The sequence below is a fragment of the Lathyrus oleraceus genome, chromosome 1 (genome assembly GCF_024323335.1).
Source record: "Lathyrus oleraceus cultivar Zhongwan6 chromosome 1, CAAS_Psat_ZW6_1.0, whole genome shotgun sequence".
NCBI lineage: Eukaryota > Viridiplantae > Streptophyta > Magnoliopsida > Fabales > Fabaceae > Lathyrus > Lathyrus oleraceus.
The window spans coordinates 420,345,030-420,417,118 of NC_066579.1; the positions used below are offsets into that span (position 1 = coordinate 420,345,030).

General features: G+C 39.8%; 1 protein-coding gene, 1 long non-coding RNA gene and 1 other non-coding gene across 13 annotated transcripts; 2 read left to right on the forward strand and 1 right to left on the reverse strand.

Moving 5' to 3' along the window:
- The first annotated feature begins 19,546 nt into the window (after window positions 1-19,546).
- Window positions 19,547-19,653, forward strand: LOC127116584 (small nucleolar RNA R71). Its single transcript, XR_007801402.1, has one exon. It is a non-coding gene; the product is annotated as a small nucleolar RNA R71 (small nucleolar RNA).
- Window positions 19,654-25,701: 6,048 nt separating this feature from the next.
- LOC127078342 (sugar transporter ERD6-like 6) lies at window positions 25,702-54,421 on the reverse strand. 5 transcript variants are annotated; one of them, XM_051018819.1, is made up of 8 exons: window positions 54,257-54,421; window positions 27,048-27,151; window positions 26,905-26,967; window positions 26,756-26,815; window positions 26,475-26,540; window positions 26,327-26,386; window positions 26,108-26,222; window positions 25,702-26,030 (listed from the first exon to the last, which is right to left on the reverse strand). In XM_051018819.1, the coding sequence occupies exons 4-8, from the start codon at window positions 26,798-26,800 to the stop codon at window positions 25,918-25,920; spliced, it is 399 nt and encodes a 132-aa protein (XP_050874776.1). In that variant the 5' UTR covers window positions 26,801-26,815; window positions 26,905-26,967; window positions 27,048-27,151; window positions 54,257-54,421; the 3' UTR covers window positions 25,702-25,917. The 5 variants fall into 5 exon arrangements, 4 of the variants coding, with proteins under 4 accessions (XP_050874776.1, XP_050874771.1, XP_050874758.1 ...); XM_051018814.1 differs by lacking the exons at window positions 26,905-26,967; window positions 27,048-27,151; XR_007787832.1 differs by lacking the exons at window positions 25,702-26,030; window positions 26,108-26,222; window positions 26,327-26,386; ... (2 more) ...; window positions 26,905-26,967; window positions 27,048-27,151 and adding exons at window positions 35,463-37,410; window positions 37,475-41,692.
- Window positions 53,997-56,504, forward strand: LOC127078372 (uncharacterized). Of its 7 annotated transcripts, XR_007787838.1 has the most exons (7): window positions 54,024-54,280; window positions 54,418-54,696; window positions 54,982-55,105; window positions 55,231-55,333; window positions 55,506-55,565; window positions 55,709-55,790; window positions 56,180-56,504. It is a non-coding gene; the product is annotated as an uncharacterized LOC127078372 (long non-coding RNA). The 7 variants fall into 7 exon arrangements; XR_007787843.1 differs by having other exon boundaries at window positions 53,999-54,280; window positions 55,231-55,621; XR_007787844.1 differs by having other exon boundaries at window positions 54,020-54,280; window positions 55,506-55,621; window positions 55,709-56,504.
- The last annotated feature ends 15,585 nt before the right edge of the window (window positions 56,505-72,089 follow it).

A 72,089-nucleotide genomic window follows, 5' to 3' on the forward strand; every position in this document is an offset into this window, starting at 1 on the left:
CAAGACTCAGCAAGGTAGGAACTACACATGGCATAGCATGGATTTGAAAAATAAAGGATTCGAAAATTTACCAATATGAAGAACAGAGGAAGATTCAGCAGTTGTTTGGTCTGGATATGCTCAAACAGTTGAAGATTCTTCTTCCACAAGTTGAATGGTGAAGAAAGCTTGGCTCAATGAAGCTGAGAAACCGCTCAAATCAGGTCTGCCATGGCTGGTGGTGTTGAAGAACAGTCGAATAAAACCTCTTTCCAGTTGTGAAATGGCAATGGAAATATGCTTGAAATGATGCCTGGATGGTGAATGAACAAAGGCTTGCTCGAGTGCTGTGGAGGTTTTGGCCAGAAAATGCAATATGCAAAAATGCAAGTTGAGAGGAAATGAGAGTTTCTGATATTTGCAGCTGCTAGCTAGGGTTCATTTCTGCAGAAAATGTGTTTAAATATGTCTGTTTTAACTTGGCTTAGTGAGTGTTAAACATGATTATGTTAAATGAACCAAATTTGCCTTTTGCTAATTTTGCATCCACTTGCACATGGGGTATGAAGTCTGCACGAATTGGGCTTCAAAACAGGCTGCAAATGACCTTCTAAACAATTCCCAAATGTCCAAATTGAGTGAAAATGTTTAATCTCAAAAGTCAACTTTTGGTCCAACTTGAATTTAAATGAAACAAGTCCAAAAATGCCATTTTGCATGGTGAGGTTTTAGTGCATGAAATTTATATTTTTGGAAAGAGGAGATGAAATGTGGTTTGTAGGAAAAAACCCCACCAAAATTGGCCAAATGGTTTGAGAGATATGGCTCTTTGAAGTTCACAAATTTTTGAAATTGATTTGATCATATCTTGACAACCATACATGGGATTTGAGAGTTCTTGGACTTTTTGAAAATGGGAGAACAAGATCTTCAACTTTCATGTTGGGCAAAAATTCATTTGAAGCTTGTATCATGATGCAAGTTGAGGATCAAGAAGTTTCCATTTTTGGCAGTTGAAATTACAGGTCCAGTTTCTATTTTTGGAAATTTTCTGATTGGCTTCAAATTCTTCAATGATGTTGATTGCCATGATATATGAGGCCTATTGGGACATGAATAAGCCCTCTCAAACCAAATCCATCCATCAAAACCATAAAATCAACCACAGTAGACCAACTTTGACTTTCTAAGGTTTTTGACTGTCTGTGCATGAACTGATGGCTTCTGAACATCCAACCCTTGACTTAAACACTTCAAATGGACCTCCAAGACATGTGAACTTGTTGGACAAACCCTAGGGCCTTGGCTCCTTGAGAAACACCCTTGCTTGATTGGTTGACTGATCTCCTGATCAGTTTGACCTAATTCTTGACTTGCTTGCTCTTGGGGCAACTGGGGACAATGCAATGCTATGCAATGGATCATGATATGCTATGACCTAATATGAGATGGTATGTACAATGATAGGTGCAAATTTGAGGTGCTACAGCTGCCCCTATTCAATCAGCTGGGAACCCGAACGGATGATAGCAGTGGCTGTCAGACTTTCAGGGTAAACAGGGATTGAATACAAAAGAACCGTAGAAATTTGCACCAACTGGATATAACACAAAGGAACCACGTCATTTACCGATGACAATCTGCATGACAGCTTCAGAAAAGCAAAACCATTTACCGATGGTTGGAGAACTGGAAACTTGATATTTACCGATATCAACTTCAGCACGACCATTTACCGATGGCGGCTGGGGAGAACAAACTTCTGAAAACCAAAACCTTTTACCGATGGTTAAAACTGGGACCTTGATATTTACCGATATCAACTTCAGCCAGACCATTTACCGATGGCTGCTGGGAAAGCAAACTTCTGAAAAACAAAACCATTTACCGATGGTTAAAACTTGATATTTACCGATATCAACTTCAGCACGACCATTTACCGATGGCTGCTGGGGAAAACAAATTATGTTGAAAAGGAAGCAAAACCATTTACCGATGGTGGCTTCAAAGAAAACTTGACATTTACCGATGTCAACTTAGCAAGACCATTTACCGATGGCTGCTGCAACTGGGAATTCGATATTTACCGATATCGAAGAAAGCTGGGTCATTTACCGATGGCATCTCCGCTTGGGGGGAGGAACAAAATCTTTGTGGTGGGACCAGACGAGACGTTTACCGACGACTTCTGGGGATTTTGATTTTATTAACGAGAGAACAAAGAATGACCAGACCTTTACCGATGACTGGGGATGAGAAATTTATTGGTGAGAGACAAACAAATATTTGCAACTGAAAACCAGATAGGACATTTACAGATGACTCTACTGGGGATTTCTAGCTGGGGGTTTATCAGACATTTACCGATGACTGAAAGAAAGACTCGATGTTTACCGACACCGAAACAATGGCGTTTACCGACACCAAAAGAATGACCAGACATTTACCGATGACTGGGTGGAACTCGATGTTTACCGACACCGAAACAATGGCGTTTACCGACACCAAAAAAATGACCAGACATTTACCGATGACTGGGTGAGACTCGATGTTTGCCGACACCGAAACAATGGTGTTTACCGACACCAAAAAGGAAACACACTCGGGTGCTGACATGACACTTACTGGTATCACAAGAACGACATCATAGATATGTCAAGGCAAGGCTGATCACTTGCTGGGGGTCTCACTGGGGGGAGAAACAAACTTTCTGTCACCATCGGGTGAGGAAATAAACCTCTGTGGGGATAACAGTTCTGAATGCTGTCGAAGCAACCGTAGCAGACTTGCTGTGCTGATGTTGAATAAGATGGTCCTCCTCTGCCGGGGATACGGTCTGACGTGGTTTCGAACACATGAATGCATATGTTTGAATTTTTCCATGGCGTAATGCTCCATATGGAATGGAAATGCTACGCAAATTGAGGATGCAATGATTACTATATGCAATGCAATATGATGAGAACTCTGCGGGGGAGTACACAGGACGACTGTGCTGAGGAATCTTCAAGATAATTCCGCTGGGGGGAACAACACAACTGCTGGGGAACCAACAATACGAATCCGCTAGGGGAAGACAAGGCAACTCGCTGGGGAGTAACAAAGCAACTCTGTTAGGGGAAAACAAAGGTAAACTGCTGGGGATAGCCCAATCAATCCACACAAATTCCGCTTGGGGAAATAAAAAAACTCCGCTGGGGAAGCTAAAACAGGCAATTCTCTGGGGATAAGGCTCATACCAACCTCCGATAGAATAGGCTATGCTTTGGGAAATAACCGCTACTCCGCCGGGGACGACCCACACAGTTCACGAGTAGAATCAACTCAGCTGGGGATGCAGGTATCGACCTGCTACTGAAACCTGTCCAATCCACTGGTGGGATGAACTCTGCTGGAGAAATATTTCGTGAAACCCGCTCCACTCGGGGATCAAGGTCACAACAGCGAGCAAACAGGAAGGAACACCAAGGATACCGGGTTGTAGGTATGAAACGGGTGACCGACCAAAGCGTGAATTGGTTTGAATGCCATAAGTACATCGACCTGATCGTCGGAAACTTCTTCGGTCTGAATACCGGAAAAAACATAAGTGCATCGACCTGATCGTCGGAAACTTCTTCGGTCTGAATACCGGAAAAAACACATAAGTACATCGACCTGATCGTCGGAAACTTCTTCGGTCTGAATACCGGAAAAAACACATAAGTACATCGACCTGATCGTCGGAAACTTCTTCGGTCTGAATACCGGAAAAACACATAAGTACATCGACCTGATCGTCGGAAACTTCTTCGGTCTGAATACCGGAAAAATTGGCCTGAGCGCCAAAGCGTGAATTGGTTTGTGTTCCAAAACACTCAACATCCTGAAGAGGGCTAGAAAAGCAGTCTTGTTAAAGGATGGACATTCGATTCCACAAGAAATACGAATCTTACTCGACTGGAGAAAACAATCAAAAGATTGACCAAAGAGTGCATGAGATATATTATCTATAGCCGTAGATAATACACTCGCATGGAAGATTATCCATAACCGGGTTGTAGGTTGTTAAATGAATAATCGACCGAAAAGAAAGGCATCAGGGTACCAGGACTAGGTATGCAAAAGATGACCAATCAAAAGAGGATAAAGTTGCTAACTCGGAGCAAGTATCCAAAAAGGAGGTGAAGACCCAATGGGGACAATACTGCTTGATCAAGGCAAGTATCCAAAGGGGAAAGAATATCAATACCGCAAAGCGGATACTGATAACTGCAAAGAGGGGATTACATCTACCGGTTTGTAGGCAGAAAACCACGGAAAAGTAACCAGTCATCATCGGGATGAGCACAAAGGGTTAACTCCACCAAGGGGATGAACGTGGGATTTTACAACTACCAGCTAGTGGGTAGAAAACCACAACGATAGGACTTACAACTACCGGTTTGTAGGTAGAAGCCACAAACAACATGAACCACAAAGGTTACCTCTGTTAGGGGGTGAAAGTGGGATTTTACAACTACCAGCTTGTAGGTAGAAAACCACGACAATAGGACTTACAACTACCGGTTTGTAGGTAGAGGCCCACAAATTCCGCTGAGGATAAGATGAATGAGTGCCGGTTAGTGAGCGACTACTCATTTATGCCCCAGGGAAGCACAAAAGACAGTCAACGGGTAGCCAATTTAGGATCGATCCAAAAAGGCAGACTGAAACAAGACTCATCCTAATGAGGAAAGAACTCAATAGGGAGAACCCATCCCGTGTAGGGAGGGAACGGAAATAACCGTCATCCACGAGGATGTATCTCAGTGGGGAAATGGCAGGAAAGGATAGACACTTTCTGCTTAAGGGGTTGACTCTACATGGAGAGATCAGACACACCCACTCTGCTAGGAGGAAAATCTACTAGAGAGATTCTGTATCAACAAATAGCAGGAGGCAACCATCAACAGACACACGGCAACAGCTGCAACATGAGTATCCAAATGCTATGATTATGCATGTATGCATTATGCATGATGAATGTATGATAAATGCTGACAAACAGACATATTCAACACGCAGGTCCGGGAATTAACCGTCCGGAAGGAAAACCAAAGCCACCAGAGAGCAAAGAAAAATCCATCGGGGACTGGGATATCAGGGAACACTTATCCTGCAGGGGAGGAAGAGCCACAAGAGGCTTCCGGAGGGATCGTCAGTCGCCACCGGAGAAAAGAGTTCAACATACAGGCGGATGCGCCGCAACAACTTGTGCTGGAAATCAGGGATACCAAGAAGCAACCAGATCTCTGATGAGGATACATAGGCATTGATAAGGCTCATCATGCCAACAACTCCACTGGGGGATCCATCTGAGGGCATGACATAGTACTGGGATGTTGATCTACCAAATACTGAATCTTCAAAGAAAAACACCCACGTTGGGGGAGAGATGAAGACTGCTCTGCTGGAGAGGCGGAAGTTGAAGTCTTCAGTAAACACTCTGCTAGGGGAGCTGCCCCACAATAATGTCCGAAACAGCAAACTTGCTGAGGATGCCCCACGATAGGGCTCAAACAGCACTCTACTGGGGATGCCCCACAATAGAGCTAACTGGGATTTGGAGGAAGAATCTGTACTGCCGGGAACATGAAGATGAAAAACTTCAAACAACACTGCATCGGGCAACTTCACTGAGGAGAAACCATACGAGGTTCTGCAGGACAAAGATACAGTCATGCTCGAGATACGAACAATTGTCTTACCTGTTGGTAATCATACCACCCCCGGGAGAGCACTGTGGGTCTCCTAAGTATTCTTCCATCATTGTGAATGTTCACTTTGTTTAAGAACAATTTTGTGAAAAATTTGTTTATTTTGAAAACAATGATACTTTATCAATTAAAACATGCAAAACGTTTGTTGAGTTGAAACAAATAAGAGTGCAAATAATTGGATAAAAGCTCAAATAGATGTGATGGAATGGTAGTCTGCAAAGGGCGAGACTCCATAGATCTGTACAAGTTTGAAATCGGTGATGTATATTGGAGAGGGCTACATTGAACATAATGACCTTTCCTCTACCATTCTGAATTTTCGATGTATTCAAAGCTTCAGTCGACGATGAATCGAGAATCCCTGACGGATGACAGATGTACAGCACAGTCTTGTCAAGATGCAGTTACTTGCCAAATCCCTAATTTTTGCCTAGATTGCCCCAGTGTGAGGTGTTCAATCTAGCGGGATGCAAATTCTTTTTTCAATGTCTCTAACTTTTGCCTGGATCGCCCTTTCGGGTTTTCAATCCACCGAGACGCTCCTTTTTGCCTAAGTCGCCCTTTGGGGTGTCCGACTTAGCGAGCTTTTACTTTTTTGTTTAGGCGAAGTATTTCTTGACTGCATCGGAATTCACAGGACGAGTGAACTTCTCCTTCCATTGTTGTAAGTGTCAAAGCACCGCCTGAAAAGGCTCTCTTGACAACGTACGGACGTTCATAGCTTGGGGGGTTCACTTGCCCCTGGAATCGAGCACGAAAGACAAAACTTTTTTGAGCACAAGGTCCCTCGGAACACACGAGGCTTGACCTTCTTGTTGAATGCTTTTTTTTACTCTCTGCTGATATGAATGACCATGACACATGGCAGTTGATCTCTTCCTTTCGATCGAATTCAGCATCAGCCAACTTGGGACTTTGAGGGTGCTATCTTTCTTTTGTTTTTTTTCTTTCTTTTTCTTTCTTTTGATTTCTTTTGATTTCTTTTGATTTTGATTGATTTCTTTTTTTTGATTTGCACCCTCTTCTTTTTTTGTGCTTGTTTTTTTATTTTGATGCCCCAGTTGGCTGTTCTGCTGATTCTCGAGATGTAGCTGAGTGATCTTCTTTTCTTGCTCAAGAAGTCGGGAAATCTTGTCAGGAATCTCTTCAAGCATCGTCTTCTTCCGCTTCGAATACAGGGAATTCAAAGTTGGGAGATGACGTCCGATCATTATGTTCAATGGGTTTGAGAAACATCCTGCATAAAGATTTTGATATGAAAAGCTCTTTGAAAATCAAACAAGACAATCGTTATGCAGATGAAAAGATTGCTTTTATTCTTGTTTTTTTAAAGGTTTTTTTGTGATCACCAATTTCATGCAAAAAGCGAAAAGGGAAAACAATTGGAAAAACAAATGTTTTAACATGAATTTATTTGAATGAAAATATCATTGCACAAAATGTTGCCAACAATGCCATCACTTCTCCTTTTGGCATGGGAGAAGGGTTTTTAAACAAAGTGATTATTACAAAGACTTAATGAACAACCGTAGGAACGCCCACAGTGACCCAATTGTGATAGATCCCCCCAGGGATGACAACTGTCAATATCTCTTGCATCAGCAGCTTCTGGTTTCTGAACAACCCTTCTGAAGAAAAAGTCGGCGCCAGCCCAGGACTTGTTATCTTCAAGCTTGGTTAGCATTGGGATCTAAGTCTTCCAAAATCAGAATACCTGACCTCACAAGGTCTTGAACCTTCATCTTCAGCTGGAAACAACTGTCCACGTCATGACCCGGAGCACCCGAGTGATACACACAATACTGTTCAGGCCTATACCACCACCGAGGGTTGACAGGTACGGGCGGCGGGTCTCTGGGCGTAATCAAGTTCCGCTCTAACAGAGAGGGATACAGTTCGGCGTAGGACGTGGGGATTGGATCAAAAATGATCTTCTTCCTCTCATTACTTGTACCAGCTTGATTACCATCGTGAGGCTGGGAAGCCTGCTGCTGAGGACGATGTTGCTGACGCTGATGCTGCTGAGCTGGGCTTCTCTGTTGCTGTTGAGTTTGAGTCGCTGGAATAGTCACAGCAGTAGCCTGACGATTCTGTCCTCTGTTTGCACTCCTCCGTCGGTGCACAACATTTGTTTCACTTTCTCCCCTTTTGGGTGCCCCAGAGGATGGCTTCTTAGAACCGGAAGAACTTGAAGAGCCATGATGGCGAACCGGAGTGCGGGTTGCTCTGACATTAACAGTCTCTGCAGCAAGAGGCTGTTCACTGATTCTGATCCCCTTCAATTCATCACCCACGGCATAATTATCGACGAGAATAGTGACAGCAGCATTCTCATGAACGGGTACACCCACTGGTGAAGCACGGTGGACTGGTGGAATCACGGCTTCCAGTCTCTGGGCTAAGGCACGTAGCTCCTCTTGCCCCTGAACAACTCCTTGCATCGTTGTCATGAACTGGGCCATGTTCGCCCTCATCTCAGCCAACTCTGTCTGAACCTGGTCCATAATCCTCTGTTGATTGAGTCTGGTTGTGGTGCGGACGGTGATCAACAATCCTGTCTCAGTCAAAACCCAAAGTGAGAAGTCACTCCCAAGCAGGTCTGTAATGCAAGGATGATATGTGTATGATATGCATATGATGCGAATGCTATTTTATCATGAATAATCCTGAAAAGGATATGCGTATGCGAGTTAACTCTTTTTCTTTTTTCATGCATTATTATTTTTTTTTTGAAAATAAACATGCTATGATGCAAATGATGTGAACATGACTGGTCAGGCTGTGCGTCTCAAGGCACAGGGTCGAAGCTTCGGCTTGAACTCTGATCACAATCATCTGAAACCCAAAGTCAATCTGATCAACTGGCATCTGAACCCATGTCTGGAGAACTGAGTCACCATCTGAGCGAGTACCCTCAAATTCAGCCCAGGGATCCGAAATAAACGGAACCCTCTGATCAATACCAGGGTCAAACCTCCGGCGTCCAGAAATAACGATCCATAAATCCGACTCAAGATCATCAACACGGCATTACTGGCAGAAACTGTATCTGTAGAGATCAAACCCTCCCCTCACTGGTAGGTTCTAAGAACAGAAGTTTGTCAGTTTCAGCCCTTCAATCGAGAATAATACGTTTACCACTGAAGGTTTGGCATTATTACGGGATAAAAGACCTCAACTGGCTCCCCTCAACAGGATATCCTAGAGCAAGTTCCCAGTCTCGGGGTCCTCGGATTGAGCAGTGAGAATGCGCCCACCAGAGCTAACATAATCACGTCTCGGAGGAGAGGCCTCGACTGAGTTCTCGGGAAATGGTCACCAGAGTCGATGATTTCTAAAGGAACATTTGTCGTTATGGAACACCCATAGGACAAAATATATCCAACAGAAACCTCGTCTGGAATGTGGGTCTCATGAACGACTTAACGTAGCAACATGCCACGCAAGCCTCATGACTATCCACTCTAACACCTATGTGTACACTCAAGCCTGGGTAGTGGGCTTATTTCTCACAAAATATCCCATCCCAACAAACAGACAACCAGCAGATGAATATGAATGAATGCAAACATTAAAGCAAACAATAAATGCAACCAGTAAATGCAAACATATACAAATGAATGCAATAAAATAAACACAGCAAAAAGCAACCAAAACCCTAACCTAGAGAGCGCTAGGAGAGACTCGCTCAGGGAAGATGGACCAGCGGAGGTCAACTTCTCTATGTCCCCAGCAGAGTCGCCAGCTGTCGCATTACGCGAAAAAACCGGCGGGAAAAGAAAGAAACAACAGAGCCGCCACCGTGCGTTATTTATCCCAAAAGAGGGAAAGGAAACGCTCGAAGTAAACCTGGGAAAAGACATGGTCTCGCGACCAAAGAGGATGGGTTCGGGAGTCGGTTATGCGAAGGGAAGGTATTAGCACCCCTACGCATCCGTAGTACTCTACGGGATCCACGCACAAAAGGAAGGAAAAATGGTTGCTAAACACTGCTCAAACTCACACACACTGGCTGAAAGAGACAAAAGAAACTGACTGAAACTGACTCGGCAGGATATCGTATCCTGGGCCTACTTAGTCTATCAGGCATAGACATCAGAGTCGAAGTAGTTCGGACTGGGGAAACGACACATGCTCGCTAGGATATCGCATCCTATGCATACGTATCTTCTCGGACGAGAGAAGAATCAGAGCATTCGTAGCTCGGCTGACACGCACGCAAACAAACACAGGCAAAGGCAAACATGGAGCCCGAATGCCAATCACTGGACTTACATCAGCATCCGAACCAAAACACACAAGAAGGCAAACATGGAGCCTGAATGCCAATCACTGGGCTTACATCAGCATCCGAACCAACAAACACACACAAGGGTGGTTAAGACACAAAGGGTTGAGAAAGAAAAAGGGCGCCCGGAGAGATCAGCTCAATCTCCTGCCTACATACTTCATCTGGTGTGAAGATCAGGGCGATGTAGTTCCCCTACGCAGGGAAGAAGGACTAGCCTAACCAGATAACAGAGGGAGACACAACACTAGGGAGACTACGACTCGAGCCTAGATGTTGTCATGCAAAGTCAACCCTAAGTCAAGGTTTCTAGCTAAATGGCACGAGGGCCGACCTATCCTAGACATGACTTGCACAGGAAGCAAGCCACACCTAACCTAACTTGCACAGGAAGCAAGGGTCTCGATTGCAACTAGGGCAAGAGAAAGGGGAGGTCTCAATCGCAACGAGGGCGAGAGAAAAGAATTAGTGTTAGTGGTTAGTCAAACTCGGCAAGACATCGCGTCTCGTGCCTACGTATCTCATCTGAACATGAGAATCAGAGTTGCCGTAGTTCGGCTACGGAGGGACAAAGGTCTCGATTGCAACTAGGGCAAGAGAAAGGGAAAGGCTCGATCGCAACGAGGGCGAGAGAAAAGAGTTAATGTTAGTTGTTAGTCAAACTCGGCAAGACATCGCGTCTCGTGCCTACGTATCTCATCTGAACATGAGAATCAGAGTTGCCGTAGTTCGGCTACGGAGGGACAAAGGTCTCGATTGCAACTAGGGCAAGAGAAAGGGAAAGTCTCGATCGCAATGAGGGCGAGAGAAAGGAGAAGGCTCGATCGCAACGAGGGCGAGAGAAAGGATCGCAACGAGGGCGAAAGCAAACAAGGATTAGTCTAAACTAAACCTAACTTGCACAGAAAGCAAGCCAAACAAACATGCAAGCACAGGTAGCACACACTATACACAAGCAAGGGGCTCAAACAAGGCTAGGTTTTAGTCGAGGGGTCATATCAACCTCAACAAACAAACCTCTGGAAATGGGTGATGGTGCTCTTAACCTTGCCATTGAGGGGCTAAGGTGAAGCAGATGAAAGGAGATGAGGGGTGTGCCTCATTGCTTCTATCCCTGGCCAGGGAGAGCATCTGACAAGAATGTGTGGGTTCAGAAGGTGGGAACTCTCTCCACATTATTGACTCGATTGATCTTGGGTTTTGATCTCAATGCTACAACCATGTAATGGGAGCAAGGAGAAGACTCACTGAATAGTAGGGGATAGGTTGCTTATCCCTTTGATCTACCAATTGCCTTACTTGAAGGACTTTTCCTGCTTGGGACAAATATAAACACACACAAGCATTGCCTCTTAAGGAGGACTTCAGACAGTTTGCCCGGCCAAATAACAGGCCGGGTCTCCAGACTACATGAAGAAAGAGGGATTACCTCAAGCAAGTTGCTAAATAGCAAAGCAAAGCAAGTTCAAAGAACTTAAGCAACTAATGGTACCTGAAATAGTCAAACTAATCAGTATACAGCTCAACAGTTTAAAGCAAAAGGAATTGGTAAACAAAAGTCAACACAGAGGAACCAATGTGCAAAGCACAAACTCAAGTCAAATGAGTCAAGCCACCTACAACACAAAGGTTAGCACATGATATATAATCAAACTCAACCAAATTTGTATGGTTTCTTTGAAGCATTGATGCTTAACCTGAAACAATGAACTCAACATAAGTCCAAAAGACCACTAGGGCAAGCCTAGGGTCAAAAACAAAAGGGAAAGTCAAAACAGCAAACAAATAGTCAACCAAAGTCAATTTCAAGCATTTAAGAAGCAAGCACAATTGGATTCAAACTCATATCATGCATCATTATCATCTTATAGACCAAAGAAGGCAAAACATGGCAAAAGGGAGCACAAAGAGGTCAACAGCAAGACCAAGCTCAAAAGCAAACATAATCAATTCCAAAAATTATGAAATAATTCATGCTCAATCACAATCCATAACATAGCATGCATATGAAATTTCAGCTCAATTGGATCATGGGAAGATAGTCAATTAAAATCAGGAAGTCAACATAATTTCAAGTGTGCACAAAGAAGTCAACAAAACATGTGTCATCTTCAAAAAATCATAACAAAATGAAAACAGATGAGAAATGGATGGGATCAACACCAATGCAAAGCTCAAGATGTCTAGTATGCACATATGAAAATTCATGATCATCCAATAAAGTAAGAGAATTTCACAAAGGATTTGGCAAGATGTGTCACTCAAAGTCAACAATTGACTAGGCAGGGAAGAAAAATCTCAAACAATTAAGAAATGGCTCAATGAATTCCAAGAAAATTCACGCATAAACTAGACATATGAGAGATGATTCATGCAAAATTTCACATTATTTGAAGGTCAGAAGGCATGTGAACAAAAATCATGAAATGGCATAACATTGGTGTGACACAAATTGTCACACCCTACTTCAGAAAATCATAACTCACACACCACAAATGATAAATCCACAAACTTTATACCAAAACAAAGATGAATGAGTCTAGTTTCACCACAAAAAATTTCAGGGGCATTGGATACATCCTCATCATTTCACAAAAGGAAAGGCAAAATGTGCAAATTAGGCATACATGTTAAGAAGTCTAATGCCATTTAAAATCCAGCCAACCAAAAATTCAGCAAAAATCATGATTAAATAATAGACATTCATGTGAAAATGATGGAAAAAATTTCATGAATTTTGGAGTTAAATTGAGTGAGTTGTGAATTTCCCAAAATTGATGAACAAAGTAAAATATTTATTGAAATTTAAATGAAATAATTTGGAATTAAAGGGACCGAGTGGCACATTGGTAATATTGGGCCTCATTTAGCAAAACGACCGTGCTTCAGCCAAAGACACCAAATATTTTGATTGGTCAGCAACCAATAGAACAGTAACACAAACAACAACAGCCAATCGCCATTCACGTTTCTGGGCAACTTAGGGTTTTTTTAAAAGAAACAGCAAGGCAACATCCTCGTGTTCATCGTATCATCATGAAATGAATTCAACCAGGGTTTTATGAACAACATAGCAATAGAACAAAGACATTCCTGTAACCTTAAACAGCAACAAACAAAACAGCTCATGCAAACTTCTGGATAAATCTAGGATTTAAGCTACAGGGTTTAGCAGTAGCAGGGCAGCATCATCTTCTTGCATACATCATGAACAACAATCAAACATAGTTTCACAAGCATCATGGCAAATAACAATCATGCAACCTTAAACAACAAAGAACCAGACACGATTCAAAGGAAATCTGGAAAAAGTCCTAGGGTTTCAACAGCATGTCTTCATCTTCAACAACTAATCATGAAAATCAATGTGCCCAGAAATCAAGGATGTGTATACCACTCGAACCAATGAAGCAAGCACAATCATAATCTAAGCATGGTTTGTAGTAAATCAACATCATCCAAGCAAATCGATGGAAAACAAGTTTGAACATAAAAATGTAAATTCAGATTTATCACAGCATAGTTAACCATTTAACATGATACAAGTTTCACAAGACTCAGCAAGGTAGGAACTACACATGGCATAGCATGGATTTGAAAAATAAAGGATTCGAAAATTTACCAATATGAAGAACAGAGGAAGATTCAGCAGTTGTTTGGTCTGGATATGCTCAAACAGTTGAAGATTCTTCTTCCACAAGTTGAATGGTGAAGAAAGCTTGGCTCAATGAAGCTGAGAAACCGCTCAAATCAGGTCTGCCATGGCTGGTGGTGTTGAAGAACAGTCGAATAAAACCTCTTTCCAGTTGTGAAATGGCAATGGAAATATGCTTGAAATGATGCCTGGATGGTGAATGAACAAAGGCTTGCTCGAGTGCTGTGGAGGTTTTGGCCAGAAAATGCAATATGCAAAAATGCAAGTTGAGAGGAAATGAGAGTTTCTGATATTTGCAGCTGCTAGCTAGGGTTCATTTCTGCAGAAAATGTGTTTAAATATGTCTGTTTTAACTTGGCTTAGTGAGTGTTAAACATGATTATGTTAAATGAACCAAATTTGCCTTTTGCTAATTTTGCATCCACTTGCACATGGGGTATGAAGTCTGCACGAATTGGGCTTCAAAACAGGCTGCAAATGACCTTCTAAACAATTCCCAAATGTCCAAATTGAGTGAAAATGTTTAATCTCAAAAGTCAACTTTTGGTCCAACTTGAATTTAAATGAAACAAGTCCAAAAATGCCATTTTGCATGGTGAGGTTTTAGTGCATGAAATTTATATTTTTGGAAAGAGGAGATGAAATGTGGTTTTTAGGAAAAAACCCCACCAAAATTGGCCAAATGGTTTGAGAGATATGGCTCTTTGAAGTTCACAAATTTTTGAAATTGATTTGATCATATCTTGACAACCATACATGGGATTTGAGAGTTCTTGGACTTTTTGAAAATGGGAGAACAAGATCTTCAACTTTCATGTTGGGAAAAAATTCATTTGAAGCTTGTATCATGATGCAAGTTGAGGATCAAGAAGTTTCCATTTTTGGCAGTTGAAATTACAGGTCCAGTTTCTATTTTTGGAAATTTTCTGATTGGCTTCAAATTCTTCAATGATGTTGATTGCCATGATATATGAGGCCTATTGGGACATGAATAAGCCCTCTCAAACCAAATCCATCCATCAAAACCATAAAATCAACCATAGTAGACCAACTTTGACTTTCTAAGGTTTTTGACTGTCTGTGCATGAACTGATGGCTTCTGAACATCCAACCCTTGACTTAAACACTTCAAATGGACCTCCAAGACATGTGAACTTGTTGGACAAACCCTAGGGCCTTGGCTCCTTGAGAAACACCCTTGCTTGATTGGTTGACTGATCTCTTGATCAGTTTGACCTAATTCTTGACTTGCTTGCTCTTGGGGCAACTGGGGACAATGCAATGCTATGCAATGGATCATGATATGCTATGACCTAATATGAGATGGTATGTACAATGATAGGTGCAAATTTGAGGTGCTACAATACGATTGTCATGCCATTTTTTTGTTCTTTCTTTATAGATCCGGGCATTCTCGTATGCGTCTAATCTAAGTTCTTCTAGTTCATGGATATCTAATATTCTTTTTTCTCCTATGGCAGTATAATCGAGATTAAGGGTCTCAACGGCTTAATATGCCTTATGTTCTAATTCTACTGGCAGATGACATGATTTTCCATAAATTAACTTAAACGGTGTGGTTCCTATTGGGGTCTCATAAGTTGTCCTATATGCCCACATGGCTTCGTGCAATTTTGAGGACCAATCTTTCCTAGAGGCGACAACCGTTTTTTCTAAGATTTGTTTGATTTCTCTGTTTGAGACCTCTACTTGTCCACTCATTTGTGGGTGATAGGGTGTTGCTACGCAGTGCCAAACTCCATATTTCAATAATAGCTTTTCAAAAATCTTTGAAATGAAATGGGAGCCACCATCACTGATGACAAGTCTTGACATGCCAAATCTAGGGAAGATTATATGCTTAAAGAGTCTAATTACTACTCGTGTGTCATTTGTTGGAGAGGTTATAGCCTCGGTCCATTTTGATACGTAATCGACCGCAACGAGTATGTACTTATTACCAAAAGAAGATGGGAATGGTCCCATGAAATCAATTCCCCACACGTCAAAGACTTCTACTTCCAAAATGCCTTTAAGTGGCATTTCCTCGCGTCTAGAGATGTTGGCAGTGTGTTGGCATCGATCGTAATTTATGATCGCGATGTGGACATCTTTCCATATAGTGGGCCAAAAGAGGCCGACTTACAAGATCTTGGCGCAAGTCTTTGAGGTGCTTGCATGCCCTCCATAAGGAGAAGAATGACAGTGGGAGATTATATTTTCCACCTCATCTTCGGGGATACATCAACGGAAGATACTGTCGGTGCCTCTTTTGAAAAGCAGAGGCTCATCCCAATAGTATTGTTTAAGATGATGGAAGAATTTCTTCTTTTTTTGGTAAGTCAAGTCTGGTGGAAGCACCCCAACTGCTAAGTAGTTGACGAAGTCAGTACACTACGACAGTATGGTTTTAGTGTAAATTGCTTCCACTACTTCGTTTGTTTCAGTATCCTTATAGGTTAATGCATATTTAGTTGTATTACTTTCCAATTGGGCTATGAGTCGTTCGTAGGGGAAATCGTCATTGATGGGCCATGATGTTTTCAGTGCCCCTCTTATCTTTGATCTATAGATCAAACTCTTGTAGGAGTAAAATCCATCTTAAGAGTCTTGGTTTGGCGTCCTTTTTACTTAGCAGGTATCTAATTGCGGCATGATCGGTATAGATAATTATCTTTGCTCCTATTAGGTAAGAACATAATTTATCCAAAGCGAACACGACAGCTAAAAGTTCCTTTTCTATGATGGCGTAGTTCATCTATGCAGGATCTAGGGTTCTACTTGCGTAGTATATTGTATGAAGTTTCTTATCCCTTCTTTGTCCTAAGACCGCACCTACATCATAGTCACTAGCGTCGCACATGATTTCAAACGGTAATCTCCAATCGTGCGGTTGCATGATAGGTGTGGTGATAAGAGTTGTTTTCAGTTATTCAAATGTCGCAAGGCATTTTTAGTCAAAGATGAATTCGACGTCCTTCATCAATAGGCATATTAGTGGTTTGGTGATTTTTGAGAAATCTTTAATGAATCGCCAGTAGAAACCGACGTGGCCTAAGAAACTTCATATTTCTCTTACGGTTTTCGAAGGTTGAAGGTTTTTTATAACTTCTATTTTAGCCTTGTCAACTTCAATCCCCTTATCGGACACTATGTGTCCGAGTACGATTCCTTGTCGGACCATGAAATGGCATTTTTCCCAGTTTAACACGAGGTTCACTTTTACGCATCTTTCAAGTACCATTTCAAGATTTGATAAACATCCTTCAAAGCTCTTCCCACAAATAGAGAAATCGTCAATAAAGACTTCCATGATATCGTCTATAAAATCAGCGAAAATTGATATCATGCATCTTTGGAATGTTGCAGGAGCATTACATAGTCTGAACGACATTCGTCGATAGGTGAACGTACCATAGGGACATGTGAAGGTCATTTTCTCTTGGTTTTCAAGATGAATAGGAATTTGGAAAAATCCTGAATAACCATCTAAGTAGCAGAAGTGAGAATGCTTAGCCAATCGTTCAAGCATTTGGTCAATAAACGGTAAAGGAAAATGATCCTTTCGAGTGGATTTTTTTAATTTTCTATAATTAATGCATATTCTACTTCCATTTACCACTCTTTGTGCTATAGATTCTCCTTTTTTATTATTAACAATTGTGACACCCCCCCTTCTTTGGCATGATATGTATTGGGCTGGCCCATTGACTATCGGATATTGGGTAGATAATCCCTGCTTCTAGCAGCTTTTGCACTTCTTCCTTGACTACATTACTCATAATGGGATTTATCCTTATTTGATGTTCTCTAAAGGTCTTATTGTCTTCCTCTAGCATAATGCGATGCATGCATATGGAAGGGCTTATTCCTTTTATATCTGAGATATTGTAGCCTAAATCAGTTGGATATTTCCTTAAAACGTGTAGAAGTTTTTCGGTTTCTATCCGCCCTAAGTCTGCATTAACTATTATAGGTCGCTCGAGTTTAGTGTCTAGGAATTCGTACCTTAAATTCTTGGGTAGCGTTTTAATTTCTAAGGCTGGTTTCTTTTGGCAAGGCATATGATCAGGCGTTAGTGCTAGACATTCGCTTAGGCTGTCATCTTGGTATTCCTTACTCCAATTTTCATCTTCAAAAGTAGGAGGCCTTGGAATCTTCAGTATTTTGGAGTATGAAGTTTATTCATTCTCCATTTCTCTTACACATTCGTCGATGACATCCAGTAGGCGACATGTATCATCTATAGCTGGTGCCTTTAAGAATTGCGTCAAAATAAATTTGACTTTTTCCTCACCAACTTCAAAGGTTAGCTTGCCTTTCTTAACATCTATAATAGCTCCGGCAGTGGCTAAGAATGGTCTTCCTAATATGATAGGGATATTGGATTCCTCTTTTATGTCCATGACTATGAAATCAGTAAGAATATAGAATTGACTTATGCGTACCAGAACATTCTCTAACATACCTACGGGAAATTTAACAGAACGATCTGCAAGTTATACGGACATCCTAGTAGGTCTTAGTTCTCCCATTTTAAGCCTTCCGCATATGGACAAGGGCATTAAGCTAATACTGGCTCCTAAGTCGCATAGTGCTTTGTCTATAACAAACTTTCCGATTACATAGGGTATGGAGAAACTCCCTGGGTCTTTCAGCTTAGGAGGCATATTATTTTGTATTATAGCGCTACACTCAGCAGTAAGTGTAACGGTTTCGTTATCCTCGACCTTCTTTTTGTTAGATAAGATCTCCTTAAGAAACTTAGCATATGAGGGCATTTGAGTGATGGCTTCTGTAAAGGGTATTATGATATTCAATTGTTTTATAAGCTCTATAAATTTCTTAAATTGCCCTATGCTTTTAGATTTAACAAGTCTTTGAGGATATGGGATAGGAGGTTTATACGGTGGTGGAGGCACATAAGGTTCTTCTTTCTCTACATCCTCTTCGCTTTTATCTTCCTTTGGTTCGTCTTCCTTCTCAGTTATCTTTCCAGGGTCTTGGTGCATGGCTGGGTTTTGAATTCTAGGGTCAGTCCGTCCGTCTAGTTCTATCCCACTTCGTAGTATAATAGCATTTGCATGACCTTTCGGGTTTGGTTGTGGCTGTCTAGGAAATGTACCTACAGGGGCAGTAGTAGGTGCTTGTTGTTGAACCACTTGAGAAATTTATATTTCTAACATTTTGTTATGGGTGGCTAAAGTGTCTACTTTGTTTGCTAACTGCTTGATTTGCTAACTAGTGTGTATGTTTTGATTTAGGAAATCCTTATTTGTGTGGGCTTGGGTATCTATGAAGTTTTCCATCATTATTTCAAGGTTTGACTTCCTAGGAGCATTTGGAGCATTTTTGGCAGCTTTATGATATCCTGGTGGGACAGCAGGTGCTTGGTTAGGTGCATACAATGCGTTATTGTTTTTGTACAAAAAGTTCGGATGGTTCTTCCAACCTGGGTTATAGGTGTTTGAGTAAGGGTTTCCTTGGGCATAGTTCACTTGGTATGTGGAGACTCTTGTCAAAAATTGACATTCAGGGGCAGTATGTCCAAGAACTCTGCATATCTCGCAGTTTGGTGCTATGGCAGCCACGGTGGTTGTGGGTGTTATGGTCAGGTTTTCTACCTTTTGAGTGAGAGCATCTACCTTAGCATTGACATGGTCTAGCCTGCTTATTTCGTACGTACCGCCTTTCGTTAGAGGTTTCTCTATGGAGGTTCTTTCGCTTCCCCACTGGTAGTGATTCTGGGCCATACTTTTGATAAGTTGGTAGGCCTTATTATAGGGTCTATCCATTAGTGCGCCACCTGCGGCGGCGTCTATTGTCAATCTTGTGTTGTACAAGAGACTGTTGTAAAAGGTATGGATGATCAACCACTCTTCTAGACCATGATGTGGACAAAGCCTCATCATGTTCTTGTATTTCTCCCAAGCTTCAAAAAGTGATTCGTTGTCTTTTTGTTTAAACTCATTTATTTGGGCTCTTAGCATAGTCGTCTTACTAGGTGGGAAATATCGTGCTAAGAAAACTTTCTTCAACTCGTTCTATGTAGTGATAGAGTTGGATGGTAGAGACTAGAGCCAAGTTCTAGCTCTATCTCTTAATGAGAAAGGGAAAAGACATAGTCTTATGGCTTCGGGGATGACACCATTCGCTTTCACTGTGTCTGTGTATTTCAAAAATACTAACAAATGTAGGTTTGGATCCTTCGTGGGACTACCTGAAAATTGGTTTTGTTGTACGGCTGACAATAACGAAGGTTTTAGTTCGAAATTATTTGCCTCGATGGCAGGGACAACGATAATGTCATGTGGTTCATCCTGCGAAGGGATGGCATAGTACTTGAGAGGACGGTTTTGCGGTCCTTCGGCCATCTCTGGTTGTACAAATGGTTCAGGAATAGAGATATTAGGATCGGGAAGATTTTGCTTGATACGGTGTTCTCGTATCAGGTCTCGTAACCGTCGTTCTAATCTTAGATAACGCTCTGGTTCGTCGAATGGTAGCTCTAATTTCTCGTATTGATAGCGAGTACTTGGCATACACTCGACAAAATATAAAGGGAAATAGATTTGTTTTCCTTAGTCTATACTGGGTAACACTGGAGTTACGATATCGACTAAATTAGTCCCCGGCAACGGCGCCAAAAACTTGATCGTGTCTGACTATTATGTCTATAGGATTCGTGACTGCAAGTGCACAGTTTTATCGCGTAGTTTTAAAGATTATCGAACCTAAAAGACTAATAATCGAACTTACCATTATCTAATGTTACTATGTAAATCTAAGGCTGAGGATCTCTCTAGGAGTAGAGGGACGAAGAGAAATAACTACTAACGAAAACAGAATATTAATAAGAATATTTAATAGCGGGATATCGGTATGTAACGCATCGAACTTAGGGGATTCGATAGATAGTTGGTGTAATCTTAAAGATCAAAATATTATTCAGTAGAAATTATTTATTTAAAAGACTTTGTCTCACACTCTCGTTTTTATTGACTCTGACCATACTCTTAAACCAGAACGCTTGGCTCTCGTTGTCTAATTAATCCTAAAGCGCTCTCGTTGTATTTAGGATTAATGCCTAGTTCCAGCTATCCGGTTAAAATCCCAAACTCTCGTTTTTATTGACCGTAACCTTTGTTTGCTTTGTACTCTCGTACGAAAAACAATTTTGAATTTAGAACAAGAAACTATAACCGGAAAATTAATATTCTATAAAAGCCAACACCAATTATTTACGAATCCCGTCGTTTCGACGGTCTTTACATACTGATACCTATTGGTTTAGCCGGACATGGATCTGGGAACAAACATGATATTCAGATAATTAAGCATACAATAAGGCATAAGCAATTAAAACGGCAATTAAAATAAAACCTGGAATATAAACCGAAAAACTTGGAATGAATGTTGATTTTTCAATTCGAACAATGTCGGCACGCTTTGGCAATCGAGTACACCGTTATAATCAAATCCAGTTGCTTAAAACAAAAATCGTAATAGTCCTCGATGTGGAGAATCTATTACTTTACAAAGTAAATATCTGCCTAAGAAAATCTAACAACCAAATATGGCTAAAAGTGTGCACCCCCGGTCTCTAAAGACCAAAGTCTATATATACTCCCCACTCCTCCTTAAAAGTAGCCTTGAATATCTATTAGTGGGGGAGCGGTTTGTTGAATGAGCAAAAACCGGACGTGGTGAAAGTTGTGGAGAGGAACAAGGAAGAATGGGTTGGTGGCAGTTGCCACAACCTTAATTTGATCCACGTGGCGGGTGCCACTTTCATGTGTGGTGGGCGCCACATTCTCCTAATGTGATGGGCACCACCCTTCTTAATTCCTTGTGGTGGGCGCCACTTTCATGTGTGGTGGGTGTCACCTTCTTCAAATGTGGTGGGCACCACCATTCTTCATTTTTGCTCATTTTCTTCCCCTTTTTTCTTTCCTTTTTGATATTTTCCTCTTTGCTTGTCTAGACATCTCTTATTCGATAAATACCTGAAATAAACATAAAATATGGCATGATACTATGGAAAATCAAATAAAAAGCAATGCATGTTAAGTCAAATATACGATACATTTTTGCGTTATCAGGGTATATCTTAGGATGTCCCGATTAAATTATTTGTATTCAGTTTATTCGGTATTATATTAAATTTATTATATTGTTATTAAAATAAATGTTATGTTCAAATTAATACGGGATAAAGACTTGGGGTATAAGTTGGGATAAAGGGGTTGTTAAAGGTTAAATCGGGATTAAAATCGGGATAAGGGGTTATCACATAGGCTATAACTCCTAATTTATTTTCTTTAATAAATTAAAACAAGATTTTTGGCAAGGGGTAAAGGGATAAAAATCAATTCAAATTCACTTAAAACCATAAGACCTCTACCCTAGGGTATTAAGGCATTTTCTAAAATCACTTCTCCATCCCCGATGCGTGAGAACTTTCAAGGGATAAAAACAATCAACCAACCAACATTTTCAAGACGAACTACGGTACTATGATCCCTCGCCTAAGACGGAGGTACGAAAGCATAGAGTTGTAAACTCTAGCGAGTACGTTCATAAAAAACTTTTTGGCTCTCTCGTTCATTTAAATGCAATACCTTCTTTAAATAAATAAATAATCAGTAGTTGAGTAGAAATCGAGCAAACACCTTACAAAAATGCACTAGCCCTAGAAGTGTAGGAGGATCCCATTGAAAACAATGGAGGTAAATGGGTGCCTAACACCTTCCCCTTACTTAACCGACTCCCGAACCCAGTATCCCACCTTTAAACATTAAGTTTTATCATTATTTCTCTGTTCCTTAGGAGCGAATAAAGGATGATGGCGACTCTTTCATTTTTCCTGCCGCGACAACTGACGACTCTGCTAAGGAATTCTTATACTTTCCCTAAAGAGAGTTTGTCCTAACCTACGATTTTAGGGTTTTGTGTGTATTCTTGGTTTGCTTGCTCTTATTTATTGATCTGTTTTTATTGCTTCTTATTTACTCATTTTATTTTATATTTTATGCTCCTTATTACTCTCTTATATTAAACTTTCATATCATTGGTTGGGATTGATACTCTGTGAGAAGCTAAAACCCAAGCTTCAAAAAAAATATAAGCTTAAGTAAGGGGTTGTCATGTCTTGGCCACCGGGGTTCTCATCCTGTGGGGTCTTTGATGGTGATTCCGCCTAGAGTAGATCAATTCAAAAGGTTTGTCATAAGAAGGCTAGAACTTCTTCATGGTGGAACTTTGAATTTGGTCCATGACTATGGGGACCTTTTCTAGAACACCCTCAAATCAGGGTAACCTTATGTTATCAACCCATAAGGGTCGTTACTAAGGTTTTGCCTAGATGAGACTTATCCCAAAGGATTACTATAGGAAGGCTTGTTCCTTCTCATGGTAAAACAAGGGTATAATCCATGACTTTAGGGCTATTATCTTACCCAAAGCTTTATATCCTACAAGTAAGAGAATTAGGTAGTCTAACCTTAGATCCAACCTAATCTTAAGAGGCCTACCCAATATAAGGCATACTTACATGTTTACCCCAACAAAAATAAAAATCTTTAAAGTTAGGAGACATTCATATCATCATGCAATCAACATCAAAATGAACCTTTTACATATATTTACCATCCTTCTGGGAATTTCAAAATCTGTTGTAGGTACTTAATGGAAATGAATAAAAGGACGACCCTCCATATCAAGGCAACCATGCCAGATATCCAAAGTTTAAAGGTTCTTCAATGGCTGATACCCAATTCCATTCAGCAAAAGTTTACACTCAAATATGGAGGGATTCTTGATTTCTTAAGAGTCCATGTGAAGGTAGAGACAGTCACTACCTTAGCTCAATTCTACGATCCACCCTTGTGATGTTTCCTATTTCAAGACTTTCTCCTAGCCCCCACGCTAGAGGAATTTGGGTTATACGTGGACGTCCCTAAAAATAGAAAGGGACCCTACATGGGAATGGGGCATAAGGTAAAGCCTAGAGACTTGGCTATGACATTAGGGATATCCCCTAAGGACCTTCTATCACACTACAATGAGGATAGGGACATCCAAGGTCTCAAGAGAAGTTACTTGGAGGGGGTAGCCCGGAGAATGGATGGGGAAAAGGCGGGGCTTTTATATGCGTTGTAGATTTAATAATATTTGGGATAGTCATCTTCCCTAATGTGAGTGACTTCGTGGATATCGCTGCCATCAGTATCTTTTGGGCTGTGAAAAATCTAGAAGTAGATCCAATGCCCGCTCTACTAGCTGATGTCTACTATACCATGAGCATCTGCCACAGTAGGGAGAAGGGATCACTAAGCTATTGCATTCCATTGTTGTACCAATGGTTTGCCTCACATCTTTATAGGGACATCTATCTAATAGAGACCAAGGATAATCATGCTTGGGCTCAAAAGGTTGCGTCCCTTAATGAAGGATTGATACTTTGGTATCTGAAGAAGATAGATGCCAGAGGCATAAATATCAGTTATGGGAGTTTCCCCAATGTACCCCTCATCGGTTCTAAGGGGTGCATTAATTACAATCATGTACTGGCTCTAAGACAGATGGGTCACCCCATATGGGAGAGGCCTAAAGAAGACGAGATAAAGGAGTTTATCATGCATGGGGGAAAGACTTCATATAGAGAAATGCTTAGGAAGGTTACTCGGGCATGGGAAAAAGTGCATGTCAAGGACAACAAGCCAAAAGGAAGGACACTTCATCCGAGGAGTCTTACACCCCTTGGATTAAGGAAAAGGTCAGTTTAATTAAGATGTCTTTCGTGATTGACCCAACTTATGTCCCAAACACGCTTAACCCTATTGCAATGTCCACTGAGGAGGTCGACTGTCTCCAAGCCACTATTGTTGGCCTGGAACAAGATAAGGAAATCCTAGAACATAGTCTTTATGACGCGACCTATGAAAAGAACCAGATAAGCTACGACCTAGAGCAGAAGGACAAATAACTCCTTTAGAATATGAAGGAACTCCGGACCGAAAGAAGTAAAAGACAAAAGACTTTGGGGGGTTTGTTCAGTGTTAGAGATAACTTTGAAAATCTCAATGATAAGTTAAAGGAGGCCCGAGATAAAGGTCAGAGGTGGAAGAGGGCATGTGAGCTAGCCGTATAGGAACAACAGGAAAGAGAAAGCATTGTAATTACTCAAATCCATGGATTTGAAGAGGCGCTTGTGAAATCCCAAGCTATTGCTGCTAGGTAGCAACAACTAAGGATAAAAGTCGAGCAGATGTTGCCACTTAATTGGAGGAGAATCTACCAAGAGCTCCTGAACCTGAGAGAGCAAGTGCATCTTCAAAATCAAGATCACCGAATCCTAACAGCTCAGATCACACAATTAGAAGGGGAGATCCAACACCTAAGGGACCTCTCTGTTGCTGCTCAAGTCATTCACTGCGCCAAATAAGGGAAAAGAGGGCGCTTTTTTTTGCCTATAACAGCGCTTTAAAGCGCCCTCTAATCTGGCGCTGGCATAGGTAAAGACAGCGCTTTTTTTCCTGGTGAAAGCGCTCTCTAAAGTGGCTCTTTAAGCCCTTTAAGGGCCACTTTAGAGGGCGCTTTTTAAAGAAAGCGCCCTCTAAAGTGAAAACTTTTAAGGGTTTAGAGGGCGCTTTTACTGGAAAGCGCCCTCTAAAGTGGAAACCTTTAAGGGTTTAGAGGGCGCTTTTACTGGAAAGCGCCCTCTAAAGTGGAAATTTAAAGGGTTTAGAGGGCGCTTATTTTGGAAAGCGCCCTCTAAAGTGGGTGGTTATTTAACATTTACATGCATCACATGTCTCTGTGACCCTATTCTCATTTCAGGTTATGTTGCAGCCACAAGAGGTAACCAGAAGAAAATGGCATACAGCTGCTTGTTATAATTCACAAGAGCAACTAAAGGTTCTTTTTATGCTTTTATAATATTAAAATACAAATACTGATATATGCTTATTGTTTATATGATCCTCTTGCTATTTGAAATGTCATGAACCGAAACCACTGCTACTCTAATTGAAATGTATAATAACCACTCTCTTTCATTTATTTGTTTATAATCAATCAATTACAACAAAAATGCAAGTATGCTGCTAGATTAGAAAATCACACTGTTTTGGTATTTTTCATATTTAACAAGACCAAAGAGCACAAAAATGAATTGAGTTGATTCAGAAAAAAAAAATATGAATGTGAATACATGAGTGAACACTAGCTGAAGTGCTACTCGAAAGTAAACTTCATCTGAAAAACTGTTGTATTTCTTCAAGAGTTTTTCCCTTTGTCTCGGGGACCCAAATGGCAACAAATTCTGCTGTGAAAACACACACTGCAGTATATATTGTGAAGGTTCCTGATAAAAACATAGGAAGCTTCTGGTTAGAAACAATAGATATTTATAGAAAATTAACATAGGCAATGCACACAAACCTCCCGAACTCCAATCCAAGAGCAAATTTGCTGTTAATGTAACCAACCAGGAAAAGAACCAATTGGCAAGTGTTGCAAAACTTCCAACTAGGCCTTTGATGTTAATCGGAAGAATCTATTATGTAAAATATATTCAACACATCAACTATCACATTATATTACAACAAAGGTTTGTTCATATAGGGTTGTCATGCATATTATTATTGAAGAAAATTGTACCTCAGACATTATAATCCATGGCATTGCTCCTAATCCCAGAGAGAATGCAATAACCATGACCTGAAAGAAATTGAAAGTTTATAATAATGAAGTTAGGGAAACAAACAATAGAAACCATCATTTGTGTAATAAAGTTGTATTTACACACCACAACTCCAGCCACCGATACGAGGCTCAATGTCGCATATAAATCAGAATCTGGTGATATATATTCCTGAGAGCAAATTCAACATAAAATATATTATCCATATAAAAAACCAAAAATATAAAGAAGAATTTACTGATATATAATCATGTGAATCTGTGTTACAAATTTCTGAACATTTATGCATGAATGCATGTGTAATATCTAGTTAATGTATTATGTATATAAAAAAATAAACAAAAAAAATGTTCAAAAAATATAACAAACAAAAAAATTATTATTACCTTCAAGTAGAATGATATTGAAACAACCAAAAGACTCAAAGCCATTGCAGATGAAGAAACCTGCAATAGGAGATTTTGATTAATCTCTTATTACCCTCCAAACAAATAGTAATGTGAATGCAAAAATTATCGAAAAAGCTCAGACTCACAATAAGTAAAAGTCGGCAACCAGATTTGTCTGCTAACCACAAAGTTAAAATCGTAGCAAGAACCTAAATGACATGTAAATATTGTTCAGATTATGGTCAGATAAATTTGGAACGTTACAAATTTAGTTTCCTTTCGGTCGAACCTGAACAGCACCGACTCCAAATGTTGCTACATCACTCGAAACATGCGTCTAAATCTCGGAATAACAGGAAAATACCACAAGACTTTTGCTGGAGACAACTTGTTCTTATATCGCGAGACACCACATTTAGGACACGTCAGAAGAGAAACCAAGTAATATGAAGATTAGAAAAATACCTATGGTGTCAAAATCGAACAGCTAACAACGAATTAATAGAAGGAGGAAACGTCGTAGATCTAACAGAGGTGGAAGGAGAACGCCTTAGAAGTAGCTAAAATCGTAGCAGTGAGAACCCTAACGTGAAAAAGAACGAAAATAACAGAGAGTGAAATAACAAAACGCGCAGTATGTTATAATTTTAATGTTTACTAAAGGGGACCTTAGAGGGCGCTTGTGGAAAAAAAGCGCCCTCTAAAGGGGGCCTAAGAGGGCGCTTATGAAAGCGCTCTCTAAGGCTTTCCAAAAGCGCTTTATAAACTGGAAATGCACATGGACTTATAGAGCGCTTTTTTAAAAGCGCCCTCTAAGGGTAACCTTAGAGGGCGCTTTCTAAAAAGCGCCCTGTATTGTTGTCCCTCTATCTCCTCCTTATTTTTTCGCTTCACCTTAGAGGGCGCTTTATTACAAAAGCGCCCTCTAAAGTGCGTTGTCTATTCCAGTTGTTCGCTCCTTATTTTTTCGCTTCACTTTAGAGTGCGCTTTTGTAATAAAGCGCCCTCTAAGGTGCGCTGTCTATTCCAGTTTTTGGCGTAGTGATTATTGAAGAACAAGGTGACCCAGCTGAAGCATGGAGGATTGAACATTCCAATCTGGCAGAGTTCGCTAATAACTTAGTTCGAGACATTCCTAGGATGTACAAAAGAGTTGATGGCATTGCAAACTTCCATAAAACTCCCGAAGAAGTACTCGAGTTTAGCAGGCTATGCGATGTCATGTTGAAAGAATTTAAGGCCCACTTGAAGAAGGCCATGGAGGCACCACTCTAGTTTTTGTTTTCTTCTGAGAATTTTTCTTTCCGTTTTATTGCTTGATGTATTGTTATAAGTGGGGCATCACCCCCGTACGAACCTTTGCTTTGGATTTATGAATAAAGTTATTTCTATGACATTTATAATTGTGTGCATATTCCTAAAATTGTGCGACAATGGATTTTTGAATGTTCCCCAAAGAAATAAAAACAAAACATTTTTACATACATCATCATGCATTCATGCACACCTCATTTCATATGCATTGAAAAGAAAACAAAATGATTTTCCCTCATACTTTCTGTAGTATCTTCGAACGTGACAACCTGACTCTCCAAACTCGAGCTCAACGTAAGAAGGCCATGGAGCAACTTGAATAGAACCAGGCAACACTTAGGGTGGACATGGACTCAGTCAAAGAAAATATGGAGGAGATGAAGGACAAGATGGATCAACTCACGAGAGCCATTACCAACATGTTGGCAAGGGAAGTTGAGATTGATAAAAGGAAGGCTACTTCCACATCCACACCCCTACCTGGGGATGGCAACCTTCTACAAGGGTTTACTTCTGACATCCAAGGCGGTTCAATCAGAATTTAATTAAGGGGGTTTCACCATAATTTTATAGAGGCTTTACCATGGAGTTCATCATGGTTTTTGTCCTTAGGGGTTTTGTTGTACCCCAAAATTTGTCCTACCTTTTGCAGTTTTTGTCTGGCTTATTTCCCATGGCGTTTGCATATTCATCCATCATATTTTGAGTCTCTCCAAAACATACAAGTGTCAGAGTCATGAAGATCATGCTTCATCCTGCAAAATCACACACGAGAAAGAAAGTTAAGCCATTATGCCTCACACATGAGCCCATGTGTCAAAACAAAGGAAAAAGGCATTTTTTTGTGATGGTAATCGACTACCATGTTTTTGGTAATTGATTACCCCTGCTTCTAGTAGCCCAAAAAGCATTTTCCCGTGATGGTAATCGATTACCATGTTTTGGGTAATCGATACCCCTACTTCCAGTAGCCAAAAAAACATTTTTTCGTGATGGTAATCGATTACCATGTTTTGGGTAATCGATTACCCCTTCTTCCAATAGCCAAAAAAACCATTATACGTGATGGTAATCGATTACACCTGGGACAGTGAGCCAAAATGTTGCACTTTTCAATAGTAATGCAGTTTCCTTTACACTCCAAACCAGACCCAATGTTTGCATCAATACACATTGCAACCTTTATATAATTACGCAGCAACCAACCATATCATTCATGCATTGAACCAAGCTCATAACACTTCAATTCACCAAACTTTTCAACATTTGTGAGTTACTCATAACAATCGCAAGCTAACTCCAAACCACTTCAACTAACTCCAAGCTTCATTTAACCAATTCCAAGCCTCACAAAACTAACTATGAACCTCCATTTGATCCAAACCTATAACCTATATAAACACATCACTCTCATAACCAAAAAAAATTCAAAACTTGATCATTCTCTCAAAAATCACTCATTGCAAACTCAACCTTCACTCTCTCACTTCATCTTCTCCAATTCCTCTCCCACACAAAAGCTCAAATCACCATTGGAGCAAGCTTCACATTGAAGTTTGTTATCAATTAAGCTAAACCTCTTGCATTCGACATTACTCCTACATTCACATAATCAACATCAACAACAACAATTTAATTCAGAATTTTTTGAAGTCGATTCGTGAAGAGAAGAAGTTCATAGTAGAAGTAGAAGATTAAAGGTTCAAAGTAGCATACCTCTGGTTTTCACTTCATCTTCTTCATCTCCAACACCAAATTCCAAGAACAAAGCTCCATTCTTGCAGGTCGGTGAATTTTTACCCTTGCTTGTTTGCTGAATTTTAGATACCACAATGTAGCTTATGTAATGGAGAATCAAAACCCCAAGGTTTGGTGGTTTGATTCTTCTCAATCTCCATTTAATTTCATATTTTATGCTTATGGTTCTTGAATTTAATGGCTCAATTTCTAGAATTGATTAACTTGTAGTTAGAATAGATGATAGATTATGATAGAAGAGGTTGAGAGGAGTAGGAAGGTAGTGTTTTTTCTTGATTCCGACCAACTTTGCCGCCTCCGGCACGGTGGTGTCAGAGCTTCGGTGGTGGTTCCTTTTTTATATGAAAATTGGGAGATGATGTATAGAGTTTATCAAAAGTGAGTTGCTGAATTTTCTACATTTTCCTTTGCAGATTCTGTTGGGCTTAGCCATTAAGCCCAATATTTTGCTTTCCACACCCTTATTTCACTAGGTGTTAGCCTTGTTGAATTCAACAACATTTCTTTATATTTAGGCTTATTCTTTGGGTCCAAAGCCCCTATTTCTGAATTTTGCACTCTATGTTCAGGTTTTGCACCTCTTTCCTTAAGCTTGTTTATGCTATTTGTAGTTGTAGGTGTTTAATTGGCTGCATTATATGGTAAAACACTAGCTGGATTCTAATGTCTTGACTGATGTCATGACATGGTGTGTATGTGTGACTACATTGTAGGTTAGAATATCTAACTGTACTCTGATGTCTTGACTGATGTCATGACACACTTGAGTAGTTACTGCAGGATTAGCTAATACAGAATTTATTGAATGTCAAACTGGATACTGTGACATTCATCCCTGGCAGCAGATACTGAGGAATAGAACAGTTGGTGTTCTGTTAAGACCTCAGTATTCATTTGCAGTCTGGTTATCAAGGAAAAACCAGACCTGGCATAAGGCCTACTGTATGAATGTCAAACTGGATGTTATGACATTCATCATGGACAGTATATACTGAATAATAGACAGAGTGGTGTTCTGCTACACTTCAGTATGTTTCTTAGTTTGTTCTCCAAGAGGATAACAGAACTAACTTAAGGCCAAATGTGTAAATGTCAAATTGGATACTTTGACATTTATTAATGTAAGCTGTTACTGTAGTATGGTCATTTTGGTCATGTACAGGTCAGCAAAATTGTACAGTCTGTTTTCTGGAAAAACAGACTCAGCATATGATCCTTGATGTCAAGCTGAATGTCGTGACATTCATTCCTGACAGTATATGCTATATTGTAGGTTGTTCAGTTTTCTGTTTCAGCTTTTTCTTAGGCTATTCTTCAGGAATTCAACAGCTTAGAGAAAAACCAGGAAATCAACAACCAAGCTACATTTAATGAACCTAACAAATAGCCTATTTGTTAGTAACCTAGATATTGAATTTATGGGAACTCGCGTGACCTTAAATTCAGGAGAATACAAGTGCAAAAGCCCAGGTACTGCAATATAAAAGGAAGGCGTTCCTTCATTCAGTTTTGGGGATTTTGAGGCGTGAAGATTAAGTGTGTCCATCATACTTCACTGCTGTATTTTTGTGAGTCTTGTATTAGACATATCTTGTAAGCCAAGCCATTATCACGTTGATGATTGTTTTGGTATAGGGTGTTCATTGAGTTGTAAGTGTTGTGTCGCTCAAAGCTTTTAAGCGTGAGTGCTGTGTATCTTGATTAAAGCTGTTAAGCACAATCAAGAGTTGTTTGAAGTGTGACTTCAAAGGTGTCTTTAATATTGATTAAAGGTAGTAATCACTGAGGTGATTGAGGGGGAGTGAGTAGGAACTCTGATCTTAGAGTAAGATTGAAATTGCATTGGGTAGGGATTAAGTGACAAGTTGTAAACGGGTGAGTTTAGCTTTGAATTAATACTACTGATAGTGGATTTCCTCCCTAGCTTGGTAGCCCCCAGATGTAGGTCATGTTGGACTGAACTGGGTAAACAATTACTTGTGTTATTTATTGCACTTACTGTTAAGTTCTGCATAATTCTTGTCTGTGCAGAATTGGATGTCATAACAACCCGTGTGACATCTAAAGTCTGATAACTAGAATTTCAATTGGCATCAGAGCAGGCACCCTGCCTGTAAATTTCTGGGTGAGATCTAGGGAAGTTACTTTCTAGCACCATGGATAAGGATATAGGACACTCAAATAGACCACCCATGTTGGATGGCTCTAATTATGATGACTGGAAGCCTCATATGATAGCCTTCTTAAGGTCTCTAGATAGCAAAGTCTAGAGAGCTGTCAACAAAGGATGGGAACATCCAACGAAGACATGTGAAGATGGAGTCAGTGTGCAGATTCCTGAAGAAGAGTGGGACAAGGAGCAAGAGGCATTAGCTCTTGGAAACTCCAAGGCCTTGAATGCATTGTTCAATGGAATCAGTAAGAACATCTTCAGGCTGGTGCACCACTGTGAACTAGCTAAGGAAGTTTGGGATACCCTCAAGGTAACTCATGAAGGTACTTCCAAGGTGAAGATGTCCAAACTTCAGATGCTGACCACCAAGTTTGAAAATCTGAGGATGAAAGAGGATGAGACTATTCATGACTTTCACATGAATATTCTTGAAATTGCAAACACCTCTGGTGGACTAGGTGAGAAAATGGCTGAAGATAAACTTGTAAGAAAGATTCTCAGGTCCTTGCCTAAGAGATTTGCTATGAAGGTCACAGCCATAGAGGAGGCGCAGGACATCTGCAATATGAAGGTGGATGAGCTCATTGGTTCTCTCCAAACCTTTGAAATGGGGTTGTGTGAGAATGCTGAAAAGAAGAACAAAAGCATAGCTTTTGTATCAAATGCTGAAGAGGAGTCAGAAGCAGGATATACTGAAGGTGATGAAAGTATATCAGAAGCTTTGGCCATGCTTGGGAGACAGTTCAACAAGTTCGTGAAGAAGATTGATCAAAGAGGGAGACCTAATGTCAAGAACATCCAGTCTGACATCAGGAAAAGATCAACTTCTGAAGAAAAGTTCAACCAAGGCAAGGGAATCCAGTGTCATGGTTGTGAAGGGTATGGACACGTCAGAGCTGAATGTCCTACTTATCTCAAGATGCAAAAGAAGGGGCTAACTATCACATGGTCTGAAGAAGATTCTGAAAGTGAATCTGAAGGAGAATCTGCCAAACATGTCACTGCACTAACCAGTGTTTGTGCCTCTGATGATGACTCAAGTGCAGATGAACTGACCTTTGATGAACTTGCTGCAGCCTATAAGAAGCTGTGTACCACCAGTGCAGAAGTCCGTGCACAAGGAGAAAAGCAGAAGAAACTCATCAAGGAACTGGAAGATGAGAGACAGAAGCATCTGACAGCCATAGAGGGTCTAAATGGTGAGATAGCCTTGCTGACCTCCAAGCTGAATTAGATGACTAAATCCATCAGAATGATGAATAAGGGAACTGACACCTTGGAAGAAATTCTAAAGGTGGGATAGAAGTCTGGAACCAAATCTGGTCTAGGATTTGGGAAAAGATCCTCAGCTGAACACAAACGCCCAAAGGCTAAAGTTCAGAAGTTCAAGCGGAAGTCAAAGCCAATGTCTCAACATCGGGGAACTAGGATGAATAATCATCAGAAGAGGAAATACCAGGAGTGGAGGTGTCACTACTGTGGTAGGCTTGGACATATCAAAGCCTTCTGCTACTGGATTCATGGTTTCCCTAACCAAGCCTCGCATGGCAGGCCTAAGCATAAGACATATAAGCGATATGTCCCCAGCAAGAAGCAACAATGGTATGCTAGGTTAGCACACACAGCTCTAAGGGCTTCTACCAGAGAAGACTGGTACTTTAACAGTGGATGCTCAAGACATATGACTAGTATGGAAAATTTATTGATGGATATTCAACCTCACACTACCAGCTATGTGACCTTTGGTGATGGTGCCAAAGGAAAAATAAAAGGTGTGGGCAAGCTGGACTGCTCTGGAGTTTCAAAACTGAATAATGTACTGTTAGTAAGAGGACTAACTGCAAATCTCATCAGCATAAGCCAGCTGTGTGATCAAGGATTCTATGTTCAGTTTACTAAGGAGCTGTGCATTGTGACAAATGGTGACAATCAGGAAGTTACGAGAGGAACCAGGTCCAAAGATAACTGTTATCTGTGGGAACCTAAAGTCTCTAACTTTTCCACAATATGCTCCTCAGCCAAGGAAGAACAGGAGGTGAAGCTGTGGCATAGACGACTTGGACATCTCCACTTACGGGGAATGAAGAAGATTATATCCAAGGAAGCAGTCAGAGGGATCCCAAAGCTGCTTATTGATGAAGGAAGAGTCTGTGGAGAATGCCAGGTGGGCAAGCAAACCAAGATGTCACATCCGAAGCTGGGACATCCTACAACTTCCAGAGTTCTGGAACTGTTGCATATGGACTTAATGGGACCTATGCAGGTTGAAAGTCTTGGTGGGAAGAAATATGCCTACGTGGTGGTTGATGATCATTCCAGATACACGTGGATAAGCTTCATCAGAGAGAAGTCAGATACATTTGATGTCTTCAAAGACCTGTTGTCATACGGTGAACTGACTTTAATGGATTTTTAATCGCAATGTCGCGGTTAGCAAGAGTCGCCACCGACTTTTCTTTTATCCCATAAGGAAAGGTGGAAAAGAACAGGAAAGACCTTCATTCAGATTCTTAGGTTCGGGAGGTACGTTATACAAAGGGAAGGTGTTAGCACCCTTTGTATCCATGGTTATCCATGGGCTCTTAATTGCTCAATCATTTATGTTTTCCTTGTTTGAAAAAGGTGGTTGAGAAATGTGTAGGAAATGTTTTGAAAAGGAGAATTTAACTTTGTAATGATTCTTGCATGAATGTATACAAAGTGGTTATCTCGTTTAGCTTTTCGAAAGTAGTTTAGAAAAATATAACTCGGCAATGATCCTAGTACGGATGTATGCTAAGTGGTGATTTTCCAAAAGGATGTTTGAAAGGTGTGAGGTGTGAAAAGTATTTTTTAGGTTATGAATGAGCAATTAAGGGTATACATGTCCGAGGCCTTTCCGGTCATTTCCTATCCTTATGAGGGTAAAACTGTCCTTACTATTGAGAAGTAAGTAGTTTTATCCTTGGGATGTAGAAGGGTCGTCGTAGGGTCATCGATTGGTCATTGAAGGCAACAGTTGTGAGGATACCTTAGCATTCGAAGGGACTATCATCATTTAACCGTAGGCTACACCGAAGGGTCATCGAGGGACAAAATCGTATTTTCGAAGGCAACGTCCGAGGGACTATGATGATTTAACCGAAGGGTCTTTGCTAAGGACATCCCCATATTCGCGGGACATGACCGTAATACCGTAATTGTGGGGTAACGAAGAGAGGTCCGATGTCATTTATTTAAAGTCCATATTTTAACGTTCATTAGGTAATTATGGTGAATTTCCACATTAAAATCAACACATTAAAATCAATCAATACATTAAAAATTAATACATTAAAATTAATTAGGCAATCAATATGAATCTTCACATTAAAGTGAAGTAATTTGGAATCCATCTCCACGAAGGTCTCCCACACGTAAAGTGGAGTACCTAGCCGGCCACTTCATTGGGGATATGGAAGCTTCTACACCATTCAACGCACGGGTTAGAGCATTAGGATAAAATATGATTTGACTATTACCATAAAATGCACATAACAGTTACGAGTTCAGGCCAAACGATGCAAAATCATAATTAAATACACATAAAATGGAACAGGAAAGGGACAAAGCAGCCACTGTCCCGTTCGCCTCTGCCTCGCCTAGAAAAGGCTCAGCGAAGGCTCGCTGCAGGCTCGCTTAGCGATGAGCTAGCGAGCGGCCACGGGTTTGGAGCTTGGCAGCAGCATGACTTCCAAAAACCTGCACTCTTATGGCATTCGATCACAGGCATAGCATATACGATTATACAGGATGTTCATACTTAGATTCACATACGAAATCAGACTACATATCAAACTTTAATCGGAATGCATCATGTAGGTAAAGAATATCAATTGGAAACGTAAAACAGCGGTGATACGCAAACCTGTGTGCAATTGCAAGATTGAGAGGGACTGGCTGTTTGGAGGCTGGATCGAGTTGGGCGGCGGTAGTTTCGGCGCGGATGGGCGGCCTTCAGGGTTTCCGTCTTCCGAATTCTCTGAATCAGCAGGGTTTCTGTGCCAGGGTTTCCGTCCTTTTCCGTCCGTCTTCGTCTGTGTTTCTCCGTTTGCGTCCTCTCTTTCGTGGCTGAAGAGCTGGTATTTATAGTAGTAATGGTGGTGACCTAATGGGCTTAAAATGAGGTCCAAAACTTCAGATTTCCGCAAGCTTCGCTAGGCGAGGGAATTGCTCGCCTAGCGAGCAAGCCATTCTGGGCTTTTTCTGGATCTGATGCTTCGCTGGGCGAGTGTCATGACGAAGTATTCGCTAGGCAAAGGGATTGCTCGCCTAGCGAGCAAGCTATGTTGGGCCCCTTTAGGATTGGGCCTGTTGTGAGCTGGGCTTTTGTTCACTTGATGTCGGTGCCTTGCAGAACAAGTCGGAAGGTCATGAGGAATGCTTTGTAATATCAACGGGCAAATTTTGGGGTATGACAGCTGCCCCTGTTCAATATTCTTGAACCGAGAGAGTAGAATGGTATGTGCCGTTCGTGGTCTGGAGGTGAAAGATTATTGAACACTAGAATGCCCCAAAAATTTGCGCCTGTCCATTAGTCTTGATGGAGATGGGCTTAAAGATGCCATCCAGGTAGTTTGATGACGAGCTTCCGATTGTGTCGTACGTTAGACGATGTCTGAAGACATGGATTTCATACCGGGTCATACGCTAGACCGTATAGTGAGTCATCCATCATGCTGTTGACTTTGCTGGGGAGTCAGAGTATGATATATACTGCTGGGGATAAGGGATCAGAATGGATCATACGCTAGATCATATCTGAGTACCAGAGTGAGCTGTTCGTTAGGCGGATGACTTTGATGGGGATGAAAGACCAGAATGGATCGTACGCTAGATCGTCTCTGAGTTGCAGAATGAGCCGTCCGTTAGGCTGAATCTGCTGAAAAGGGAGTAGTCGTATACTAGACTACCATTCAGAAATGTACCTGTCCGAAGGTAGCATCTGAGGAGATGAAGGTTTAACTTGGTCGTACATTAAACCATATCTGAGCAGAATGAGCCGTCCGTTAGGCTGAATCTGCTGAAAAGGGAGTAGTCGTGTACTAGACCACCATTCAGAAATGTACCTGTCCGAAGGTAGCATCTGAGCAAGGGAGTAGCCGTATACTAGACCACCATTCAGAAATGCACCTGTCCGAAGGTAGCATCTGAGCAAGGGAGTAGCCGTATACTAGACCACCATTCAGAAATGTACCTGTCCGAAGGTAGCATCTGAGCAAGGGAGTAGCCGTATACTAGACTACCATTCAGAAATGTACCTGTCCGAAGGTAGCATCTGAGCAAGGGAGTAGCCGTATACTAGACTACCATTCAGAAATGTACCTGTCCGAAGGTAGCATCTGAGCAAGGGAGTAGCCGTATACTAGACTACCATTCAGAAATGTACCTGTCTGAAGGTAGCATCTGAGCAAGGGAGTAGCCGTATACTAGACCACCATTCAGAAATGTACCTGTCCGAAGGTAGCATCTGAGCAAGGGAGTAGCCGTATACTAGACTACCATTCAGAAATGTACCTGTCCGAAGGTAGCATGAAGGTTTAACTTGGTCGTACATTAAACCATACTTGAGTTGTTAAAGATCAGAATGGATCGTACGTTAGATCGTATCTGAGCTGAAGATCCAAATGGGTCGTACGTTAGACCGTATTGGAGTTGTTGAGAGTCAGAATGGATCGTACGTTAGACCGTATCTGAGCTGAAAGATCCAAATGGGTCGTACGTTAGACCGTATTGGAGTTGTTGAGAGTCAGAATGGATCGTACGTTAGACCGTATCTGAGCTGAAAGAGTCATGTGTCGGGCTGAATCAGAATGAACCGTACGTTAGGCTGTATCCGATAATATTTGTTGTATTTGCAGCGAATATCTGAGGTGGGCTTAGAGATGCCACCATTGGGAGGGTGTCAGAACGTTCGTCAGATGGATCATATCTGAGAGCTGTATTCGAACCTTGAATGTGATCAGGAGGATAATTAGCCTGAAAAATAAAGTTAGTTTCATGCAATGTCATGATGCATGAGATGCTTTATGCTTGTGAACATGGTATGCATATACATGCTATGAAATGATGTAAAGTATATGATGCGGAATGAAGTAAATGTGAGCATTGTATGCAGGTATGTAATATGGAATGATGTAATGAGTGCACTAAGCGTCTGAAACGTTCTTCCAGGGAACTCTACTGGGGAGATAAATTTCAGTCTTCTGGTCGGAGACATTGATATTGATGACCCTGTCTTGGCTGGGGAATACTTGATTTCTGTCTGACGATGGAAACACTCGACAGAGCCTGGCTGGGGATGGAAGAGATGACCTTTCGGTATGGCGGTGCCGACCTCTTCTGGGGAATAATTGGCGTTGCCGGGGAATCGAGTTAGCAACGGACTCCTTGGAAAGCGTGGTTAGACCTTTTCCTTGGTCCTGAAGTCTCGTAGTAATTGCTATTTCCATTCTAGGCATGTATTCTTGATAAACATTGATCATATTCAAATGCATATATCAATTCAAATTAAATCAATGGACGTTTATGCAATCAAAACAGAAAAAGTGAAAACAAAAGCATCTTCTTTTTTTTTTGAGATAAAATTGTATTGATTTTGAAAGAGGGCCTATAAACAGGCAATTTGTGTACAAGGAGACAAACATCCTAGTAAGAGGAAATTGTCAAGAACACAAAGAGAAAGCTATGCAGAGAAAGTCCTGTTGATTTTAATTCCACTACTGTCATTATGTCTTCAAGCCTCTCATCTCCTGTTGTCGGATGAAAGTGATTGGCTTGTTCAGTCCCTTGAACTTGGTTGAAGCAGACAGAGAACGGGGCATAGTCATACGCTTTAATCCCTAATTTTTGCCTGGACCGCCTTTTCAGGTTTTCAGTCCACCGGGATACCCTTTTTTGCCCAAGCCGCCTTTTCAGGTTTTCGACTTGCCGGGTGTACGTCTTTATATGTTTATCCCTAATTTTTGCCCGAACCCTTTTGGTTCGCCGGGATGCCCTTACTTTTGCCTAGGTACGTTGACCTAGCGGGTCTCTTTTATGCGTAGTATTTTTTTAACTATGTCCGCGTTCACAGGATGCGGGAAATCTTCTCCATCCATTGTAGCAAGCATCATGGCTCCACCAGAGAATACCTTCTTAACTACAAGTGGCCCTTCGTATGTGGGAGTCCATTTGCCCCTGGGATCACCTTGTGGTAGAATGATACGCTTTATTACCAAGTCGCCAATTTGATACACCTGTCTCTTGACTCTTTTGTTAAATGCCAGGGTCATGCGTTTCTGATATATCTGCCTATGACATACAGCCGCAAGTCTCTTTTCATCAATCAGATTTATCTGATCGAGTCGAGTTTGAATCCATTCATCCTCATCTAAGCCTGCATCTTTCACAATTCTTAGAAAGGGAATCTGAACTTCCACTGGTAAGACGGCTTCCATTCCGTAGACTAAAGAGAATGGAGTTGCCCCTGTCGAAGTGGGCACTGAAGTGCGATAACCATGGAGAGCAAACGGTAACATCTCATGCCAGTCTTTGTATGTTACTGCTATATTCTTGATATTGTTAGCAGCCTCCATGGCGCCGTTCGTCTTTGGCCGGTACGGAGAAGAGTTATGGTGTTTTATTTTGAACTACATGCGGAGTTCAGTTTAATACCATTATCAGTGATAACTCTTTCAGGAGACAGCAGGTTTCTCGAATGTATATTTGATAAGATCCATCTTAGAAATCAATAAAGTGGTATGATTCAACATATACTGTCTTAGTCGGCGAGCAGCCTAGGCCAAAACGTAGCAAGCTTTCTCGAGCTGCGAGTATCTTGTTTCACAGTCGGTACCTTTTGCTAAGGCAGTGTATGACATGCTCTTTTCGACCAGACTCGTCATGTTGCCCCAATACGCACCCCATTGAATTTTCTAACACGGTCAAATACATGATTAGAGGTCTTCCTTCAACTGGTGGTATCAGAATCGGAGGTTCCTGGAGGTAGTTCTTGATTTTGTCAAAAGCTTCTTGGCATTCGTCATTCCATATCATTTCTTGATTTTTCTTTTTTAGTAATTTGAAGATGGGTTTGCAGGTAGCAGTCAAGTGTGGAATGAATCGGGCAATGTAATTCGAGTGCCCCAAGAAACCTCTGACTTTCTCTCTTGTTTATTTCAGTACCCAGATTTACAATTTCAATTGATTCCTCATGCGGCTGTATAGTCTTTTGTAGTACCAGTCTGGCAAGTTCTCTAGGGACTTCACAATCTTCCTCACTTCCATCCTCGGCTTGGTAGATCGGATTTTCAAAGTCATAATGAACAGTAGCAGAACTATTATCAACAGGATCCAGAGCGGATATGGATACGCAATTTGTTACGTGAGTGTGTGCAAGAAACATAGCTTGTTTGAAAAATAACAAGAAAGATAAAGAGCGCAATATTTGAATGCAAAAAGTCCATTGATTTATTGAATATGAATATGCTTATGAAAATGACAAACCCTTAAAATTAGCTATTATGCCCCGGGTATAGACACAATGCTTTTGAAATACTAAAATAGCAATAACAATTACTCTCGACTAAAGGAAATCGGGATAGTGTCTTCAGCCTTCCAATTGTCGAGTCTGTCACCAATTGTTGGGAAAATCCAGCTATCCAGGTCACAGTCGCTGTCAGCATCTTCTACAGCATTAACAGTCTCGTCATGACTAGGCAGAGGGGCAGTGATGACCTTAGGAGTCTCCGGAGGATCAGAGGTAGCCGCCTGTATCTTTCCACTTCGAATGCCGTTTTCAACATGTTCACCTGTCAATATAAGTTCAGTGAAACCCGATGAGGAACTCCTCAATAGATGGCTGTAGAATGGGCCAGTCAGCGTGCTCATGAACATGTCCACTAACTCTCTGTCAGTCAGAGGAGGTTTGACTCTGCCAGCCAAATCTCTCCATTTTTGAGCATATTCTTTAAAGCTTTCTTTAGATCCCATAGTCATATTCTGCAACTGTAGCCGAGTAGGCGCTAATTCAGAATTGTACTGGTAGTGTTTGTAGAAAGCTGTCGCTAAATCAGTCCAGGTGCGGATGTCAGAGCTCTCGAGCTGATAATACCATTCCAACTGTGTGCCAGACAGACTCTCTTGGAAGAAATGGATCCATAGCTTCCTGTCAGTGGTATGCGGCTGAATCTTTCTCACATAAGCCCTTAAATGCATCTGAGGACAGGATGCACCATCGTACTTAGTGAAAGTGGGGATTTTGAATTTGCGGGGAATGGTCACATCGGAGACCAGACCCAAACTCTCGAAATCTAGACCAAGCGCCTTCTGACCCTCCATAGCTATCATACGTTCTTCCAGCAATTTGTACTTATCATCTCTTGGAGAGTACTGTTCGTTTTCATAGTCTTCATCATCATCCTCAGGGTTAAAAAGATCAACATTCTCATCTTCGGAATCTGTCTCTGTTTCTTCTTCTTGATCCTTCGGAATTCTAATCTCGACTCTTGCGGCCTGTCGCTTAAGCTTTCTTCCCGGGTTAATGTAACTCACAGGTTTCTTGTCTTTCTTTTCCTCGAGCAAAAGAGCCTTAAGTTCCTCTTGCCCCTTGGATAAGTTCAAGATCATCTCCTGGATTTGGGCATTCTGAGCCTGGAGATCTTTGACAGCTTGTTCGAGATCCATTTTTTCTGTGTAAGAGGCAGACCGTGAGAATATGGTCCTTTGGAATACCTGTTATGCGATGTTATGTTATGCGATGCAATGTATGAAATGTTTTCAAGGACTTTTGGAATTTAACTTTGCGTAAATCACCAACAAGGGAGAAAAAAAAAATTTCAATGTTCATTACAAAAGGAATAATAGTAAAATACAATGAAAGCTCAAGTCTCCCAGGGGCGACTTCTTTTTGGGCGAAGATATGCATTGAGTCTTCGTTCCTCATTAAGCTGGCTGGCGAGCTCTAGTACTTTCTTCCTTTCTGCATTGAACTGAGCTTCGAAAGTATCTCTCTCCTCTCTCAACTGGGTCCAGGATCTTTTCAATTCCTCAACATCAGTAGGCATATCTGGGTAAGAAATGATCTGGGAAGTGCCTCCTTCGACCTCTGATTCAACAATCAATGGTCCAACCGCGAGATATGGCATGGCAAGTTCGCGAGCTCTGGCGCGTACCCATCTGAGATAAGGCTCCATAGGAATAGAATTTTTCTTTCCTAAAGTGCTTCTTTTCACCATGCCCCAAGCTCGTACAAACCTTTGGCGGAGACCTCGAGAGTCATTGTCATAGTCAAACACTGTACCTTGAATAATCATTTCATGTGGACTATCTCTTCGAGCATACCCAAACTGACGTAAGGCTAAGGCAGGATTATAAGTAATACCTCCTCTTATCCCCATGAGTGGTACATTAGGGAATTCTCCACATCGGTCGATGATGATAACATTTTCTCTGAGGTTAGAACACCACCGGATGTCTGAATGGGAGAGTGCCATTATCCTTTGAGACCATTTCAGATTTTGATCATTCTTCAAGACTGATTGAGGGAGGTGCGAAATAAACCACCTAGACAACAAAGGTATGCAGCACATGAGAGTCCCTTGTCTCTTCATAGTACGAGTGTGAAGGGAATGCAAGACATCTCCAAGCAAGGTAGGCACAGGGTTATGAGTGAGGAATATCTTAATAGCATTCACATCTATGAATTGGTCCGGATTAGGGAATAGCACCAAACCATAGATTAGCAATGCTAGAACATCTTCAAAAGCATGGACATTCATAACTTTTAGGAATTCTCGGGCCTTACTTATCAGAAATTTGGCAAGTAAACCTTTCATTCCACTCCTCGTTACCCAATTGGTCTCAATGTCAGACTTTGTCATGTGTAAAGCTGCGGCAACTTCTTCAGAGTTTGGCATCTTTTCTAAACCACTGAAAGGTATTTGATCCAGGATAGGTATCCCAAGCAGCTGGGAGAATTCTTCTAATGTGGGTACCAACTGATAATCTGGGAAAGTGAAGCAATGATGTTTAGGATCGAAGAACTGGAATAGGACTCTCATCATATCTTCTTTGAAACCAGTGGTAACTAAGTTGAGAAGATGACCATGTTTCTTGTTGAACTGAGCATGATCGGGGAGTTCTGACACCAAATCCTTGAGTTGAGGAGAGATTGCTACAAGATTGATCCGGATAGTCTTCCTGGAAGCCATGACCTGTTTAACAGAGCAAAGCTAAATTCCTAAGTCCTTGAAATGGTTAGTATAATGCCATGATGTTATGATGTCATGATGTTATGATGTTATGATGTTATGCAAGCAGAGACATGTCACACAACAATCAGTCCTAGGTTTTAAGGCTTGCATGAGTTCCATAGGTAAATACCCTCCCCACTGAAGTTTGGTTGGTTCAACCTGTCCTAGAATAGTAACCAGGTTCTAGAAGGATCTCAGATCATCGACCTTTCTTTAGGTCCACTTCAGTGCAACACCAAGTGGTTGACCGAAGCTTCCCTAAAGTCCAATCTCAAAGAGTGTAGTATCGAGTATCAACCAACCTCAGTCGGAACCGAAGCCAGTTCTCTCCCTACTTTCTAATGGCTAGGATGAGTCAATTAGGGTTCTAAAGGTCTGGTTAATGCTTTGATGACACCACGCGAATGCCAAATTTTTCCTCAAGTAAACATGAGGAACATCAGGACATCCAAAGTGTCACATTAACCGTAGCCATCATTTCAACCATTCCAGTATACGCCGGATAGTCGCGATGATCTATTGCTACTTACCTAAGGTACACTAGATCCAGGTGTATGATCTTTCACTCAACAATACCTTTAAAACGAAGGAACAATTAGGAAAACATGAATGGTTTTTTTTTAAGATGGACCTCTCTTTGTAGTCCCCAGCAGAGTCGCCAGTTCTGTCATACGGTGAACTGACTTTAATGGATTTTTAATCGCAATGTCGCGGTTAGCAAGAGTCGCCACCGACTTTTCTTTTATCCCATAAGGAAAGGTGGAAAAGAACAGGAAAGACCTTCATTCAGATTCTTAGGTTCGGGAGGTACGTTATACAAAGGGAAGGTGTTAGCACCCTTTGTATCCATGGTTATCCATGGGCTCTTAATTGCTCAATCATTTATGTTTTCCTTGTTTGAAAAAGGTGGTTGAGAAATGTGTAGGAAATGTTTTGAAAAGGAGAATTTAACTTTGTAATGATTCTTGCATGAATGTATACAAAGTGGTTATCTCGTTTAGCTTTTCGAAAGTAGTTTAGAAAAATATAACTCGGCAATGATCCTAGTACGGATGTATGCTAAGTGGTGATTTTCCAAAAGGATGTTTGAAAGGTGTGAGGTGTGAAAAGTATTTTTTAGGTTATGAATGAGCAATTAAGGGTATACCTGTCCGAGGCCTTTCCGGTCATTTCCTATCCTTATGAGGGTAAAACTGTCCTTACTATTGAGAAGTAAGTAGTTTTATCCTTGGGATGTAGAAGGGTCGTCGTAGGGTCATCGATTGGTCATTGAAGGCAACAGTTGTGAGGATACCTTAGCATTCGAAGGGACTATCATCATTTAACCGTAGGCTACACCGAAGGGTCATCGAGGGACAAAATCGTATTTTCGAAGGCAACGTCCGAGGGACTATGATGATTTAACCGAAGGGTCTTTGCTAAGGACATCCCCATATTCGCGGGACATGACCGTAATACCGTAATTGTGGGGTAACGAAGAGAGGTCCGATGTCATTTATTTAAAGTCCATATTTTAACGTTCATTAGGTAATTATGGTGAATTTCCACATTAAAATCAACACATTAAAATCAATCAATACATTAAAAATTAATACATTAAAATTAATTAGGCAATCAATATGAATCTTCACATTAAAGTGAAGTAATTTGGAATCCATCTCCACGAAGGTCTCCCACACGTAAAGTGGAGTACCTAGCCGGCCACTTCATTGGGGATATGGAAGCTTCTACACCATTCAACGCACGGGTTAGAGCATTAGGATAAAATATGATTTGACTATTACCATAAAATGCACATAACAGTTACGAGTTCAGGCCAAACGATGCAAAATCATAATTAAATACACATAAAATGGAACAGCAAAGGGACAAAGCAGCCACTGTCCCGTTCGCCTCTGCCTCGCCTAGCGAAGGCTCAGCGAAGGCTCGCTGCAGGCTCGCTTAGCGATGAGCTAGCGAGCGGCCACGGGTTTGGAGCTTGGCAGCAGCATGACTTCCAAAAACCTGCACTCTTATGGCATTCGATCACAGGCATAGCATATACGATTATACAGGATGTTCATACTTAGATTCACATACGAAATCAGACTACATATCAAACTTTAATCGGAATGCATCATGTAGGTAAAGAATATCAATTGGAAACGTAAAACAGCGGTGATACGCAAACCTGTGTGCAATTGCAAGATTGAGAGGGACTGGCTGTTTGGAGGCTGGATCGAGTTGGGCGGCGGTAGTTTCGGCGCGGATGGGCGGCCTTCAGGGTTTCCGTCTTCCGAATTCTCTGAATCAGCAGGGTTTCTGTGCCAGGGTTTCCGTCCTTTTCCGTCCGTCTTCGTCTGTGTTTCTCCGTTTGCATCCTCTCTTTCGTGGCTGAAGAGCTGGTATTTATAGTAGTAGTGGTGGTGACCTAATGGGCTTAAAATGAGGTCCAAAACTTCAGATTTCCGCAAGCTTCGCTAGGCGAGGGAATTGCTCGCCTAGCGAGCAAGCCATTCTGGGCTTTTTCTGGATCTGATGCTTCGCTGGGCGAGTGTCATGACGAAGTATTCGCTAGGCGAAGGGATTGCTCGCCTAGCGAGCAAGCTATGTTGGGCCCCTTTAGGATTGGGCCTGTTGTGAGCTGGGCTTTTGTTCACTTGATGTCGGTGCCTTGCAGAACAAGTCGGAAGGTCTTGAGGAATGCTTTGTAATATCAACGGGCAAATTTTGGGGTATGACACCTGTGCACCAGACTTCAAAGGGAAAAGGATAGTTGTGTGGTCCGGATTAGGAGTGATCATGGTACGGAGTTCAAGAATTCCAAGTTTGATGAGTTTTGCTCGTCTGAAGGAATAAGTCATGAGTTCTCCTCCCCTATAACTCCCCAGCAGAATGGGATAGTTGAAAGAAAAAATAGAACTATTCAAGAATCTGCCAGAGCAATGATTCATGCAAAGAAGCTCCCCATGCACTTTTGGGCTGAAGCAATGAATACCGTGTGCTATGTTCACAACAGAGTCACCTTGAGAAAAGGAACCTCCTCCACTCTATATGAAATATGGAAAGGCAGAAAACCCACAGTGAAGTACTTTCATATCTTTGGAAGTAAATGCTACATTCTCACAGATCGTGAACAGAGAAGGAAGCTGGATTCCAAAAGTGATGAAGGTATATTTCTAGGATACTCCACTAACAACAGAGCCTACAGAGTGTTCAACTACATGACCAATGTCCTGATGGAATCCATAAATGTTATTGTGGATGATAAAGAGGAAGGGATCGATGTCATAGAGGATGTTGAAACATTCCTTGACAGTTCAACTGACATTCCAGTCAAGTCTGAAGAAGTACAGGAACCTCCTCCTGAATGTGAAGTAGATGCAACCACCAAAATGCCATCTATCAGAATTCAGAAAGACCACCCTAAGGATCTTATCATAGGGGATCCTAATAGTGGTGTGACTACCAGGTCACGGGGAATAAGCTCAAATTCCTGCTTTGTATCCAAGGTTGAACCAAAGAATGTGAAAGAAGCCCTGACTGACGAGTACTGGATCAATGCCATGCAAGAGGAACTTGAGCAGTTCAAAAGAAATGAAGTATGGGAGCTAGTCCCAAGACCTGAAGGGACCAACATCATTGGTACCAAGTGGATCTACAAAAACAAATCTGATGAGAAAGGAGTAATTACTAGGAATAAAGCAAGACTAGTAGCTCAAGGATACACTCAAGTTGAAGGGGTTGATTTTGATGAGACATTTGCTCTTGTGGCTAGGCTTGAGTCCATCAGATTGTTGTTAGGGGTAGCATGCATTCTGAAGTTTAAACTATTCCAAATAGATGTGAAGAGTGCATTCTTGAATGGCTACTTGAATGAAGAAGTCTATGTGGAACAACCTAAAGGGTTCTGTGATCCTAACCAACCTAAGCATGTATACAAGTTGAGGAAAGCCCTGTATGGGTTGAAACAAGCACCTAGAGCATGGTATGAAAGGTTGACCGAATTTCTGACCTCAAATGGATACAGAAAAGGTGGACTAGATAAAACCTTGTTCGTGAAGGATGAAGACGGCAAAATCATGATTGCTCAAATCTATGTGGATGATATAGTCTTTGGTGGTATGTCAGAACAAATGGTATCACATTTTGTTCAACAGGTGCAATCTAAGTTTGAAATGAGTCTGGTTGGGGAACTAACCTACTTTCTTGGAATGCAAGTCAACCAAATGGAGGACTCTATGTTCCTCTCCCAAAGCAAGTATGCCAAAAACATCGTTAAGAAGTTTGGTATGGATAATGCTAGGCACAAAAGGACTCCTGCTCCTACTCATCTGAAGTTAACCAAAGATGATGGAGGGCCTAGTGTTGATCAATGCTTGTATAGAAGCATGATAGGCAGTCTACTATATCTAACTGCAAGTAGACCTGACATCTCTTATGCAGTTGGAGTGTGTGCGAGATACCAAGCAGAGCCTAAGATGAGCCACTTGAATCAAGTCAAAAGGATTCTCAAGTACATCAATGGGACTTGTGACTATGGAATGATGTACTCACATGGGTCTGAGCCTGTCCTATCTGGGTACTGTGATGCTGACTGGGCTGGGAGTGCTGATGACAGAAAAAGCACATCAGGAGGATGTTTCTTCTTGGGAGACAATCTCATATTTTGGTTCAGCAAGAAGCAGAATTGTGTATCTCTGTCCACTACAGAGGCTGAATACATAGCTGCTGGAAGCAGCTGTTCCCAACTGGTTTGGATGAAACAGATGCTCACTGAGTACAATGTCACTCAAAATGTCATGACATTGTTCTGTGATAATCTCAGTGCCATCAATATCTCCAAGAATCCCATCCAACACAGCAGGACCAAACATATTGACATTAGACACCACTTCATCAGAGATCTGGTGGAAGACAAGGTGATTTACTTTGGAACATGTAGCCACTGAACTTCAACTGGCTGACATATTTACAAAGGCTCTGGATGCTACTCAGTTTGAAAACTTAAGGGGCAAACTGGGAATATGTCTCTCTGAGACCTTATAGCAATCACTGATGTTTGGAATGTATTTATTAGAACTATGTTCTGATTGGTCAACAGATCATAGCTTTACCACCTGCAACAAGTGTGGCAACAAGAGGGTAAGGAGACACCCTAACGTGAGAAGACCTATGCACCTGCAGGAATTCAAGGACGCTGTTCATGCAGGAGTGGTTCTGGATGTCAGAAACAAAGTCATGGCATCTGATATGGTTGTACCTACAGTCAAGCAAAAGTGGGTGATTACTTGATCAAAGCTGTGAAGCAAGATCAAGTGGGTACTAACTTGGTTGAAACTGTGAAGTAAAACCAAGTCTGTAAGTCTGTCATTTTTTTCTGTTTATGTTGTTGGCTTTGGCAACATTTGTGACAAAAAGGGGGAGTAACAGGTGATACCCCAGACAACAGATTGGTCTGTGAAAACAGACGTTCATGACAGATTCGAAGATTCCCCCCTGCAGCTGATGTGTGCTGCTGTGTGAAGTTTTTATTTAACTTCCATGTATGTGAGTATGCTGCCACTCTGAGTGTATTAGCTAGGTTTCTTTCCTGCTAGATGTGTGATTCCGCTGCTATGAACTCTGTTATGGGGATCAAAGTGTTTTAGCCAAAAATTTGCCAAAGGGGGAGTTTGTAGGTGTTTAATTGGCTGCATTATATGGTAAAACACTAGCTGGATTATAATGTCTTGACTGATGTCATGACATGGTGTGTATGTGTGACTGCATTGTAGGTTAGAATATCTAACTGTACTCTGATGTCTTGACTGATGTCATGACACACTTGAGTAGTTACTGCAGGATTAGCTAATACAGGATTTATTGAATGTCAAACTGGATACTGTGACATTCATCCCTGGCAGCAGATACTGAGGAATAGAACAGTTGGTGTTCTGTTAAGACCTCAGTATTCATTTGCAGTCTGGTTATCAAGGAAAAACCAGACCTGGCATAAGGCCTACTGTATGAATGTCAAACTGGATGTTATGACATTCATCATGGACAGTATATACTGAATAATAGACAGAGTGGTGTTCTGCTACACTTCAGTATGTTTCTTAGTTTGTTCTCCAAGAGGATAACAGAACTAACTTAAGGTCAAATGTGTAAATGTCAAATTGGATACTTTGACATTTATTAATGTAAGTTGTTACTGTAGTATGGTCATTTTGGTCATGTATAGGTCAGCAAAATTGTACAGTCTGTTTTCTGGAAAAACAGACTCAGCATATGATCCTTGATGTCAAGCTGAATGTCGTGACATTCATTCCTGACAGCATATGCTATATTGTAGGTTGTTCAGTTTTCTGTTTCAGCTTTTTCTTAGGCTATTCTTCAGGAATTCAACAGCTTAGAGAAAAACCAGGAAATCAACAACCAAGCTACATTTAATGAACCTAACAAATAGCCTATTTGTTAGTAACCTAGATATTGAATTTATGGGAACTCGCGTGACCTTAAATTCAGGAGAATACAAGTGCAAAAGCCCAGGTATTGCAATATAAAAGGAAGGCGTTCCTTCATTCAGTTTTGGGGATTTTGAGGCGTGAAGATTAAGTGTGTCCATCATACTTCACTGCTGTATTTTTGTGAGTCTTGTATTAGACATATCTTGTAAGCCAAGCCATTATCACGTTGATGATTGTTTTGGTATAGGGTGTTCATTGAGTTGTAAGTGTTGTGTCGCTCAAAGCTTTTAAGCGTGAGTGCTGTGTATCTTGATTAAAGTTGTTAAGCACAATCAAGAGTTGTTTGAAGTGTGACTTCAAAGGTGTCTTTAATATTGATTAAAGGTAGTAATCACTGAGGTGATTGAGGGGGAGTGAGTAGGAACTCTGATCTTAGAGTAAGATTGAAATTGCATTGGGTAGGGATTAAGTAACAAGTTGTAAACGGGTGAGTTTAGCTTTGAATTAATACTACTGATAGTGGATTTCCTCCCTGGCTTGGTAGCCCCCAGATGTAGGTCATGTTGGACTGAACTGGGTAAACAATTACTTGTGTTATTTACTGCACTTACTGTTAAGTTCTGCATAATTCTTGTCTGTGCAGAATTGGATGTCATGACAACCCGTGTGACATCTAAAGTCTGATAACTAGAATTTCAGTAGTTTTTCTTAATGGATTAGTTAGAGATCTTATGATTATTAGATTAGAATTAGATTTTAATCTTAATTAGTTTAATTAAGTTTTAGAGTTACGATTAGCCTGATTAGGTTAGTTAGATTTAGAGTTTTGATTGATATTAGAATTTTTAGAAATGTTGATAACTAGTTTTAGTTAGATTTTAAAAAAATTAGAACTAATTACATTTAATTGATTTTCATTAGGATTTCATGATTAAGATTTAATTCAATATCAATATTATTGTGAAATGGTCATTTTACCCCTTAAGGGTTTATTTTGTTATTTTGGCCATATAAATGCATGCTCCCTTAGGATTAATTTTGACTTAGGATTTTAATTACTTTTAAATAAAGTTTTGATTAACAATTGCATGCTCCCCTATGAATAGTCTTTGAATTTAATTCTAACCATTAGATTAGGATTAATCATAGATCTCAAAATTAATTCCAACCCTCGATTCAAGTTGATCAAAAGAAATTTTGATCAACTAAATCCTTTGATCTTGTATAATCCCACAGTCTAATTCAAGTGATCAAAAGATCCTTGATCATTTGATATGACTCTTTCTGTAAGTTGTGGAGCTCGAAGCCTCAAGTCAGACTCTAGATCAAGGCATCCCCAGTCATATCAAGTAGCAGATCATACAAGATACATTAGTGGTTGTTCTTCAAGAGCTTGTTAATCAAAGTTGGAATTGCGTGGCATGAGCCTTAAGCAATAGAGAACGATTGAGAGTGGAGAATTCCATTAATTCATTCTGAATATCTTTGGGTACGAGACGCTTGACCCAGTTGCTCATTAAAGCTAGCCAAAATATACCCGAACATATCGCATGCTCGAACATACAACAGAGTCACCATCGAACTTTATTTATTGCCGAAGGAAATGAAGAACATTGATAAAACCCGAGGGAAAGATATATGTTGGGTAAGGAAGTCAGTTATGCAAGGGGGAGGTATTAGCACCCCAAACATTCATGGTACTCCATGGGAACCGTTTTGATTGTTCTCACTCAAATGGGTGTGATATCTAAAGATTACTCGCAAAAGAATGGGGGAAAAGGAAAAAAAGAATAGATAAATTGCTCGGTGAGGATTAGGGCCCTCGTGCTTACGTGTCCTCATAATGCAATTAGGAGTTCAGAGCTCCGTAGTTCAAAGAACTAGTGGTGGGAGGTGAAAAGAATTGTGATAACAGTATGGTCTAAACCAAAGGATGGTGTGATTTGAACTCCGACAAGGGGTGATAGATGAACCCAAGAGTAAAACTGGTATGAACCAACAAGTGAAGGGTCTGAGGCATGGTATCACTGTCTTGGAATAATCGAAAATAAAAGGTTGCCTATATACGGATGCAAAGTAGGTAAGGAGATGTTTGTCTAAGCTACAAGGTCTGACAAGACAAATAAATCGGCTCTTGGTTCACAAAGAGGTACAAGATGGAGCTCAAAGGGATAATGTATTTGGCTCAAAGAATAGGGTATATCACATGAAGTGACTGAAGGTAGAGTATGAATGTATCATGGAAATGAACGGAATGAATGAGCAAAGTCACAAAATTGAAGAATTTGGTAACAAGTGATCAAAAAGGTATAGTTTGAAACCAAAGGTATGGTGTATTGGAATCCATAGGAGAAATGGGATTTGTACCATAGAGGGAAACAAGCATATTGGTCAAAAAAGAAGGAATTAAATGTCTAGGGATTATCCAAACAACTCTTGGTACGAATGCAGACTTTTCATTAGGCGTCATAAAAGGATATATATGGGTACCCAAAGAAAGTGTATATGATTTCAAAGAAACGATATGTCACTAGAGTGAACGGTTTATGATTGAAGGTAGATCATTGATCATGAAAGATATGGATGGTACCCTAAGGCAGAAAGAGGAATAATTAAAAGTATTCTCACCAAGGATTCGCATCCTCGTGCCTATGTATTATCATCGTGCAATGAGAAAGTCAGAGCAATCGTAGTTCGTGGAACCACGCAAACAAAGGAGATAAGAAGTATTTGCCTAGGCAACTAGGACTAACAAGACAAACAACTTCCAGAATATGATAGCAGTAAGGAGAAAGTATAAATTGTACCAACAGAATGGTAAAATAGGAACTCACAAAGGAAAACTGCCTTTGAATCCAAAAATGGAAAGGTACAGACTAAGACGTGGAGGAACAAAGACATACCCACTGTATTGTCTTACCAAAAAAATGAATTAGATAGGTACAAGCTAAACGAATATTGGTTCACAAGATGGCCAAATGTCCTAAAAGGAGGAGTATGAGGCCCACAAGAAAGTATTGTTAGGTACAAGGAAGAATGTATCATTTGTTGGAGGGACAAACAGTTCGAGATCAAAGAAGAATAGTATCTTGGATCCATGCAGGAATACACTTTTAACTGAAGAGAGAAAGAGGTATTGACTAGGATATGGAGAGACCTAGGCATACCCACTCCTGTCATAACCAGAAACAAAGGGAATTAAATGTTTGGGTACAGGCCAAACAGCTCTTGGTTCACAAGGCAGACTATTCATTATGCATCCTAAAAGGATGAACATGGAAACCAAGGAACAATAGTATTCAATCTCAAAAAGATGGTATTGATTGATGAGTGAAGAATGATTGATTAATAAATAGGGTAGCTCGCGAAGAACCTGAATTCTCCTGCCTACGTATCCTTATAGTGCAATAAGAAAATCAGAGCTTTCGTAGTCCAGCCCACTGAGGCTGAAAACAAGATGATTAAGGAGGCAAGAGGAGTGATAGAATGATTGAAATAGTGGAATAAACTTGTTACTTGATAAGAATTACACTGAAGTCTATGAGTAAAGGCACATACGATAAGCAACGGGTCAAACGTCCTGCACCCAAAGATATCCAGACTGAGTGTAGGAAAGCTTCAGTCTCATTCCTTCTTTACTACTTAAGGCTCGTATCATGTAATTCTCATCTTGACTTTCAAGTTGAAGGAGAATAGTCTTTGTTGTTTATTGCAATGATGAAGAGAGAGAGAGAGAGAGAGAGACTTGACAGTTGATTGACGAGAATCACACTAAAGTCTATGAATAAGGGCGAACACTTTGAATAGTTAGGGTCTACGCCCCGTACGCAAAGTCACTCTAGATAAGGATGGGAGAAACTATGTCTCATCATTCCCTACTGCTTAAGGCTCATGTCGTGTGATACTTCTTATAACTGACAAGTTGTTGGATAAGAATCTTCATTGTTGATCCTTGTATTGATGTTGTCTTATATGAAGAAGACTTGGTAGTTTATTCGATTCGTATTACACTAAAGTATATGAATAAGGGCGAACGCTTTGAGTAGCTAGGGCATACACCCCGTACGCAAAGTCACTCTAGACAAGGATAGGAAAAACTATGTCTCATCACTCCTTATTACTTAAGACATGTATCGTATAATTTGAATCGTATTTACCAAGTGTTGACATTTGATTTATCATGTATAACCCGCTACTTGATGTGACTGGGGATGCCTTGACCGAAGATCTGACTTGAGGCCTTGAGCTCTACAGCTTACAGAAAAAAGTCTTATTAAGTGACCAAAGGTCTTTTGGTCACTCAAATTAGATTGTGGGGTTATACAAATTCAAAGGATTTAATCGATCAAAATTATTTTGATTGATTTGAATCGGAGGACTTTGAATAAAGGTTATAATTGAGTTAAACTATCCGAAGGGATGATGATAATATGTGGTTCAACTTGATTAAAATTCTATACGCTTGTGAGCCTCAACTCATGAATTCGCATTGGTCAAATAATAAGAAAATCGTAACGGCATCCATGGCAATAAACTTAACCGCATTGAAGCGAGAAGAGGAAGAACTTACCGATATCGCCGCGGAGGAAAATAGGTAAATCCTATACGCTTCTTCTGAATCTTCACTTTCCGTTCTTTGATTACTGGTCATCGCTTTTCGTGAATTGCGTGAGGATTGATTTATGTTGTCGTTTTGGCGTGTTCTGTGTATTGCTATATTGCATGTTGTAGTGTGAAATCCCCCGATTGCGGAATTGCGGTAAATCTTCGGTTGCAGAGTGGTGAGAAGCAAAGAAATCACAAGGAGAACCAATGATACAAGATGAGGCGATGGAAGCCAGATCAACAAAACTCTGATTGAGAGATTGAGAGGATGAAGGTTGAAGAAGATTACAGGTTTTTGAGCAGCCAGAAAAATGATTGAAGGTGAGGTTGGAGGAGATTGGTTGGCTGCAGAATCGGATTATGGATTTTTGGTGAAAGGAAAAAACTATCTCTCCAATGAATCATGTGAGTTATTTATAGAACTATTCTCCACCAATTCTGTTAGAAATTCATCATAAATTTCAATGAAATGCACTCTAAATTCTATTGAAATTCAAAATGAGTTGGTTAGAAGTGTTAAGGAGTCAGTTAAGTTGTTAAGATCAGTTAGTTAGTTAGTTAATGAATTGTTAAATCAGTTAGAAATTCAAATTCACATGAAATCCAAATGAAAATTAAAGTGAAAATTCTTCCCAAACGAACTTATGTTAATTGAAATTTCAAGTTGACAAATGTGTTTTTGTTAATTAGTTTTTCTTGTGGAAGTGCATTGGATTGGATCATGGCTTCGGATTTGCTCGATTCACCAACATTCTTCCTTTGTCTTCGTCACGAGTTTCACACTTTTTGGAAACAACATGAAGCTCATATTGAAGTAAGTTAATTTCTCTTTTCATATGCTTCTACGATGCTCAACTTTGGCTTTACCGTGAGTTCTTTCTTTACTTGGTTTGACCAGTATGTTGGCATGCTAACAGTGAGAGTTTTTTCCAACTGCAGTTTCTGTTCTTTGCTGATGCGAGTGGATAACGTGTTAGGTCTCTCTCCATCACGAACCGTTTTCAAGCAATGTTTTGATTCCCTTAACTGAAAATTCTGCCAAGTAAGAAAAACAGTTATTTTGAGTGAACGCGATAGCTACTAATTGGTTTGTCGTTCACTTATTAATGCTTGGTGCATGTTTGTTGCACGACTTCGATAAAGCTTGTTAGTTTTGCTTGATGGGTAGCTGACTGTAGGGTGATTTAATAAATAAGTTATTGTGTATGTTGCAGGTCCGGCTCAAGGAAATGGTTTATTGGCTTATTGGAATCGTTTTTTTTTGCATTCTGCAGGTTAGAGGCGATTGAAACTAGTTAGTTTGTTCCTGTTTTGGCTTGCTACTTCTATGGTTTGTTGCAGAATCTGTTTTCATGTGCAGTTAGCTTATTAGGCCGTGACGCCGTTAACTCTTATAGATTGTTGGGTTGTGATGCAGGTTAATTGGCTTAATTTACTACAGGTGGAACGTCATGGATTTAATGTCGTTATTTTGTGTTGTTGTGTATGCATTTGCCATGGTATGCTCATGTGATGCTTTTGTTTTGAATTTTCTGGCGCTTTTGTCATGGTTGTTAATGATGGTTAATGAGCTTTGTTAAATCCTGTTAGTTGTTAGTTGAATGAGATTAGCTACCTTGAGTTAGTTATTATGTATTGCACTTCACTTGGTGACAAATTAATGGAGTTAGTCTTGAAATGTTAATGTGGTTGTTAGTTAGTGAAATCGAGTTAGTATCGTCATGAGAAATTGTTTGATACTGAAAGTGAATTGTTAGTTGCAATGCTTCTAGATGAATGTCGGTGCATGACTGTTAGCATGTATGGTGCTAGGATGAATTAAATTGGATTTATGACATGGCTATGTTATGAATGTGAACTAAAACGTGATTTAAATTACATGGTACAGGTTGAAACCTGCTCAAGGCCGAGACTTGCTCATGCTGCGGCGGATCACATCCTTGATGTCACTTGGTTCATGTTGGGTTTATCTTTAGTCATGTCATATTTTGTTTGTGAGGTGTAAGGATTATGTTAGGTATCATAAAGAATTAGTGTAGGTCTTGGAACCCTTTGTAAAAACAACAAGCAGTGTCACATTTCAATGCCAATTCTAGCAATGTATTAGATGTGGAATTTTGTATGAATAAGTTTGTAATGGAAATGTGGGAAATTGAATGGATTTATGTAATGTAATGTGTATTGAATCAAAATTTTGGATTTTGGTTGTGAAATGTATACTATTTGTGATTGAAATGAAAGTTAATTCTTGAACTAATGCATTGAACTATTCTGAAACTTGTATAATATGGAAATGGATTTGAATGTTTGGAATTGTATGTGCTTGAAAGTGAATTGAATGGTCATAAAATATATGAAAATGGCAACATTTTGGATGGTTGGGAATTGACTTGTATTGATCTGTAATTGCAGATTACATTGAACTATGAATATTGACTTATGGTTTAAGAATGAATGGCATTGGTTGAATTTGTAATGGTTTATGTAATGAGAACTTGAGTTGAAGGTGAATTTGTTAATGTATGAAGTGATCGTGAAACATGACTATTAATGGTTGTAATTTGAAATGATCCATGTATGTGGTATATGGAAATGTATATTTTTTTAATCTTGTTGTAATGGTTTAATGTATGGAAATGTTTGAAAAGGTCACTGGAGAATCATGGTTGAAATGGTCCAAAAATCAAACACAAGTAGCAAATAAACACAAGTGACATGGAAAATAGCATGCTATGAACTACAACAAAGGCTCAGGGGTCAAAACTTAATTAGTTGACTTTGGTCAACTGGTTGACCAAAAAGTCAATAGTTGATCAAAAGTCAACTTATGCAAAAAATTCAATTTTCTTTATAATCTTTTCAATGTAATGTATATGAACAATGTATTCAATGAATCTTACGAGTGAAATGTATCTTTTAGTCAAATGTCCTTGATGAGACACATGGCATAACCTTGGATTCAAATGAAATCAATATTGAAACAAATGCCATGAATACATTCCAAAACGTGTTTGAATGAAATGGAAACCAATGGACCATGAATGATTTGACCATATGGAACAATGAAACTTGAATCTTAATGACAACTTGAATCAATGCATGAATATTGACACACTAGTGAAACCATGCAACCATGACGTCATGAATGTAATGTGAATGAAAGCATACCTAATAAGCTTTGAATTAGGGTTTTTGCTATGTTAAGATCAAAGCTATGTATCACCCAAGAACCTTAAGCCAAGTGAGAAGTTAACACAAGTGATACAACCAAGTTATGAATCCTAACTAGGGTTTCTACTACCTCCAAGCAAGCCATATGATTCATGAACTTCACATATCAATAACTAGGTTTTTTTATTAATCACAAATTCAGAAGTCAAAACCCCTGGTACCTGGATACCAGTTGTCCATGGTTAGGGTTTCATACCGAACATAAAGCTCCATAAGCAACATCTTAAACCACGTGCCCATAATTAGGGTTTGAAAGTCAAGTCAATGCACAGAAGGTCAAACACAAGATCCCAATGAAATCAGGGTTTGGATGCCCAGATGAATACCATAGTGTAATCTTCAAGAATCAATGTCCCAAAGAATCCAGAAATTAGGGTTTCTCTCTGCATGATGAGCAATGCCCTGATTTTCATTAACCTTGAACCTATGATGCCTGTTAGGAAGTGTTAACGAATGAATGAATGAATGATGCACATAAATGAGTCATGAACGAGTCTCAAGTCAATAGTCAGATAAAAAGAAAAAAAGGGAGGGCAAGTTTTGGGGTACAACAGTTGCCCCTATTTAATCTTCTTGAACCTAAATACAAGAATTGCGGAAGCTTTTCAGGTATTCAAGGTAGAAGAGGGTTAAATACTAACGTATTCAAAAATTTACCTGTTGCAAATGGATGTAATGTAATGATAGTGTTGTGGTTTGCCAAGCAAAGGTTAGGCTTTAGGTGTGCCAATAAGAACTGGACTTTTGACTTTTCTCGTTTGCACGGTTTCATGTTATGCTATATACATGACATGCCTGAGTGAAACGACATGATGGATACATAATGATGATTTATGAAATGGTTACCGGATGCTTATATAGAGGGATATGGGAATTTTAGGCTAGGATAATGGCCATACAAACATGATTCTCTGACACCTACTTCAAGCTCAATAGATGTTGTAATACCTCTGGATTTGACCTGAAACATGGAAAGAGTATGTACATGTGTATCCTGCCTCTACCCTAATATACTGGGTATCTGTACCAACTGCCTCAGTCATAAGTCGTGGAGTAGTCTCATCGTTTGAAGATTTCAAACTGGCTTGCCCCAAGCATCTTAAAACGGTATTCTCTTGATTCGCCATTCCTGGGGAGTGATTGACTTCTCGTGTTCTCGGGGTAGCTTGCCCCAATATGAGCCCTTGAAATAACTTGCCCCTGTCTAGTTGATTCGAAGAGATTCATAGAATCTCGACGTGGCTGCCCCAGATTGACGGACACTTGAAGAGATCTGAGCTACGAGATATCAGGAAATTGTTCAACCTTCCCAATGTGTAAGCTTCCTTGATGTCAAGTGATTGTTCGTAAGTTAACATGCTCATTTTTGAAAATGATCATTGTAATGTCATGTTCATGCAAGTTTTGAAATTCAAGTGTGTTCACTAAGATTATGACATATAATGAATGAATCGCTGATTAAAATGTCATATCAGTATCAATATAGATGACAAGCAAATCTTTAGGAGTCAACTTAATGCGATCTTACCATAGTATACTTTTGAAATAAACCATGCTTCAATTAGGTCTTTTGAGGGTTGCAACATGACCTAGTTCACAATTTTAGAAGGAAAGGATATAAGGCTCAAAACCTATTCTAACCCGCCCATTCTCCGTGATATTCTCCAGTCCTACATTCAGTTAGCTTTAAATAAGCATTCATCTTTCAGAAAAGGATTTCGGATATCAGTAATGATGGTTAAGGAACCCTAGAAGAGTTTGGAGCGATAGTCACTCGCCTTTTGCTTTTGTTTGCAGCCGCAGAGATTTGCTATTGTTGAGGATTTTGATATTGATCCTCTGATTCTTTTATTTTGTTTACCCTTATTTTTGCCTAGACTAATCCTTTGGGTCCGCCGCCCACTAGGATGCGCTAATTTTTGCCTAAGTCAATCTTGTTTTCAAGCTTTTGACTTAGCGAGCTTTTGATTTTATCTTTTTTTTTTCATTTCATCTTTTCTTTTGGGAAAATCTTGTGACACGACTTTCTCAATTTGTTGCACGGGTCGTGACTATCTCACTCTTTTTGTTGGTAAGGGTAACCATTTGAATATGTGATTCCATCCTCTTGAGAGGTATATGATATGATTGATCACTTGATGGAGTATTCTCTTTTTGAATTTTGAACGCAAGTTCAAACTAACTGAAGACTACCCTGTTCCTGGTTAAACATGAGGGTTTTATGTGTTAAATAAAGAAACTCATACTTCAAGGCCCATAGGGGTTGACTAGGGATTAACTTCCTTATATCTCCGGTGTTTATGGATTAAGCAATGACTTACATCATCAACATGGTCTTATTCAAAAGCATACAGGCAACGATCTTGCGTGTTTTAATTGCATCATTCTCTTTTGATTTTAGTTTGACAAACAGTATGATACTGGTAAAATAAAATATGAGTGAACACGAAAGGATTTAATCAAAACATGCACGTTTATTTCATTATGATTATTATTCAGAAACAAACAAGTTCACAGTTGAACAATACATTGACATACAAGAAAAGAGTTACAAATGAAAAGATTGAAAAACAACATGATCACTGGCCTAATTGGCCTCATTATTCTTCTGCATACACAACCTCGGTTCTTGAGCATTCTTCATCAATGACTGCACTCACCCTTTTCAGTATTGACATTAGGCCATTCTTTGGTGAAAGTTAGAATCATATGATCTATAAGTTCTTCTACCTTAGCTTTGAAAACCCAGCAATCCTCAATGTCCGTGATCACTCCTTAAATCTGCATCAAAGGTTTCAATTTCCACAAGAGGTAACGATTTCTATCACTGATCATGCCCATTTGTAAGGATCACTAAAGGAGAAATTTTAATTTATGTTGCGTTTTGGATCGCCATTCTCCTTCATAGGATTCTTAGACCTGGTCATTGTTGGCGAACGAATCGAGAACTACTTGAAGATCGACAAGATACAAGATACAACAACTGCAGCTAGTGGAGCAAAGAAGTCCCATTCTGGGTTCCCAAAGAAGATGGAAGGGGAGACCAATGATGCCACAATCGCTAAAGGGGAAGTTGGAGTCTACCAAATGCCATACTATCCGGTGGAAGCAGTATCACCTAACCTGTATCAGCAACCAACGTATGCTATTCCTACAGGTACTCCAACTATGCAGTACCAACAACCCTACGCTCTGCAACAACATAATCATTATCAGTCGGGGCAGTAGAAACTGAGGAAGCCAGTGAGAAGTATAAATTCGACCCTATGTCGTATAGTCAACTACTTGCTCATTTGCTTCGAGACTCCTTGGTGCAATATAGAGAGTTAGGACCTCCCCTAACACATCTCCCCCAGGGCTATGATGCAAATGTTATGTGTGAGTTTCATTCTGGAGCACCTGGGTCCAAGACTTGATCAATTCAAAAGTTATCTCGTTCGCGCCAATTGTTCCAAATGTAAGGAATAACCTAATGCAGGAAAGCACATCTGCAATGCCATAGCTAGAGCAGTGGTAGATCTGAAGGAGTTGTATCTACGGGACCGTCCCATCAGCTTCTACCAGAACCAAGACCCCACGTGTGGGAGGAATAAGGCTAATCACTCCAACAATCATTAGTTTGTTCTTTCATTTTCATGTGTAATTTTCTTGATTGTCATTTGTCACATTCATTTGTAATAAACTCGTTTGTTTTTGAATAATAATGACATTGAAATAAATATGCATATTTTGAATCAACCCATTCGTGTTTACTCATACTTTATTTTGTCAATATCTAACTTTTGTTTGAACAAAATCAAAAGGAGAATGACGAATTGAAAGACACGAGATTGTTGCACATATGCTTTTGAATAAAACCTTGATGATGATGTAAGGCATTACTTCAAATCCCAAACACCAGAGGTATAAGGAAGTGCAGTGGGGTTTTCGTTACCTTTAGGTTTATTGACTAAACCAAAAGTAAACATACAATTCGAGTCGCCACCGCACTTTTATTTGTCCAAAGGAAAGGATAAAAAGCGAACAAAAGCCAAGTAAGAAGTTTTATCAACTCAAAAACTAATAAAAATGTCAGAGATCTAGGTAAGGGGGTTGGTTATGAACTGGGAAGGTTTTACGCACCCAAAACATCCTTAGTACTCTAAGGGAACCCTTTTTGCAAACATGTGTTGTAGGTTGGTATTTATGAAAATATGTGCAAAAGATTGGAGGGATGAGAAGAGAATAGATTATATTTACAAATTTGTTGTTTGAATGGATGAACCCATTGCCTACGTACCATCACAAAGGTAGGATCAAAACCTCGTAGTTCGGGGTAAAAATCACAAAGATTGGTGAATTGATTTGATCAAAAGCCTTAAGGTCTTTTGTTATCAAAGGGAGAAAACTCAACATAAACCAACAATCTACCATGTGAGGAGAGCTTCAACATACTAGTGAGGGGGTTAACTCTATAATAAGTATGGAAGACTTATAGTCCAATCACTAAGGATGAGGTGAGATTTACATCAACCACTATGATAACTCAAACCTATGACTAATGTTTATGAAAAGGTTTTAATAAGGTGGCCATTGGAACCACAAAAACAACTTGAAGTGAGTTATATTTACATGTTAGATTTATTTACAAAATGAAGTCAATGTTGGATTAAGATTTATTCACAATGAGTATTGATGAAAAGAGTTTGAAAAATCAAAGGCATAAGGTCTAGGTTTCTAATTTGAAACAATGTCAAAGTTTGAAATAAAAAGATTTTTGGCTTGGGTTAGAGTGGGGAGAAGAAGAGAAGGGCTAGTCCTAAAGCAAACAAAGATAAGAGGAGAAAGATCAAACCCTTGGAGTTCCTTTTCTTGAAATCATAGAGATGATTCAAGATGCTCATTTCCTTTGGACTTAGCAAACAATCAAGCAATCAAACAAATATATTCAAGCTCCTATGATCTCCATTTGGCTTGTCTCTCTTAACTTGGCTACTCATGACAATGGTCCTTCTTATTATCTCAAGATGGAATCCCTATCACACAAGAGCAAACATCAAAAAGTTCACAGCACAATAAGGGGAATGGACAAAGAAAGAGTTTAGATGAGAGGTACTTTAAAGTCACTTTGAGATTTAGCATTCTAAAGGCATGAGGCCTAGTTGCTCTTTAACAAGTTTAACATTCTAAAGGCGTGAGACCTAGTTGCTCTTGAACTCCTTTAAGCATGGGTATGTCCTAATTCTAAGTCCTTTCTCCTTTTTTGCATTGGGTTCACACAAAACAAAGACAAAACAAACACCAGACAACAATATATTTATATACAATAATGAGCTCAAATGAGCAAAAGGAAAATAACATAAACATAAAATATGTGCTCAAGTGAGCAAAATGAAAGCAATATGAATAAATGAGCAAGAAGTAAACTGCGTTAAAGTAAATGGCAAGAAATTAAATGCTCAAATTAAAGTTAGTAGTTAGTATGGTTATGTTAGTTTGTCATGAGACAATGTAGTGCTATGTTAAGCAATCGTAAGTGAACTAATGTAGTAGTCATACCTATCTGAGGCCGGTCAATAAAACTATAGGCAAATAAACACAAGTTAGAGATCATGACTAGTAAGTCAAACTCCAAAAACTTGCCATGCCAAAACAAAAGAGGAAAGGACTTGTATGGACTTTAGGTTTTTTGCTTGACCAAGAAGCAACCTATCTTGGACACAAAACAACTCACTTGCTCTTGGATCAAGTTGAGTTTGGTTTGGATCAAAGAAGGTTAAACCTCTCATTTGTCAAGACTATCCATAAGACATTAACTCATTGGCCAAAATAAAAAGAAATGGGATGAAGATGAAATGGATGGAAAGAGAAATCAAGCATCAAATACAATTGATCAAATGTGAACCAAGTCATCATCAATCAATGCTAAACAGAAGAGAAATGAAGATTACAAGTCAATAAGTTAAACATATTTTTTTGGTAATTTTTGAATTAAAAATAAATGCAAAATAAAATAAGCAAAATATGGTCAAACCTCAAATTTAATTCAAAACAACAAGTCCAATTAAATTCTCATAGGTCTAACATGGTCAAACAAACTTTGACAAATTTCCTCAACAATTTTTGAAATCAGAAACTATTTAAAAACAATGAAAAACAATGAAAAACAATGAAAAATAACACAATATGAATTAAAATCTCAAATAAATCTCAAATCGAATAAGAAATTGATGAGACTATTTTTCATTGATTTATCATGATCCATAGGTGTTAGAAAAATATTTTTGGATTTTTCAAATATCAAAAAGTAATTAAAAATGAATTAAAACTATTAAAAATCAAATAATTCACAAAAAATATTAAATGAAATCACAGAAATAATTAAATAAATCAAAATATGAAACTAAATTTTTCAAGAAATTTTTTGGCATTGGTCTCATATTTTTGTGACTTCAAATAAAATATTTATGAGTTTTTGAAAATAAAAGGATTTAACTGAAATTAAAAGAAAAATAGGAAAATCCGGCGCCATCAGACCAATTCATTAATTGACGTGGTAATGATCACATGACTCTAAAGCGCGGATACATGATACACTTGAGTCAAGCGCGCTACAAATTGCAATGAAAATGAAAAATGAAGACATCAAAATGAAGCTGAAGTGATGTACATCACCCTTGTAACCATGGATCACCCTCACAGTTCCTATTTAGATAGAAACATGAGCTTGAAGATCATAGTACATGAACTGAAATGGCACGATTTGCAAAATTAAGACCACCACTGGCCTGCCTCAAGCATGAGGACTTCAGAAAACCACACAAACCAAAGAGATTCACATTATATTGCAAGATCTAGATCAAGAAAGTTTGATGTTCTACCTCTGAAATGAAGCTTCAAATAGCACGAATTCTCCAAGCTCTTGATCTACTTTTGCCCTGGAAGTGTGATGGTGATGCTAGGTTAAGGAATTGAGCTTTGAAGATCAACTAATGATGTTGAAATTCAAGCTTGAAAGAGAAATAGAAAACTGAAAATTCCTTTAGTGAGGGTTTGGATTTCAATTCAACAGCAATTCAGATCTCCACTTGGTTGCCAATTGAATGAGAATGCACACTTATTTATAGCTGAAATGGATTGGCAAGCATGGTTCCCTCGTGTGCATGGAATTTGAATTCCTCTTGCATGGACATGTACAGGCGCATGTAAGGCCCAATGATGGGTGCAAATCCTTGATGATACCACCTGGAAATGAAATGGACGTGCACAATGGATTGCACAAGCTTGCACATCAAGTTTTAATGTGAAATGCAAAAATGAACCTAAATAGAAAACTCTTCGAAACTCACACATGGAAAGTCAAAAAAAGTAATGTGAGTAATGGTTGGTGTAAGACCCCAATTTTGTCCCTAAGATCCCTCATGGCATCATATCATATCATTGCATTGCCTCAAGGATCATTGGACACCTTGCTTCCTCCCCTGTGGGTGGGCCATCTTTTTGAGAGTGGTTCTTGATCACCAAGCATTCTTTGCATTTGTATGTCATTGCTTTTCTTTTTATCATTAACCAAAAGTACAAAAATATGTCAGCTAACCTTTGTCTTGCAAATGAAGCAATAACAGGTCAAGGCAATTCAAGGCATTCATTGAGCAATAGATGGTGGTCATTCTTGAGATTTGGGCCCCACAATCATTTCACAAGAGTTCATATGAGCTATGATGTTATTTTGAAGCAAAATCCCAAGTGGTAGAAGCTTGAATTTCATCAGAACATTTCCCAGTCAACTGAAGGCCTAGAAAGTCAACTACAAGGTCAACTGTGGATTTGGAGGTGGGAAGTGACTAGAAATACTTCATTGATGTTCAAACAAGTCTCATTTGACATTTCAAACACTCACCTTGAAGAATTTGAAGTCAGGTCAAAACTTTCCAAAAATAGAAAGTGACCTATAATTTGAATTTGCCAAAAATGGAAAGGTTTTAGCTCAACTTCAACTTCATATTACATCATCAAGGAAGCTTCAAATGAAATTTTGTTAAACATGAAAGTTGTAGATCTTTCTTTCCCATTTCCAAAAAGTCCAAGATCATCAATTTCTCATGTGTGGTTAAGGAGATATGATCAAAACAGGGCAAAGTATGCATGGAACTTCAAATGGACATAACTTTTCAACCAAAGCTCCAAAATGAGTGGTTCTTCTTGCAATATTCTCCTCTTGATCTCTAATTTCCAAATCATGCATCACATTACATGAATTTTCATCACATGAGCACTTGTTAATTCATTGGCTTTTTGGAGGGAAATCTCAAAATTCAAAATTTGTGCATTGTTTGAACATTTTGCCATTGCCATTGGTTTTAAAATTTGATTTTAAGTGAAAATAAAGGGAATTCGTGCACTGTTCACACATGCATTCCATGCATAAGGTGAAAACCCATTTTTACACATACACCTCATTTGGTTAATCTCACTTAGCATTTGGTTTAAACATGATTAGAGAATGATTAGCATGGCATATATAAGCATAAGCATAACTGTTTTCAAGGGAGGAACATTCATTTTTTCAGATCTAGATCAAAATCTCCAAAAAAAATTCTCTCAAATTTTCTTCAAAATTCTTCACATCCAAGCCATTTCTACTGGTTGATTCTTGATCCTGAAGAGTTCTTGAGCAAGTTTGGACGTGGAACCAAAGCAAACCGTGCCTGTTTTATTCATACTCAAAGCTTGGAGCATTAATGGTGATTTCAAATTCTGTTGGATTCGTGTGCAATTGAACCTCATTCCTTCCATTAATCATCCATACAAGCATCATAGAAGAGCTTTGGAGCATCACAAGGCCTGGATAACACGATTCAACGGATCTGCACTTCAAGAGGTCATGAATCGATCTCTCTAATTCTCAAATTTATTATGATATTGTTGTAGATCTAGGTTTGCTGGTAACTCTGAGCTTTGAATCATGAAATTCCATGCACTTTTGAGTTAGTTAGGGTTGATTAAAGTTTCATGCATGAAAATTCCTTTGCTCGATTCTCTCTTAACATGTGGAATTAGGTCTAGTTGTTTATTGATTCGTGATCTACATGAAATATGCTACAAAATGCTGTATGAGATTTGGATTTCTGGAACAAATGTTCTTGAGCTCGTATGAACATTCACTGTTCATCTTTCTTCGCGAGGAAGAAAATGAAGTGCAACATTTGGCAACGGTTTTTGATCCATAGGCAACGTAAATCCGTGGCCTGCATGTGTTTCCTAGGGCTGTTTCCTGATTGGCCCGTGCGTTTGCCATGCTTGCGTTTGATTGGTGCTCGCTGTTTGACCATGCGCTTTGACCTCCACGTCATAAATGAAACGACCGTGTTTCATTCAGCGCGCATTTCACCATTTCAAATTGTGTCTGATTTCGATTCCTGGCCATTGCAAAATAATTCAAATGCTTCATTATTTTCTCCTTTTCCCTCCTTATTCCATATGTTATGCTTCTCATGTTTTTTTAAATTTTCTCATCTTGTAAAATTCATATCAATTTGAAAATTAATCCAAAAATTACCAGTTTTTTTGCATTGTGATCCTTATTCTCTCTAGTTTTTTATCATTATGATTTTACAAATTGTGCTTGGCTGGATAATTTTTTGTGCTAGAATGATTGAACATGTGTCCTTATTTGACCTTGATTTGCTTATACCTTTGTGAAATGCTTGATTCTTATCCAATGAATGTGAAATTTTGCATGCTATAGCTAGACACATTGCTTGACATTTTGGTTTTGATTTGGCATTTTTATCAATTACCAATTCTGTTCTATGATTGTGCTAAGTTGGTGTGACAATTTGTGTCACACCTTTTGATGATCAACTTGTATGATGAGTTTGCCATGCCAAATGGTGTCCTATGCTTCTGATTTTTTTTGTGATGCATGTTATTAATGTTGTGATTGCTCATGAATTTTGTTAGAATTCTTTGAATCATTTCTGATTTAATTGAGATTTTTCATTCTGGTTGATCATATTTGAGCTTTAAAATTGTCTTGAACTTCATTTGATCATGAAATGCTTTTGGTGATTGATTTTGATATGAGACTTTTTGGAATGTGTCAAGATGTGATTGAAGTTGATTCATGTTAAATTTCAGCTCCTGTTTCAAATTTTTTCTCCATCTTTGACCCTAGGCTTTGACCTAGTGGTTGGTTGCTTATCTTTGAGCTTTGATTTCAGGTTGAGCATTCAAGTTCCATAGTTGTTGATGCTTCATCACTTGAGCATTGATGTTTGCTTTTGATTAATAATCTTTGTGTGTTTTGTAGGTTGGTGTTGACTCATTTGAGTTTGACTTTTGGCTTACACCTTTTGTACATTGGGATTATCTGTTGCTTATTGACTGTTGTTTGATTGTCTGAGTATTGTACTGATTTGTTTAGTATTTCCACAGGTACTTAAGTTGCTTTAAGTTCGTTTTGAACTTTGCTTTGCTTGGTTGCTTAACCACTTAGGTATAATCCCTCTTCTTCATGTAGTCTGGAAGACCTACTGTTATTGGTAGGCACCTGTCTGAAGTCCTCCTTAAGAGGTAATGCTTGTGATTGTTTACTCTTTGTGCCAAGCAGGAAAAGTCCTCTTATGAGGCAATTGGCAGATAAAAGAGATGTGTAATCCATCTCCTACTACTCAGTGTGTCATTCACCTTGCTCACACCATGTGTTGATGCATGGTGAATAATAACCTAAGATCTTATAGAGTTCACTTGTGGAGAAGAGTTCCAACTTTCTGAACTCCCACACTTTCCATTGATCAAAGCTCTCCCTGGCCAGGGATAAGAGCTATGAGGCACACCCCTCATCTCCATTTCAACTACTTCACCCTAACTCTCAATGTTAGGGTTAAGAGCACAAATCACCCCATTCCAGTTGGCTGTAAAGCCTAACCTTGATTGAGCCTAATTGATTGTATATAGTGTGTGCTAATTGACTTGCTTGATTGCTTACTTGATTCATCTGTGCATATTTGCTTATGTGTGCCTTTGTGCATTTATCATCCTTACTGGTATATCATTGCATGATCATTGTTCATATCTTTGTGACATCTTTGTTTGTCCATTGAGGAGTCAATTGTAAGTCCATTGATTGGCAGTTGTTTCCTATGATCTGGAGGGATTTGGAACTAAGACCATTCATTGGCATTCCTTTCCTTGGAGTCGAGTGTAAGACCATTTATTGGCAACTTGTTTCCTCTTGCTTATTGCATTCTTTGTTTTGTTTTGTGAGGAGTCAATTGTAAGTCCATTTGTTGGCAGTTGTGTCCTATGATCATTCCTGTGAGACTAGTATAAGTCCATTGATTGGCATCTGGTATCATTGTTTCTTTTTGTTTTAGGAGATTGGTGTAAGTCCATTGATTGGCATCTGGTATCCATGTTTTGTTTTAGGAGATTGGTATAAGTCCATTGATTGGCATCTGGTATCCATTTTGTTTTAGGAGATTGGAATAAGTCCATTGATTGGCATCCGGTATCCATTTACTTTGTCCACTTGCTTATTGCCTTGTTGCCTATTCCAAAGGAATCACTTGAATCATCTGCATATGATCTCAAGAGATGAACATCTAAGAAGTTTTACATCCCTTAACCCTCCCACCTTTTGTTTTCTTTAAACCTCCATGTGCATGTTAACTCAAACCAAAACTATTGTGCAAACATTTTCACTCCTTTTCAAATTAGAAACCTAGGTTTTAGGCCTTTGATTTTCAAACTTCAGTTTCATGATACTTCTTTTGAATTGAATTCTAATACACTTTGACCACTTTTTGTGAATAATCCTAATTGGTTAATTTCACTCATTCAATTGTTTTGTGGCTTAGTCCATTTTCTGGATAAGTTTTCATACATTAGCCATAGGTTTGATTTATCCTAGTTGGTTGATGTTAATCTCACCTTTTGTCCTTAGTGATTGAATTGTAAAACTTCCTTGCTTATTATAGGGTTAACCCCTCACTAGCAAGTTGAAGCTTTTCTCACATGGTGGACTTGTTATTTGTATAGGTTGAGTTTTCTCCCGTGGATAACGAAAGACCTTAGGGCTTTTGTTTTAAAATCAATTCACTTACTTTTGGAAATATTTTAGCCGAACTACGGCGTTTTGATCCTTACCTTCCATGGAAAGGTACGTAGGCAACGGGTTCATCCGTTCAAACACAAAAATAATAACTTGTAAATTCTTTCTCTCATCCCTTAAATCCATGTTTGCACAATAAATATTTCATAAACAAATAACATTTTGTACAACAAGTGTGAAAAGGGCTCCCTAGGAGTACCTAGGACGTTTTGGGTGCTTAACACCTTCCCATTGCGTAATTAACCCCTTACCCAGATCTCTGATCTTTTCATTGGTTTTCTATGTGTAAAACTTCTTAGGCTTTTGTTCGCTTTTTAGCCATTCCTTAGGATAAATAAAAGTGCGGTGGCGACTCGATTCTTTGTATGCTTTGCTTTTGGTTTAATCAATAAATCATAAAGTGACGAATACACCGCTACAGAAAAGTGGCGACTCTGCTGGGGACAACTCCTTGGTGGTTTTGCCTACTTTTCACCCTTGTTGTATGATATTGTTTTTTTGTTATTTGACATATTTTTGTACAATTTGGGATTACTGTATTGATTGTAATGATTGAATTGCTTGATATACAATTGCTTGTTTGCTTGGTGATCTCTGTGAGATGAATTCTGTACCCGAACTCGAGTGCACCTTAGGATAGGAGAATGGCATAGTCTTGTCGACTTGTGTGGAGTATTCCTTAACAAGTTGACTTGCGAGTCCATTCACTTGGTGGAGGTCATGTTGGATTAATAATGTCACACAAGTCATTTGTGGTTAGGCATTATTCTTTCAATCATGTGCCTTAGAAGCCAAGGACCTTAGTTTACCAAGCCCATCTTGGCCTATTTTAGGACGTAGTGCGGAGGTCGTCCAGATGTAAGATCTGATGCGATTGTTACGCGATACTACACTCATAAGAGTCTCTCTTGAGAATATTTTTGGAATACGAGTATTCGTTCCTCCGATAATATTCGAAAGATGGGATGATGACTATGGGAACCTCTGGTAGAACATGTTCGGCAGGTTTAAACCCTAGTACACTCCCTTTGGGTGGTTCTTAACCGAGACTCCACGCTCGTGACTCTCAACAAACCCGTGATTCATGGTTGAGTCGTTCATACATCCTTAATATCAATGGAACTTGGGTGTCGATAAGGTGTAAACCATAATCCACCAAAATGGATGATTGATATTAAGGATGATTGAGCCGGTTCATGTATTGTTAATATCAATGGAACTTGGGTGTCGATAAGGTGAAAACCATAATCCACCAAAATGGATGATTGATATTAAGGATGCTATGAGCTTTCCCATGACCTTTGTCTGGTGTGACTTGCTTGATCCTTGAGTGTGATTGCTGCATTCATACATTCATGCATTCATCTGCATTCATATCATCAGAAAAATCAGAAAATTTTCAAGGAACTTAAAGGGTTTATTTGCAAAATTTTCAAACATGGAAAGACCAAAAAGGCATACAAAGAAGTACAGCTTTAGACAGCCCGATGTGAAAGAGTTAAGGAATCTGACATCTTATGTATTAGATCCCTTGGGTTTCAAAGCTCGTTGTGGGAAGTTTCTGCCTCTGTTGACCACTCAGGTCGATGAAGGGTTGATGAGTACTCTGGCGCAGTTCTATGATCCTTTGTATCATTGCTTCTCTTTTCCAGACTTTCAGTTGTTGCCTACGCTTGAGGAGTATGCTCATCTTGTGGGTATTCCTATTCTGGATCAGGTGTCGTTCAGTGGCTTAGAGAGTATTCCGACTTCTCGAGAGATCACAGACTTGTTGCACATAGATGAATCCCTGATTGAAGCGTATATGACCACCAAAGGTGGAATTCAGGGTCTTCCTTCTGATTTCCTCGTCGCTCAAGCTACCGTTTATGGGAAGGCCATGAGTGAGGATGCCTTTGAGGCCATATTCGTGCTGCTTATCTATGGTTTGGTATTGTTCCCCAACATCGACAAATTTGTGGATGTGAACGCCATTAGGATCTTTTCTGTTCTTAATCCCATTCCTACTCTGTTGGGCGATACCTATTTCTCTTTGCATCTGAGGAATGCAAAGGGTGGAGGAGTTATTGTGTGCTGTTTGCCTCTGTTGTATAAGTGGTTTATTTCTCACTTACCGCAGACGGTTGCTTTCAAGGAGAACAAGGGATGTCTACGGTGGTCTACGAGACTTATGTCTCTCACTAATGATGATATCTCTTGATATGATCGTGTGTATGATACAGTTCAGATTATTGATTATTGTGGTGAATTCCCTAATGTGCCTCTTCTTGGTACATGTGGTGGGATCAGCTACAACCCTATCTTAGCACGTCGTCAGCTTGGGTTCCCCCTAAAGGATAAACCTCATAACATTCTGTTAGAAGGTGTGTTCTTTCAGGAGGGTAAAGATCCCCAAGGTCTGAAAGCCAGGATGGTCCGTGCTTGGCGCAAGATTCACAAGAAGGGTAGAAACGAGTTGGGTCCGAAGAACTGC

Coding starts and splice junctions, on each gene's coding strand:
- LOC127078342 (XM_051018795.1), bottom strand. CDS start 54,337: ATGACCAGTAATCAAAGAACGGAAAGTGAAGATTCAGAAGAAGCGTAT. Junction 43,217..54,256: donor TTTCCTCCGCGGCGATATCG/GTAAGTTCTTCC, acceptor TCTGTTAAACAG/GTCATGGCTTCCAGGAAGAC.